This window comes from Chenopodium quinoa, unplaced genomic scaffold (genome assembly GCF_001683475.1).
Source record: "Chenopodium quinoa cultivar QQ74 unplaced genomic scaffold, ASM168347v1, whole genome shotgun sequence".
Classification (NCBI taxonomy): domain Eukaryota; kingdom Viridiplantae; phylum Streptophyta; class Magnoliopsida; order Caryophyllales; family Amaranthaceae; genus Chenopodium; species Chenopodium quinoa.
Genome location: NW_018743878.1, coordinates 704777 through 776865, shown reverse-complemented (window position 1 = coordinate 776865; position 72089 = coordinate 704777). Strand labels below are relative to the sequence as shown.

General features: G+C 39.2%; 2 protein-coding genes and 1 long non-coding RNA gene across 3 annotated transcripts; all 3 read left to right on the top strand.

Moving 5' to 3' along the window:
* The first annotated feature begins 53135 nt into the window (after positions 1–53135).
* On the top strand, positions 53136–55686 carry LOC110686555. Its single transcript, XM_021863171.1, has 3 exons — positions 53136–53179; positions 53812–55593; positions 55676–55686. Exons 2-3 carry the CDS (start codon positions 53820–53822, stop codon positions 55684–55686), a joined length of 1785 nt encoding a protein of 594 aa, XP_021718863.1. The 5' UTR covers positions 53136–53179; positions 53812–53819.
* Positions 55687–55705: 19 nt separating this feature from the next.
* Positions 55706–56358, top strand: LOC110686563. Its single transcript, XR_002504241.1, has 2 exons — positions 55706–55741; positions 55823–56358. It is a non-coding gene; the product is annotated as an uncharacterized LOC110686563 (long non-coding RNA).
* A 3178-nt stretch (positions 56359–59536) lies between these two features.
* LOC110686554 lies at positions 59537–61390 on the top strand. The gene is made up of 4 exons (XM_021863170.1): positions 59537–59647; positions 59786–59904; positions 60294–60540; positions 60590–61390. The coding sequence occupies exons 1-4, from the start codon at positions 59537–59539 to the stop codon at positions 61388–61390; spliced, it is 1278 nt and encodes a 425-aa protein (XP_021718862.1).
* Positions 61391–72089: the final 10699 nt, after the last annotated feature.

Here is a 72089-nt window from a genome sequence, read left to right as displayed (position 1 = left end):
GGTTATGCATTGCACATGGGACTTGATAGAAAAAATCGAAATAAAGTATTCTTTTCATTTATTTACTCTATTTACAAAAACATTTACAATTTCCTTAGAAGTAGTACTTTTTCAAGTTATCTAAATTCTTGGTTCTGGATAACTGCCTGCCGTCTGGTGTTTTCAGGTGGTACATGCCGCCTCTAACTTCTTCAAAAATCCGGTAGGGGCCTTCCCAATTAGGGGTTAGCTTTCCTTGTTCATTTTTCCTACCGGTTGCTTCCATTTTTCGTAGCACAAAGTCCCCCTCTTTGAGGGGCCTCTTGTGTACCCTTTTATTGTAAGCCCTTGTCATTCTCAGACGGTATATCTCATGACGCAAGGCGGCATTACCCCTGCGCTCCGGGAGTGAATTCAATGCAAGACGCATGGCCTCCCAATTAGCCTCTTCGTCATAGAGCATGACTCGGAGTGTTGGCCCAAAAAGTTCAATTGGCAAGACAGCTTCAGTACCACATGTCATGAGAAATGGGGTTTCACCGGTTGCCCCCTTTTTAGTAGTTCTTATACCCCAAAGGACGTGAGGTAACTCATCTACCCAAAGACCACCATCTCTTTCAATCTTCTTTTTTATACCGTCTGAGATGAGCTTGTTGAAGGCTTCAACTTGGCCGTTTGCTTGGGGCCGGCCAACAGATGAAAAAAATGTGAGATCCCCTGATCTCCCAACTAATTCTTAAGGGTAGGCGTTTCAAACTGAGGACCATTGTCAAACATCATAGACATAGGAACCCCAAACCGGGTGATGATATTCCTCCAAATGAAGGAGATGACATCCTTTGTCTTGATGCCTTTGACCGCCTCTGCCTCGACCCATTTGGTGAAGTAGTCTAAAGCCACTAGAATATATCTTCTACCGCTTATGGCAGGCGTAAAGGGACCTAAGATGTCCATACCCCATTTTGCAAATGGAACCGGGCTGTAGATAGCCGTCAGGTTTGTTGTCAGACGGTGTATGAGCCGGCCAAACCTCTGGCACTTGTCACATTTCTTCACCATCTCCATGGCGTCTGCCTCAAGGGTGGGCCAAAAGTAGCCTTGCCGCCTGGCCCTCTTTGCTAGAGTCCTACCGCCTATGTGTAATGCACAAAAGCCCGTATGCAGGTCCTCTAGAACTTCTTTTCCCCTTTCTAGGGTAACACACTTCAGCAACGGCTGGAGGTAACCCTTTCTGAAGAGTTCCCCCTTGTACATTTTGAAGCTCAAAGCTCACTTTTTTGGTGCTGCCGCTTCTGAAGGGGCATCCTGCAGAGTGTCGTCTACCAAATATTCCCGGATGGGGTCCATCTAGGTTATGCTTTGGTCAAGAACTCCAATGGGATCATGCTCAATGTTTCTTTTTTCCCTAACCTCCCAGAAGACTGACCTAGGCGTATCACAAGTGGTGGATGAGGCCAGTTTGGACAAGGCATCCGCCTGGTTGTTTTCTGACCGGGGCACCTGACTTAGATGGAATTCGTCAAGTGTCCCCGCCTCATCTTTGACCGCCTGAAGATATTTGATCATTGCCGGATGGATGGCCTCGTAGTCACAATTGAATTGGCTAACGATCAGTTGAGAATCAGAACAGGCGTCAGCCTTTCTTTCCCCTACCGCCTTACACATGCGTATACCGGCTAACAGGGCCTCATACTCAGCTTCTTTGTTTGAAGCTTGAAACTTGAACCGTAGTGCATACTCATACGTGTCTCCTTCCGGAGACTTGCAAATTACGCCTGCACCACAGCCGTTCAAGGTAGAACTTCCGTCTACGGATAACATCCGAACCTGATCGGTATTCTCCGGCTGTGCTGGCCTAGTCATTTCAACAATGAAGTCGGCAAACGCCTGACCTTTCACTGCCCGCCTAGGTTCGAAAGTTATCTCCAGACTTTGCATTTCAACAGCCCACTTCATCATTCTACTGGATGACTCTATAGTAGTCATAGGACGCTTGAGTGGCTGATCAGTATAGACAATCACCGGATGAGCCAAGAAGTAGGGCTTTAACTGCTTGACTGCTTTGTAAAGAGCCAGCCCAAATTTTTCAATCATTGGGTACCGAAGCTCACCATTTCTATGTATATGGCTGATGAAATACACCAGGAGCTGTTTGCCGTCTCTCTCAGCAAGGAGAACAACACTAAGAGATTGATCTGAGACGGCTAGGTACATGTAGAGAACCTCCTTAGGCAGGGGACTCACTAGCCTTGGCAAAGAGTGCAAGTGCTACTTTAACCTCTGAAATGTCGCCTCAGTTTCCTCTCCCCATTCAAATCTGGACCTCTTCCTGATGTAGGGTTTTGCAGCGACCCACACTACGCGGAATGAAACCCGCCAAGACCCGCCCCCATAATAAATGCAATTAACTAGCAAAACATAATTTAAAGCATAAGAAAGGATAAAAGATTATACCTTTGACGCGTGCTTCACTCACCGAGGAGCTCTTACTTCAACCCCGAAAATACGAGGCTTCAAATAGGATCGTACCCTCGAACCTGACCCGAGCGTCCTAAGCCTCGAAGGTTAGTCGAGGCTCGGACAAATAAAACTAAGATTTTTACGAATTTAAGGTTTACTCAAATCAAGAGTTGCCGTTTTAATTCCACTCAAGTGTGTTCTTTCCCAAATACCCAAGCTTTGGTATTTATAGGGAAATGAACCCTTGATCTTCATTTCCCAACCAATGTGGGAGAATGAATAATTTTGATAATTAATTTAATTCTAAAATAAATTAATAATCAAATCAATCACAATGCAACAAGTGTCAAGGGGAGAGAGAGAGAGTTAGGTGACGACCATGAACCTTGGGGGGGGGACCATTGCCTTGCTCCCCAAGGCATGTTCCAAGCCTTTGGTCCCCACTCCCTCAAACCACCACCAAGCATGCTAGGCTGGATGTCAGCTAGCACGCCAGCTAGCCCAGCCAATAGACTCGCATCCCCAGCCAGGCTATGCGTGCTGGCGATGGGTAATGCTGCGTGCTAGTGTTGTGTGCTGCTAGCTAGGCGCTGCTGCCTAGCCATTGCACACGCATACGCAAGCCCATGCCCTTGCACTCCCAGTCGCACGCACACGCACAAGCCTAGGAACCCTTCGCTGCTGCTGCTGCGATGGTGCGAGGCACACAAGCACACGCACACACGCAAGTGGCCAGCATTACGATGGTTTTGCTTGGTGCGTGTGGCTTGCGATGGCCCTAGGCACATGCACACACACACACGCATAGGTCTAGCCATGCGATAGTGCTATGCATGGTGCGTGTGGCCTGCGATGGTGCTTCCATGCCATGCGAAGGCTGCGTTGGTCTGCCTTGTGCACCTAGCACTCTTGCTCGCCTAGCACACCATGGTGCGCCTAGCACACACATGGTGCGCCTACGTTTGCGATGAGTTTTCCTAGCCTAGCAGTCCACATGGCTAGGCCAATGCGATGCTACAGCTACGCTCATACTTGTTGCTTGTGATTTTGCGACGCTCGGTCTCGACGCCCTAGGCTCGATATCCGACGTCTGTATTCGTAAAACACTGTCGATTCATTAAATCCTTCAAATTAATTCGTCGTCTCGGATCGGTTGTTTGATTTGGTTCGACCCGAAGGGTTTAGTTAAGATTAAGCTGTAATATTAATTGTACCTTAATATTATTGATCGGAAGCGGCCTCCACCTAGGCATTCAGATCACTTGATCTTATTGAAGAATTAGCTGTGTAATAATTTTGAACCCTCTATAAGAATAATACACTTGTTGGAAGGACACCATTCCTTTCAATCTCCCACTTGTCCTTCCGGACAAGTGTGCATATAGTGTATAGCCCATTTCCTATGTCGCTTAATGTCTCTTCGTGAACTATAAATTAAGATTCATCGGCATCCTTATTACGTTCAAAAGTGTTTCTCAATCTCCGAGTTCGACTGTCAATAAGCAGATGATTTCTAAAATCCATCTGAGCACGGCCATGCATTTTCACAATCTTACTCTTCGAGCGGCCTTGTAAAAAACAAAGACATGTTCCCTATTGTTAATAGGGGGACATTCTCAGTCTTGCATTGTAAGTTTCTCTTACTAAGAGGACCTAATCTCCTGAGTGTTCCAGTTATGATCCCAGTTATGGCAAACGTTAGGCAACATCAAAGAGACTCGTACTCATACAAGAAAACTTCACAATACTCGTGGTCGAGGAAACGAGTTCCGATAGCTATAATGAGAAATGTACTTATGACAATTTTGAATCTCTTAAAGTACTCTCATAGGTCGATCCAGTGCAGTTCCAAACTAACACCTGTGAAAATGATTTATGACCCTCATGTCCTTGCAACAAAAGAAACGGTGCTGTAAATCATACTACACACTAATCTCTTGTGGTCATCAATCTTCCATCAGTTAGATGACCTCAATTAGGGATAATTCTCGATTTAAATATTCGATGTTCACTTAACAAGTGTTTCTTTATCCAAGACATGGTCTTGATACCCTGTTTTGAATATTTCCATAAATCGAATGGACTCATTACTTAATTTTAAACCAAAATTAAATAGTAATGGAGTGAATGATAATTTTGCACAAAAATTAATTACTCCACAAATGAATGGTTTCAATACAGTGTCTTACATTAAAACAACCAGTTTAATTAAAACACATGTACAGGGAATTTTAAAGTCAGTCTCCAACGTGCTAGATTCCCATTGCCTCAATGTGCTTGTTGTGTTTCACTTGAGGCAGAGGTTTAGACAAAGGATCGGCCACATTATCATCCGTGCCGATCTTGGAAATTCTAATTTCACCTTCGGATTTCCATTCCCTTATCATGTGAAATCGTCTTTGGACATGTTTTACCATTTGGTGCTCTCTTGTCTCTCTAGCCTGAGCGATAGATCCGTTGTTGTCACAGTAGAGATCTATCGGACCCTTGATGGAGGGTACAACACCAAGTTCACCGATGAACTTGCGAATCCAAACAGCCTCCTTAGCAGCTTTTGAAGCAGCCAAGTATTCAGCTTCAGTTGTAGAGTCTGCAGTTGTGCTTTGCTTGGCACTCTTCCAGCTAAACGCTCCTCCATTCAGACAGAATATGTATCTTGACCGTGACTTGAAGTCGTCTATGTCAGTCTAGAAGCTAGCGTCGGTGTAACCTTCAACAACCAGGTCTTTATGGCCACCATAAACCAGGAATTTATCCTTGTTCCTTTTCAGGTAGTTCATGATATTCTTGGCTGCAATCCAATGTGCCTCTCCTGGGTTTGATTGGTATCGGCTCGTAGCACTTCAGGCATACGAGACATCTGGCCTGGTACATATCATGGCATACATGATCGACCGAATTAGTGTATTATTCTGATAGAGGGTTCAAAATTAATACAGAGCTAATTCTTCAGTAAGATCAAGTGATCGGAATGCCTAGGTGGAGGCCGCTTCCGATCAGTAATATTAAGGTATAATTAATATTACAGCTTAATCTTTTGTCGATAAAAACTAGGACATCCAAGTTCCTTCTTTCCCGTGGAACCAAACAACAAACTATGGTCCCTTTGAGCGAGATTTTCGGTTATCAATTTATCCAACAAGAAAAGATAAACATGAAATCAGATTATTTGGGAGCTTAACTTCAGAGGTGTTGGTTGCGAAAATGGAGGAAGAAGATCAAGAAGATTTACATGTAAAGGCGTACTTTGGGGCGACATTCTGGAGGACAGCTTAGCTTTCTGGTAGGCATCCAAACGAAGGATATATCAGCTACTTGGGTATTGCTTGTAGCGGTAATTCCATGATCCTTTTGGGAATTTTGGGGAAATTAGTTTCAATTATTAGATCAGGCGTTGGTTCATGAATTTAGTGGATTTTTTACAACTTTTGCATGTATATTTCAATAGTTGGATTTGATAGTAATTGATTTTATTTTCTGTTCTCTAGCACAGTAGTATTAGATTAAGAGGTGATTTCTAGTATTATTGGATTTATTCATTGGTTTATTTTTATTTTTCTTATTTTCTTCAAGCAATATGATTATATTAGTTTTCCTTATTATATTTTCCCTTTTTTGTATGTTAGGCTAGATTAGTCTTGGGTACGGAGATATATTATACATTGGAATATTGCGTTGTGAGAACAAGAAGGTGATAATTTAATAGTATTATGTTTAGTTCTTGATTGGTTTAATATTCTGTTTTATTGGTATGAATTATCGGGTTATATTATAGACCGGCCATCGTTAGTATAACTTGTTAGTTTAATTGCTAAAGTATTAATGTGTGATACGTAATTGTCCGGGTTAGTAATCATTAGTAGCACTTAGGTATTTGATAGGTGACTAAAACTTGTCCAATATCTATGATTATTAACCCTTTAAGTTGCATGAATCCGAGCTTCTGAGATTTGTGGCTTAAGTTAGCTACTTCCTAGTTATCAATGCTGCTAATTAATCGAGTCTAGAGAGCATGTTCTAGATTGTTAGTTAGTTAGACAATACACCAAGAGCTTGTTTGGTTTATTTGAAATTAAGGGAAGTGTTGAATGCTTGTTTATGTTCATCGGCTAGCATTGAGATAAGAACATAATTTTTATAATTCGATGATCAATAAATACTCCAACGCTATAATATGTCTCCCAATCCCTGATTTATTATTATTGATTTTTATCGTATTTCAATTTTAGTAGTCTATCTTTCGTACTTTATTCTTCCTATAGTTCGTAGTAGTTTATTTATTAGATCGTAGTACTATTTCTTCAAAACAGGGGTTTCTAACATACACAAGTTATAATTTGATAATCCAATTCTCTGTGGGATCGACCTTAGCTTACCCTACTACATTTTTAGGAGGTTAGAGTTAGGTTTATTTTTGGTAGACACGCAATAGTCATATCAATCGCCCTGTGCGTGTGCGTGTGCGTGTGCGAGTGCCAGTGCATGCTGGCTAGCAAGCAGCAGCAGCGAAGGGTGCCTGGGCTTGTGCGTGTGCGTGCGACTGGGAGTGCGAGGGCATGGGCTTGCGTATGCGTGTGCGATGGCTGGGCAGCAGCGCCTAGCTAGCAGCACACAGCACAAGCACGCAGCATCAGCGCCAGCATCACCCATCGCCAGCACACATAGCCTGGCTGGGGGTGCGAGGCTACTTGTTGGGCTAGCTGGCAGCACCAGCTGGCGTGCTAGCTGGCTGCCAGCCGAGCATGCTTGGTGGCGGTTTGAGGGAGTGGGGACCAAAGGCTTGGAGCATGCCTTGGGGAGCAAGGCAATGGTCCCCCCCAAGGTTCATGGTCCTCACCTAACTCTCTCTCTCCCCTTGACACTTGTTGCATTGTGATTGATTTGATTATTAATTTATTTTGGAATTAAATTAATTATCAAAATTATTCATTCTCCCACATTGGTTGGGAAATGAAGATCAAGGGTTCATTTCCCTATAAATACCAAAGCTTTGGTATTTAGGAAAGAACACACTTGAGTGGAATTAAAAAGGCAACTCTTGATTTGAGTAAACCTTAAATTCGTAAAACTTTTAGTTTTATTTGTCCGAGCCTCAACTATCCTTCGAGGCTTAGGACGCTCGGGTTGGGTTCGAGGGTACGATCCCGTCGGAGGCCTCATATTTTCGGGGTTGTGGTAAGAGCTCCTCGGTGAGCGAAGCACGCGTCAAAGGTATAATCTTTTATCCTTTCTTATGCTTTAAAATATGTTTTGCTTGTTAATTGCATTTATTATAGGGGCGGGTCTTGGCGGGTTTCATTCCGCGTAGTGTGGGTCACTACGAAACCCTACACCATTCCTTTCACCTGATTGCTTGGAAGAAGTATAGGCACTTGTCACCTGACCGGCTGAGGAATCTTCCTAGTGCCGCCAGGCAACTGGTTCGCTTCTGGGCCTCCTTGATGGTGTGAGGTGACTTCATGTCAATCAACGCCTGTACCTTCTCCGGATTGGCCTCTATGCCTCTATGATCAATCAGAAATCCAAGAAACTTTCCAGACTCAACACCAAAGACACACTTTTTGGGATTAAGCATGACCTTGTGTCGCCTGAGGGTGGTGAAGGTTTCTCGGAGGTCAGCTAGGTGATCTGCCTGTACCTTGGATTTGACTATCATGTCATCAATATACGCCTCTACGTTCCTTCCGATTTGATTGATGAAAATCGTGTTTATCATTCGTTGGAAGGTAGCAAGCACATTCTTCAACCCAAACGGCATCACCGTGTAGCAGTACAACCCCTGATCAGTGACGAAGGCCGTCTTCTCCTGATCCTTCTTCCATAGGGGGATCTGATGGAAGCCTGAGTAGGCGTCCATAAAGCTCATCAAGGCATGGACGGCTGTAGAGTTGACTAGGTTGTCGATCTTAGTAAGGGGATAGCTATCCTTTGGACATGCCTTGTTCAGATCTATGTAATCTACACATATCCGTCAGGTACCATTCAGTTTCTTGACAAGGACAACATTTGCTACCCAATCCGGGTAGTAGCATTGCCGAATGAACCCTGCATTCAGGAGCTTTTTTACTTCGGCGGATGCCGTCTGAGACCTCTCCTTGCCATGATCCCTCTTCTTTTGCCTAATCGGCTTCATTTTGGGATCACCAGCTAGCTTGTGGATGGCTAGATCCGTGCTGACGCCTGGCATCTCCTCCACTTCAAAGGCGAATATGTCTTTGAACTCTCTCAAAAGTTGGAGCAAATCCGCTACCAACTTTTTTAAAGCAACCGTCCCAACTTTGACGGTTCTATCAGGGCGGCTACCATCCAAGACTACATCAATGCTCTCACCAGCCGGCTGGGGTCAAGAGTCATCCGGCCTTTCCCCGGCCAATTATTGCTATTTTATTTTTCTGGCGGGGGCCAATTGGTCAACCTTTCGTTTTTTGCCGGCTGCCTTGGGAGCAGGCGCGGCTTCCTTGTCATTGAGGTCAATGGGTTCCTCGTTATGACCGGTTGTCGTAGCCGTCGGCCTGACGTTTGAGAGGTAGCAGTCCCTAGCCGTCTTTTGATACCCGTTCAGGGCACCCACTGACCCGTCATCCCTCTCAAACTTAATCAGCATAAGAGATGGTATGATGACTGCCTTGGACTCGTTAAGGGGTGGGACGACCCAGAATAAGGTAGTAGGCGGTCAATTCCTCAACCAACAAAAACTTGATGACCATGTGCCGCCCTTTCTCCTTGTCCCCTAGCCGGATGGGTAGGTCAATCCTCCCCACCGGATGCACTACCCCTCCCCCAAAGCCGACTAGGGGGTAAGGAGCCTCGTGCATACTGCTAGGCTTGTACTTGAGCTTCGTCAAGCACTGGTAGCTAATCAGGTCAGACGAGCTCCCGGTATCAATTAAAATCTGGCCAACTCGTTGATTGGCAACTTTGCATTCGATGACAATGGGGTCATCATGGGGCCGCCTGACCATGCCGATCCTTCTCAGAGATGAAGACCTTAGGGAAGGTGTCTTTCAATGCATGGCCCTTATCCTCTAGGTTGGATAGCTTCTGGATGTTATCCTTGGTGCCCCGGATGGTAGGACCTCCGCTTGCGAAGCCGCCTGCTATGGTGAAGATGTGCTCTTCATCAGTTTCAGAGCTCACAGCCGGCTTTTTAGGCGGTTGTCCACCGCCTGATTTAGGGTTGCCCTTGGACTTCACCAGGTAGGATTTCAAATCCTCCTCGTCAGCCAGACGGTCCAATAGCCGCCTGAGGCTATAGAAACCATTGGTGTCGTGGCTGACATCCTCATGGGACTGATAGTATTTGCTCTTGTCTTTGTTCTTGACCGAGCTCTTCATTGCAGCCGGCTTCTCAATTGTCAACCGGTCTTTTACCTCTATGAGGATGGAGGAGCAGTCTTTGTTAAATACTCGTACTTAGGGACGTACGGTTCCAACTTTCTCTGTTTCTTCTAGGACGGCTGACTAGTACGGTCTGCTGCCTAGACTTCTTTTCTTTTCTTTTCTTCCTTTTTGGCCGGCTGGGTAAGCTGATTGTCTCTCTTTTCGGACCGCTTGGGTTCCGACGAGTGCTTAACGGCGCAGAGTTCGGTCACCTATATATAGGTCTCAGCCTCCATCAGCGCCTCTTGGAGGGTAGCTACCCTCTTGCAGACCAGGTCAAACTTTAAAGTTGACCCATCCTTCAGACCCTTAAAGAAGTCTGTATATGCAACTTCGTCAGACTGCCCATGAATCTGAATTCTCATCAGACTGAACCGCCTGATATAGGACCGAAGTACTTCCTTGTCACCCTATTGTATAGCCCCTAGATCGAGACTTGTCTTTTTGGCAGGGATGTTCATGGAGAAGTTGGACGCGAACAGGTATGCAAGCGTCTTGAAGTTATTGTTGCACCAAGCCGGTAGGTTTCCAAACCATCATTGGGCTATGCCCTTCAATGTAGCCGGGAAACATCTGCACCAAGCGGCATCATCCAACCCCTGTAGGTACATGAGGTTGGTGTATGCCATTAGGTGGTCTTCCGGGTTGGTAGTACCGTCGTAGGTACCAACCAACACATTTTTAACCTTGGTCGGTTCTGCCGCCTCGGTTATTTCCTGGGAGAAAACCGAAGGCTGTTCCCCAAGGTTTAGCAGCCAGAGCTGCCAATCCATGGGCTGGACTTGATATGCCGCCTGACCCCCAAAAGGAGCTGACTGCATGAATGGAGATCCATATTGCACGTATGGCTATTGGGGCACATACGGAGCCTACTGGATAACATGAGTGCCAGTACGTGCAAACGTGCCGCGTTATTGACTCCCTTGATGCGTCTCCGAATGCTTCATGGAAGTGTTTCGGAAACTGTCTGGATAAGTCGACGTGGAGGCCGACTGAGACATGCTCTGACTTTTCTTCTCCTGGATGAACATCCGGGCGTTAGAGAAAGTCTTCTTTGACCCATCCGGCTGTGTATGCCGGATGGCCTTCCTTTGCCGTGATTTAAGGAAACGAATTTTTAAGAGGTCGATCAGGGGCCCATCCGTCCCCTTGGGTTTGGGGTGTGGTATAGGCACCCGGTCTTTTGAGTTGCTTCTTCCCGGAGGGAGAAGGCTTCTTTGCCGACTGACCCCTCCTTGAGCCAGTTGACTTCTTGATTATGTCTTTGATTTCCCCTTTGAAACTAGTAATGAGATTCAGGAGTTCGTCTCTAGTGATGGGGGTCGTGCCCTCCGCCGCCTGGGGTTGCCTAGGGTACTTGCCGCCTGGGTTGCTTTGTCCAGCTTTGTCTTGGCCCCGTTCCTTCTTTTCTTTGGAATGGGTGCGCCTGAACAAAATGACCCATCTGGGGCCATGTAGGTGTCGACTTCATAATCGTCACCATTGTCATGGTCCGTATGGACCTTAGGGTCAGCCGTAGGTCAGCTGCCCTCTGCATTCGGTACAGTGTCGGATGCCATATCAGTAGTACTCTCCCCACAGACGGCGCCAAATTTTTCGGGGGTTTTTTGGAGTCCCTCGGGAGAGTTACAATACGGAGTATGCGCGCCTGACGTTTGTACCTGCAAAACCACGAAACTCCGGTTGGGTGGAGTTCCGCCTCCGATGATCAAGTTAGTATGATTCCGGGTGGATAAACGTGCGGAAAGTAAATAGGTTGTTCTCACTGAATCAGAGAGATTCCGCAATTAATATTGCTCGGGTTTTTGTGTATGTATTTATGAATGTCCAATAAATGAGGATGCTTCCTCTATTTATAGCACATGAGAATATGCTCCCCCATTGGGGGTACAATTGCCACGTGGCATCCTCTGATTGGATCCCTCTGAGCCTGTATGAGGGTGACACGTGTCGGTCCCTCTTTGGGCGACGTGGCAGGGGTAATTTTTACCCCAAACAGGCTTCATATGTGAATGTGTATATTATAGAAATTAATTTTGTATATTATTACTTTTTGGACATATGATGACATGTTTAGTTCTCTCTCATTGAGAATGTGTTTGAACTAAATGAAGAAGTATGGCTAAGGGAGAAATAAATCTACAAGTTTAGAAGCAAATGTTGCTACTTCACAAGTAGATTCTACAAGTTTAGAAGCAAAAGTAGCAACTTTACAAGTAGAAGCTTACATTTTCACTTTACCTAGTAATTGGCTGGAATTCAATAAGTGTTATTTATTCTTACCATTATCAAAACACCAATCAATGTTAGTAATGACTAAGCATTGAACATTCAAAACATGGAGTAAATGTTAATTTATGTTTATTTGAATCAAAGTGTGTCTTGAATAGCTAAATAGGTTAAGGATTCTATATGTTAGATATACATAAACCCTTTCTATATATATATATAAATTGTCTCTAAAATGTCAAATGATTCAAATAAAAATGAACATTGCATACGGAAGAGCCAAAGGGATGAAATTTCAATATTATTAGATTATGAATCTATTTATATATGTAAATATCATTCTAATTTGAAAATTAAGAAAGTCATCTTTTAGAGAAATGATGATATGAACTTGAGGACAAATACATATCGATGTAAGAAAACCTAAGGTTCAAAGGCTAGAGACGGACAATGAAGCTTCATTTGTGATATGATTACTTGTGCTTAATTAAAGCATAAGAATGAAAGTTTAGAAAAGTTGAAAAGTCCAGTATGAAGTTCAGAATCAACTTGACAAAATACCCTATCTTCCAACCATTGTTCAAGGGATATACTTTTAAGATGAGCTACAAAACTAAACAAAACTACATACGTCAAATCAAATGTAGTAAAGGCTTCATATGTGATATTTATAAGAAAAGTTCTTATAAAGTCTTTCTACAAAAATACATACGTTAAAACCATAGTTAGTTTGCCCCATGCTAATGCGCCTCTTCAAAAAGGCAAGTGAGAGTATATGAATCTCGAAGGAGTTCAAGAGCCTCAAAGAAGTTCGAGAAAAGATTAATTCGAAAATCTTGAAGAAATTCGAGAAATGATCGAATAAAAGTAACAATATGAGCATGATTCACCTCATGTTACAAATGACAATGCGTGGTCTCATTAAGTGTAATTGGAATAAAAACCATTGTCGAAGGTAGTACATTCCAAGGGCACATCTTTTATTGTCGTTTCTCATTGAAAACCAAACAAAGTTGTTGTATATGTTTCAATTGTTGCATAAAGACCCACAATGATAACTAGCATATGTAAAACTTAGCCAAAGAAATATGATTTCATATTGACTAAGAGTTCTAAAATATTTATTTTGGACCATAATGATTATGCAAGTAATAAAAATGATTTGACAAGTTATAACTCCAAGTGGTTTAAAAAACATGAAAATCTGAAATAGATTCTAAGTATGTAAGCAAGTGTATGACATTTGATTAATTTGCCTAATTGGGTGAGACCCATTATATGCAAAAAAGACAAGAAAGAAAAATGTTTTCTAAACAAAGCAAAGACTTGTTAAGGGATTCAACTAATTCATAGTATGACTATGACTACGATGAAACTTTTACATTAGTCATGTTGCAAAGATCTATTAAAGATATTTTAGTGATTTTTACCTTATGAGATTTGGTAGATAGATTCCAAATCGCTTTCTTGAAATTTTTCATGAAAGAAGATTTGTATATGATACAATCAAAATAGTTTTGCAAATCCAATAATCCTAAGAATGCATGAGAGATCCGTTTTGGATCAAAGCAAGCATCGTGGTGTTAGATTCTTCAATTTAATGAGGTAATCAAACCAGTTGATATTCACATAAAATGAAGAAAAAGGTCTTGTGTATACAAGATGTTTAGTGGGAGCTATAAAATCTTCTTGGTCTAGTACAAAGAAGAATTATTCATTGCTTGAAGTGTCAAATATGTGATGGCTAATGCATTTTGTATGAAAAACCTTGAAGATGAAGATGAGTATAGTTGGGAATCAACATAGATAGGTCTTGAAGGATGTTTGAACTTAGTTAAGAAATTTATATTGATAAGATTCTTATGAGGTTCAACATTATATTGAACGGAGTTTCAATCCCATGTAACATGGTACATTGCTTAAAGATTCAATGCTTTGAGAAACGTTGATGAAATTAAGAGTTTGAGTGATGCTCCTTATGCATTTTGCAAAGGATGCATCATGCATGTCATGGACTATACTCGTATATTTGATTCACATGTTTTAAGAACAAGTTATGACTGTTTTCAATCTAAAAACCAATATAATGTTGGAATACAATTTAGAAATTCCTAAGTTCCTTGTAGAAGGATGAAGGAAGATTCTTAGTGTATGGAGATGGATATTATTATATAGTTTAGAAATTGACAAATTCATGTTTATGAGAATGTCTCATGAATTGTACTAACTAAACCCCTCCATGACCAAGGTATAAGAGTCATACTAAGATTATTGGATTGAAGCAAGTTATGTAATTTATGTTATATATGTTTTGATAAAACATATCACATAAGTAATACATTAACTTGCATAATTATGTTTATCAATTGAAACAAAATTTCAATCTTATTTAATCATGATTTAGTATTAAATAAAATGTCTAAAATAATTATGAATTGATGGGCTCATCAACTTGATGACTTGGTCAATGAAACCCCACAGGTAAAGGGTAGGTGGTGGTCATGATGGGTTGGCCATGGTAGAAGATGGTGAGGTGTGAAGTTGAGAATAAAAAAAATATATTAAAAAAATAATTACCTATTCAATAAGTTTCAGGTAAAATGGCTTGTTTTGAGAAGATGGTGTTAAAAGGTGGGATTATTTCCTGATTAGTCAAATGTGGGATTCTTTTGAGCCAAAATGCCAAAGGTGAGATTATTTTTTTCCATTTTTTTTTATTAAGAGCCTGTATTTCAATTTTAAGTAATTATAATTTAATTAGTCTCGTTTCTCTGGAAGTTAGGGTTTTCTCTGGCAACCTTGAATACGAGCCATTCTTTCTCGTTGTTTCGAGCAGAATTCCACCTTTGAGGGGTCTTGTCCTGCGTGACGGGAACCATGTCAGAGGATTTATTAGAGAGGTGGGCTAAATTATCCATAACTGAAGTGGAGGGGGATGTTGCAGGCTTAGCGGATGATGAAGGGAATAATAGATCGGAAAACAGTGGCTTATCATTGGTGGGGAAGGTGCTATCAATTAGATCATACAACTTTGTTGCTATGCAAAACACATTGAAGCAAGTATGGGCAATATCGCGCGGTGTAATATTGCGAAAGATCGAAAGCAATCTATTCGTTGTGCAATTCTTCCATTGGAAGAACAAGATTAAGGTTTTGGAGGGTGCTCCATGGCATTTCGACAATCAATTGATCATCTTGCGTTAAATACAAGGCCACGAACAACCCGAGTCTATTGACTTAAATTTGTGTCCATTTTGGGTTAGGTTCTATAACCTACCATTTGATAGCAGGTCGGAGATGGACGTTCGGAAGATTGCGGAGAAGTTCGGCACGGTGCTAGAGGTTGAAGAAGACATGCTGGGCTGGGAGAAATCAAGGAGGGTGCAATTCTTGATTGATACCACTAAACCGATTTGTAGGGTACAAAAAATCGAGAATAAGGAGGGCATAATCACAATGGTGCATTTAAAGTATGAACGCCTACCCATAATCTGTTTCTTGTGTGGGCTGCTAGGCCATACGGAGCGTGATTCTTCCTTAGAGAATGATGATGATGGTGTAGTAGAAAGGCAGTGGGGAATGTGGTTAAAGGCGTCTCCAAGAAAATGGTTCAATAAACAGCAAGATGAGATAAATAAAATGCACTCCTCAAATACATTTACCTTTGTTCATAAACCTGAAGCGAGTAATGGTTGTGCAAAGAAGAAGCAACATGAAAAAGAATGCAAGAACCGTGAGGTAATACTGGTACCCACTTACGATAATGATAGTGATATGATGGTATTACGTCCGAAAAAATTGTCTTTTAATAACTCTGTAGATGCTGAAAATGTTGTTGACTGGGGGGTTAATGTAGAGGTGGGTGAAAGCCACAAAGAGGGGGGTAAAGATGGAATGCTAGAAATGATTGAAGGTGAGGATGTGAAAATTGATGGTGAAATTAAAGGGGGTATAGCTCGTAGCAGTGAAGGCAGTGGGCATGAAATAATAGGGGAGGGAGAAAAAAAGAAGAAATGGAAGAGGTTGGCACGTATGAATGCTGAGGTATTAGAAGAGTCACATACATTGAACGCTTTGGGTGAGAATGGAGGGATGAAGAGGGATGTGCAAAGTATGCTGATGGACACTGACATAAGAGACGTAGACATGCATGAGAGGAGTAAACGTAGGAATTTGATGGTGAAAAATGGAAACGCTGTAACTGGGGACACTAACATCCAAGTAGAGGGCATTGGGAATTGCCAACCCCTCGAAGGGCAATGAAAGTCCTAAGCTGGAACGTCTTCGGGATTGGCAACCCGAGGACGGAAAGTACTCTCCGGGACTTGTGTTGGAGAGAGAGGCCAAATGTGGTTTTCTTAATGGAAACCAATACTTATAGTAGCATTATGGATAGAATAAAGCGCCGGTGTGGCTTCGAGCATGGTTTAGTTGTGAATAGCAACGAAAGATCGGGCGGCCTGTGCTTATGGTGGAGGGAAATAAGGATGAACATAGTATCATTCTGATCATCATATTTCTGCAGATGTGTGTTACAGTGAGGGAAATCCACAATGGAGAGCTTCGAGAATATATGGTTGGCCGAAAGCGGAAATAAACATAAAACTTGGGACTTAATGAAAACTCTCGCAAGATCAAGCCAGCTGCCTTGTATGATGTACGGTGATTTTAATGAGATTGTTAGTATGGAGGAATAGGAGGGTGGTGCTGTTAGGAGGGATGCTGCAATGGATGCCTTTCGAGATGTCATTGATAATTATGCTCTACGTGACCTTGGGTACAAAGGAGGTAAGTTTACTTGGCAAAGAGGAAATAAACCGGAGACATGTGTAAGGGAAAGACTTGATAGATTTATGGGGACTGACTATTGGTTCCAACTTTTTCCAAACTACCTAGTGAAACACCTCCCTCGAATAGCGTCTGGTCACTCCCCGATATGCCTTGACACCACACGTGAGACTGATACGGGAAAGAAGGGAAAACTGTTCAGATTTGAGTCCCTCTGGCTATCTAATGAAGAGTGTGGTGTTATAGTTGCAAATGCATGGAAAGATAGTAACGACTTCAGCACATATGAACGAATTGCAATAGTAGCAGATTATTTGAAAATGTGGACAGCGAAGGAATTTGGTGGAGTAAAGAAGAAAATAAAAGAAATGGAGCAAGACCTACAAACTACCCAAAACGGAGTGGTTGAAAGCGCTATGGTAGCAAAGTGTGAGAAGTTAGCTTCCAAGATTCATACCTTACGAAGACAAGAGGAATCATATTGGTACATTCGGGCTAGAGCAAATGAAATGAGGGAGGGATAAAAAATACAACATATTTCCACAGGAAAGCTAGCCATCGGAAGAAAAAGAACCACTGGCAGAATTAGAAAGCACTTTGTAGACCAAAGAGCATGGGGGGCATGGGATTTCAAGATTTGGAGTCTTTTAATCAAGCTTTTGCTTGTTAAACAAGTTTGGAGGTTGCAAACCTCTCCAAACTCACTGCCACACAGAATATTGAAAGCCAGATATTTTAAGCATTTGTCGGTTTTGGAGGCTAATAGGGGTTATGACCCTAGTTATTGATGGCGATGCTTGAAGGCGAAGAATGTATTAAGAGATGGCTTGGCTTGGAAAGTGGGAAATGGCAGTAATATAAAGCTATGGAAAGACCCCTGGTTGCTGCAAGATGGAAAGCCCAAAGTTCTTCAAATTCCCAACGGTGCTGATGATTATGCTAAGTAGGATATAGAGAATGTGAGACACACTCTTGGCCAAGAGTATGTATCCACAGTACTATCTCTTCCCCTGCCGAAATATGAGTGTGTTGATGAGGTGTTCTGGTTCCCAAATAAAAATGGCATTTACACTGTTAAATCAGGGTACTGGCTAGCATATCTTAGCGCAAATATGGAGGTTGACACTCAAGCTTCTAGCTGGCGTAGATTATGGCAGCTTAAAGCACCCCCAAAACTCAAACATTTTCTTTGGGGTGCCATTAGGGGTAATATGGCAGTGAAATCAAGACTACAACAGCGTCACATTGTACAAGATAGAATATGCACGATATGTGGGCATGATGAAGAAATTGTCATGCATGTGCTTTTCGAGTGTGAAGCAGCAAAAACAATATGGGAGCACTGCAATCTAAAACAAATAATTGATGAAGCTCCTGCTGAATCATTTACTACAAGATGGAATTGGCTAAACAAATGGGTGAATGAAGCTGAAGTATTGCGGGTTGCTGGGCTAATGTGGGCAGTGTGGAGGTGCCATAATCTCAGAATGTATGAAGGAACTACACTTAATCCGGTAATGTTGGCGACGAATTTCTGTAAATTTATAGAAGACTATCAACATTACGCTCAGAGGGTGTACTCCCGTGCTGTTGTTAGTGAGAGCAGAAGTGTTGTTAAATGGATTCCCCCCAAACTTGGCATAGTTAAAGCAAATGTTGATGCCCATATAGGACAAGAGGGTCGTGATGGACTTGGAGTTGTGCTGCGTGATAAAGATGGTTATGTGCTGCTAACTGCTACTTGGAGGATTACTCAACTAAACCCGGAGATTGCTGAAGCTATGGCTGTCAATTATGTCGTATTGATACTCCATAGATTCGAATATGATCATGTCTGGATCGAGTTTGATGCCCTTAATATTGTCAATGCCATTAATCAAAGAAGAACAGGTGCTACCCCGGTGTTCCATGTGTTTGATGAGATATGACGTGATAGTTGCTCGTTTAATACGTATTTATTTTCCCACGTAAAGCGTAGTTGTAATATTGTTGCCCACCTTGTTTCTAGGGGTGATAAAGGTGAGTGTGAAGAACTTATACGTCTTGATACGTTCCCTCAAAGCAGTGTAACTTTGGCCTCATTGGATCTTTCCACGAATTAATATATACACTACCTTTGCCTTTAAAAAAAATGTAATTAAAATTTAGAGTCTATTTCTATTTAAAGGTTGCACTTTTTTAAAATATTATTCTCTATTTGATGATTAGTCACCTTTTTTTTTCTTTTTTTTTTTTTTTTTTTTTTTTTTTTTTTTTTTTTTTTTACTTTTGACATCATTTCCCAATACTTTCTCTCTCCCTCTCATCAATAATTCTCAACCACTTTTTCTTTCTCTATCTCTCTCTAACCCTACATGCATATTTATACTCTACTCAATTATTAGTTTTAAGAAATCTACAACTTTCTTAATTTGCATAAAAGTCTAGATAAGCTCTTACTAAAAGGACGGAAGGAGTACTAAAAATAGTGCTATGGTGGAACCAACACAACAATATATAACAAATTTTGAGTGGAAAAAAAAAAACTAAGTATAGAAATAAACAATAATATTTCTTTTTTCTATTACCATTTGCCTTTTGTATTAATTGCACCATTTTCATACTTAATGTTTTTATTACTTTTTGCAGCCACTCACTTGTCAAATAACCATTTTACCTTCTTAAACGTTTGATAATCATATTGAGAAAATAATATACATAACCTTAAGGGCTATGAATTGAATAAGCAACTAAAAGAATATTATCCTATCATCTATCTCTCTCTTCGTGTCTATCACATGGATATTTTGGCGTTCCACACCTTTAATCTTTTTCCTAAATTTTTGCTTATACCGTAATTAAAAAAAAGAGGAACTATGTAGTACGAAAGATCAAACTCCTCACTTTAGTTACATGCTACACTTGGATAGACTGTTGTTGTATATTCACACGGTTATATACCTTCGTTCCATAATAATTAAAACACTACATAATACTATATCAATTTTTTAATGTCTCCTACCCATAGCTATGCCTATGATTTAGTGCAATATTTGTACGATAATTAGATGACAAGAAGGTAGGATTAGACATTCAATGCACTCAAATGGATACTATTAGTATTAGATTTTGCGACAATGCTAGAGAAGAAGTATAATAAAATTAACAAATCCTAATATCCCATGACATACTCCCATTAGCACTATTCTCTTGCACTATGCGTGAAAAAGGAAACGACCTAATTTAAATCTCTACCGTCAACAAATCATAAAGTCAGTGATGCAATTATCTAAAAATAAAAAATAAAAAAAAAATAAAAAATAAAAAAAGGAAAAGTGAAATAAACCTATGAAGGCCAATCATACAATAATCTACAGTCTCACCATATCTTTTGCTCAACGTTTATCACAAAAAACCAATATTCACTTTAATGGATTGGAAAAAGTAGGAACTAATTTTATTTAATCTGGTCCGTTATATGAACTAAGTAAAGAGAAAAGCGCAGAATAAGATGGGCCCAAATTATAACTTAATAAATCTTTGTAAACCGAAAGTTGAGATCTCATGCACACTACAAATGAAGGGCAAACTTACTAACCCTAATAAATTAGGCATAATTTTAAAATGAGCAAAGAAATATTGGAAGATCGTACCTACTAACTATTAAGGACAAAGGATACACCTTGTTTGCCTAAACACACCAAACACGCAACAAAACGTGGCCTTATTTTAGAGCACGAGTATGTAACTTAACCAACCGCGTATTAGCATTTTAAGAAACACAAGTCAAACTTACATATTTTGTTTTTTATTGTTTTTGTTTTATGATAACAATAAGCTCGTGTGTGATAAAATGAATAAATGATGGGTTGCCAATTTAAGTGATTGGTCTTGTAACTTGTTTATTAACAAAAGTATTAGCTTTGCAATTTCCTTGAAGGGGATAAAATGTCCATTCACACTCCTTTGTACATCGGTAAGCGATTCAAATAATATTCCAATAAATCTTTATCTTACCTTGAATCTCCTCACTATAAACTGATAGGTGTACTAGATAGATTGATCACAATACTAGATGTATCAGAACTGACTGATATACCAAATACATCGAACATGATGCCAAATGCAACATGATTGTCGAATGTGCTTTCTCCTCCAAGATGGTTATCTCAACGGTTATCGAATCCAATGACATCTTATTCAACAGTGCTCATAGCCCTTGTAATCTCAACAAAGTCCCTAACTTTATCTACCAAGACTAAAACTATTCTTCCCCATTAATCTGTCAATTTCCATACTCAAAGTAATTATTTTTCTCACCAGAATTAAACCCTTAGTCTCGAACCAAAGTTCTTGATACTAATCTATTAACTAATACTAAAATAAAACGTTGCTGACATCATCCCTTATTCAAAATGTACACATGTCACTCTGATATAAATTTTTTTTCCGCCAATTTGCTATGATGATGTCATTAGTTTATTTATTTTTTTTTTTTTTACTTTTACCTTTATTTTTTTTATCTAATAAACTTTTCATATACTTTATCCTTTGTCTCTACCGAGTCCCTTTTTTTTACAGGTTTATTAATATTTTAATGTTCAAAACTATTCATTATGACTTTTTTTTTTTATTTTGTATATTTTATAAGTAATATGTTTACAGAAGAAATTACTTACCATGTATACAAAAAAATGCAGAGTAGAAAACTTTCTTTATCCATATTAAAAAAATCTTGCCATATATTTTGTTTAAAATCGTACATCAGGAGAACTAAACTAGTTTGTTATAACAAATGGGGAATAGACAAGGTAGAGAAACCAACTACCATTGCCCGAAGCGATGTCTCATCGTAATTAAAAACCAATAATAATAATAATAATAATAATAATAATAATAATAATAATAATAATAATAATAATAATGTGGAAGCTAATCGAACAAAAAGCCTAAAAACATGATTTTAACTTGTCAAGCTATGAAAGAACAAAGGCCTACAAAAAGGGAATATTCTTTGGTCATTAACGTAGAGTTGTATCATTTATAAATTTTCGGAATAAAAAATTTTAAGAAAATAAGGATATGTTTGTAGTAGATCATTACAAACTTTTAAAAAAATCGGGTGTACAATAATTATTGTACATTCACTATAAAAATAGACTAGATTGATCAAAAGTTACCCCTAAAATAAATAAAAGTTACCCTAATATGCATAAAAGTAATCCAATACAAATAAAAATTATTAGTAAAGAATCACATTTTAAATGACTAAAAATCAATTATTTGTGATTAAATGTAATTAAATTACCATTATATAACTTTTCTTATTGTCTATTTATATAAAAATTGTATTATGTTAAAAGTTACCCCAAAAAAAGCAAAAAGTTACCATAAAATTAGGTAAAAGTTACCCTTATACTGCTCGATGTACGATAAAATTAGTGTAAACCGGGTGTATACAAAAGTTTTTGGTAGATCATTACCTAACCTAACTGTAATGTTTTGTTGTTTGAAAAAAATAAAAATAAAATAAAAAAATAAAAAATAACTATAATGTTTTGTTTATAATGCAGGATAAATAAGTACTTTTCATCAAATAAATTGTGACTTAATTATAACAACTTTCATTAATATTCTAAATTTCTCTCTGATCGCATGTTCACTGTTATTCAAATTATACAAATAAAGTAAGTACTTTGGCAATAGTTTTATAGCTAAGGGATAGGTTGTTGACCAAATGTCATTGCTGATGTTGTAAATTATTAAAGAAAACATTATGCTTTTATCATATCAAATACGGAATCGATCTAAGCTAGATATCGAAAGTTCAAAACTAAGATTGAGACGTGAGACCTTGTGACATTTTATTGCCTAACCACAAATGGGACTCGAAAAAATGAATAAAAAATTATAAAATAGACCTGGTTTTTGTGTAATCACTCCGCTACGTTGGCGCATACTAGTGCACATGCATCAGTAGCCAAAAAAAAATTGAAGTTCAATTAAAAAAAGAAAAAATAAACAAAGAGACCCGTTATATTAAATAATAGGTGTCTTTGATGCTGCCAGAGTGTCTGCATATCCACGCTGACACGCTTGCTGATTTCTTTTTTAATCAAAAGAGATCGGTTATTTAACAACGGGTCTCTTAAGGTCATTTCACCTTTTTTTTTTTTTCCTTCTCTGCTGCTTCTATTAAAATCTTTATGTGTTAATGTGTTCATCCAATGTTAAAATTTTTCCTTAAGATAAAAAATCAAAAAGTAGTAAAATCTATGATTTTCAAATTAAAAAATTAAACATATACTTATACTTTAGTTATTTTTAATATTCTTACATAATTTTGTAATATTATTCGTATGTAACATGTTATTGGTAATACTTTCGGCTTATAAGATGGATTTTTTTTATTACTGTTGTATTTTAGATTTTTGTTTCTTGGATTGAAAGCAATTTTGTTGTAATATAATTTTTTTATATATTTTTTGGATTAAAAATCAAGTATGAATTAGACCCATAAAAAAAATGGTACTTTCACATGTAATTAATAGTTGATGGTGACCCACCATCTCAGAAATCCTGGATCCACCACTGTGCGTATCTAATTGTGAATCCCACTGGTGGGTTAAATTTTCAAACCAGCTTTAGGGTTTTGCGGTATCCAACACTGCGCGGAAACAAAACCTGCCCAAAGATCCGTGAATAAATTAAAGCAACTAAACATGCATACAATTAATTAAACAATAAACACATAATAATAAAGAGAATTTTCAAACCAACTTTAGGGTTTTGCGGTGTCCAACACCGCGCGGAAACAAAATCCGCCCAAAGATCCGTGCATAAATTAAAGCAACTAAATATGCATACAATTAATTAAATAATAAACACATAATAATAGAGAGAGAGACACAGAGAGAGAGAAAGAGAGAGAGAGAGAGAGAGAGAGAGAGAGAGAGAGAGAGAGGGAGAGGAAAAGACGATCATAACCTTGATGCGTGTTTTCCACTTAACACGAGCACGAACGGAGAAATAGCCTCAAACGCGACCCCTCCAACGTAGTCCACCCACACGCCCAAACTTGACTAATATTATCGGCTAAGGTAATATTAACACTACTAACAAGAGGATCTCTTTTCTTTTATAATCCCCTTGTACGACAAACGTTTGACAACATCAAAACGAAGTAGTACTCAAACAAGAGACTTACAATACTCATGGTTGAGGAAACAACTTCCGATATCCATAATGAGTAATATACTTATGACGATTATTAGATCTCTGAAAGTATCATCATAGATCAATCCGGTATAGTTCCAAACTAATACATGTGCAAATGATTTGTGACATTTTGTCCTTTTAGCATAAGAAACAGTGCTATAAATCATACTACACACCAATCTCGCACGGTCACTAGTCGTCCAATTTTCTAATGACCACGATTAGGGATGGTTTTGATATGATATTCAATGTTCACTTAATAGGTGTTTCTTTATCCAAGACATTGTTGATACCCTATTTTGAATATTCGCATTATTTAATTCTAAACCATAATTAAATAGAAATGGAATACTAATTTCCGAAAAATTAAAATTACTCCATATATGAATGGTTCAACTTAATGTTTTACATTAAGATCTCAAAACTTAGCTAAACCACACAATCAGGGAAATTAAAGCCAATCTTCAACATGCCTAATTCCCATCGCCTCAACGTGCTTGTTATGTTTCACTTGAGGCAAAGGTTTAGTGAGTAGATCGGCTATGTTGTCGTCCGTTCCAATCTTGCAAATTTAGATTTCACCCTTATCATGTGAAATCGCCTCATGACATGTTTGACTTTCTTATGTTCCCTTGGCTCCCTAGACTGAGCAATAGCCCCACTATTATCACAATAGAGGTCTATCAATACCTTTATTGAAGGCATAACATCAAGTTTGTTAACGAACTTAGGAATCCAAACTGCCTCCTTAGCCGCTTTAGAAGCTGCCAAGTATTAAGCTTCAGTTGCAGAATCTGCAGTCGTGCTTTGCTAAGTACTCTTTCAACTGAACGCTCCTCCATTAAAACAGAACTCGTATCTTGATTGTGACTTGAAGTCGTCTTTGTCAGTCTGGAAGCTTGTATCGGTAAAACCTTCAACAACCAAATCCTTACTTCCACCATAGACCAGCAATTTATCTTTGTTCCTTTTCATGTGCTTTAGGATATTCTTGGCCGCAATCTAATGTGCCTCTCTTGGGTCTGATTGGTATCAGCTCGTAGCACTCAAGGCATACGATACATCCGGCCTTGTACATATCATGGCGTACATGATCGATCCAATAAGCGAAGCATATGGAATCTGACTCATTCTCTCTCGCTCTTCAGGTGTCTTCAGACACTGTTTCTTGCTAAGAGTTACGCCATGGACATTGGTAGGTGAACTCTCTTGGCTTCCACCATACTGAACCATGCCAATACCTTATCAATATTAGTAGTTTGGCTCAATCCAATCATCCTCTTAGATATATTCCTGTAGATCTTGATGCCTAATATGTATTGGGCCTCTCCCAAGTCCTTCATTGAAAAACACTTTCCAAGCCAAGTCTTTATAGACTCCAAGATTGGAATGTTGTTTCCAATGAGCAGTATGTCATCAACATATAAGACAAGGAATACGATGTCACTCCCACTAACCTTCTTGTAAACACAAGACTGATCTAGATTCTTATCAAAACCAACCTTTGTAATGGCTTCATCGAATCGCAGATTCCAATTCCTGCTAGCTTGCTTTAATCCAAAGATGGACTTCTTAAGCTTGCATACCTTCCTAGAATTCTTTGGATCTACAAAACCTTCTGGCTATGTCATGTACACAGTTTCTTCCAAAATCCCATTAAGAAAGGCGGTTAACGTCCATTTGCCATATTTCATAATCATAATATGCAACAATTGCTTGGATAATCCGAACAGATTTAAGCATGGCGACTGGTGAAAAGGTTTCATCAAAATCAACACCGTGAATTTTCCTGTAAACTTTTGCCACCATTCTAGCTTTGTATACATATACAACTTCATCTTTGTTAGTTTTCAATTTGAAAATCCATTTGCAGCCGATAGGTGTATAACCTTCGGGGAAATCAACCAAGTCCCAGACTTGATTTTCAAACATGGAGTCCATCTCGGATTTCATGGCTTCTTGCCATTTTTCAGAGTTGGGGCTCGTCATAGCTTGTTTGTATGTCGTTGTCTCATCTTCATCCATAACTAGGTTTTCTTGATTCTCGGTTAAGACGATACTAAGGTATTTGTCCGGTTGAGACCTCGACCTTTGCGACCTATGCAGGGTAGTAGATTGAGCATTTGCATTGTCAATTTGACTCTGAATTTTATCAATAGCTGCTTTCAAAGCACTTTGTTTGTCAGTTTTGTCAGTTTGACTTTTTTGCTCATCTTCTTGAACTTCATCAAGTTCGATTTTCCTCCCAGTCGTCATTTTTTTAAAAATGTTCTTTTTCCAAAAGAACACTATCTCAAGAAACAAAAACTTTGTTCTCAAATTGTTTAGAAGTAATACCCCTTAGTTTCTTTTGGATATCCCACAAAGAAACATTTGTTAGATTTTGGTGCAAGCTTATCGGACATGAGTCTTATGACATATGTTTCACAACCATAAATATTAAGAAAAGACAACCGTGGAGGTTTCTTTGTCCATAATTCATATGGAGTCTTTTCGACAGTTTTTGACGAAGCGCGGTTCAGTGTTAGTGCCGTGGTTTGAAGTGTGTGTCCCCAAAAAGAGATAAGAAGATCGGTAAGACCTATCATTGATTGAACCATGTCTAACAAAGTTCAATTTTTCCTCTCGGACACTCTGTTCCATTGTGAAGTTTCGGGAGGTGTCCATTCTGAGATAATACCATGTTCTTTCAGATGGTCGTCGAATTCATAGCTCAAATACTCGCCACCTCGATCCGATTGAAGGGTTTTGATTTTCTTTCCAAGCTAATTTTCCACTTCACTCTGAAACTCTTTGAACTTTTCAAAGGATTCATATTTGTGCGACATAAGGTAGACTAGCCATAACTACTATAGCGATAAACATTTCTTGCGGTTGTGCTCATTGGTCCACATACATCCGTGTGATAAGACCCAACAAGTCACTAACCCTTTCTCCTAACTTGGAGAAAGGTTGTTTTATCATCTTTCCAAGTAAGCATCCTTCGCAGTTTTCAAACGACTCTAAGTCGAATAAATCAAGAATTCCTTCTTGAAGGAGTTTCTTGATGCGTATGATGTTTATATGGCCTAGACGACAGTGCCACAAGTAGCTTTGATTCGACTAATTGGTCTTACCCCTATTGGTGGTATCATTCATTAACATTATAAACCTGTTTGTCTAGTGAAAGCACATAAATAAATGTGAAATACCATGGAACATTTAATCAAGACATGTAAAACAAGCATTTTCATTGTCTTGTGATAAAAAATCTACCCGGCATCCAACGCCAAAGATCATAATATGTTCAATGATAAAGCATAATAAAACGAAACAAGTTCTATTACATCTCAAAAGACAAATATTGTGCATACAAACACGTTAGAAGGAATATCTTCATTATCTGGTTGTAGTCGCACATTCACTTGTGAAGCCTCTCACTTTGTCCCTGAAATAGGAGTATAAAGTGAGTCATACATGGTATCCAATACCTATGAATTTCTTATGCACAAGTGTTAGGTTACAATGAAGATACCTGAGGTGGATATAGCATTCCTCTTTTCCACATCTTTTTGGAAGATCTTGCATTCCCTTTTGTACTGGCCTTGCCCACCACAATAGAAGCATCTCATCTTCACTTTGTTCTTGAACTCCTCCTTCACTCTCAAGGGCATCATGATAGCTCTGTAGAATTCGGCCTTGCGTAGTACTTTGCACCACCTCATTGAATGAGTGTGACTCCTCTCGGCTGCCATATGCATCTTAACTGCATCATATCCCAGGTGGAGTGAGCCAAACAAGATATGACCCGCCATCTCATCCTCTAATTGGATTCCAAAAAGCTCCATATGCTTGAAGAGCCTAGTCATTCTAAGCACATGAGGTTCGAGGGGCATACTAAGTCCCAGTTTGGTATTGTAGACCCTAGACCAAACTTGGTACCTTTCCTTGGCAAGACAACCTTCCACCAAGGCCTTTATTTTCATGTTCACAAATGACCTAGTCAAGTCATGAACATCCAAGTCCCGAATCTCGGAAGACATGTTGAATAGCTCCTTAAGACTGTTAAGAAGCATGTCCGGAAGGTATGAGGATAACTTCCTCTTCTAATCCTCCGAAAGGGATTTCCTCATTAATTTTGTCACATTATCACAATCCAAGGACTAAGTTTCATGAGTCCCTTAGAGAAGAAGCTTGGAATGGGAGTGTCCAATATGTACTCCATGGAACTATTTTCTAGAGTTTTCCGGAGTTCCTCTTCCCATTCGTTGAAATTGACCAAGTTTAGGCTAAAAGCCAACTTCTCGGGGTGTTACGGGCACTTGTTGTTGTTAATTGCAGACATTTTTCTACAATTGAAAGAATTTGCAACGAAAAAACCATTCGTAAAACCAATAAGAAAGAAATGTAAATCATACATGCAAACTTTCAACCTTATTAAGCGTTTTATCAACACATTTAAAATTTGTCCCTTTTAGGTGAGAATTAAACGATTCCAAGACCCCAAAAATCATAAAGTGATTAAGCATGCTTTGACTTCTCTTAACACTTAATATTTAAAGGTAAGCAATCCAATTGCTAATAGCTCTAAGCTATTCTTGGTTCTATAAAACATATCATCTAATGCTTTCTTGACGTTTATCTCCATTGTCACGATATCTAAGGACTACTTACTGATATCATTGAGTTTAACCAAAACTAACGCGTATACCTAGTGTAGGCTTCATTCGAAGCGCACCTACGTTAAAGCATGTTGTGAATATGCTTGACACTCATAGGAAGTGGGAATTGACATATACGATTAGGGACAAAGAAAAGTAGGAAGCCACCAACAAGTTTTTAAGGAACTTGTAAACCGTTCACGAATCATTTATGGAAGCCGCGATTAAGGGACAACGATAGGCAACAACGATTAACCCGTGAAGGTTACACCCCATTTATAATTCAAGAGATTACTAACTCAATATGGTTCGGAACCACAAAAGAAGGATCGCGGATGATGGTACGAAGTGATTCATGGAGTCACATTCACCCATATTGGCATCTACTCGATTCTTGTAGTGAAAAGTATTCCCTGTGTCCTCAAAGGCAGACAAAAAAAGATTCAATTTCCTCCAAACTATTATTAGGCTAAATTGGTTGAATGTTAATGCAACATATAATTCTAAAATATATTGTGATCACTTGATTAAGCAACAAGATTAAAAAGGAACCTAAACCGGTCATCCAAATTATCTTATTAGGCGTTATATTCAATTACATATTCCCTTTAAACATGAAATATGGTGATCAATAATATAATAAAAATCAACATCAATATTAGAAGCAATTTAACTATTAGTCAAATCAAAGCATAATAATAACCCTAATCAAGATACTAGAAATAAGGATAAAAATAAGAGTAATTAAGTGAATTAATTACTCACGTTCTGCACTTCTTTAAATTTTTACATCATGAATAAATTGTTAGTAAATTCAAGGAAAATAATAAACAACAATGGAAATTAAATTAAAATTAAAGTAGAGTTGATTTAGGGCCAAACCCTCAAACAGTTCTACCTTTCACGCCTTGGTTTAAGTGTAGAACTTCGAGTAAAGTATGGACTCTGGAGAGTGCTTAAGGGATGTATTATGGAAGAATAGGGAAGGCTAGTGTTTAGGCTAGAGTATAAGAGAGAGAGAGAATGATTTGGTCCCTCGAAGCTGAGAAATCGGCCTCGTATTTATAGAGGAAATGAGAAGGGTGATGCACGAAACTCTAGAAATGAAATGCGCCGCGGAGAAAACCCTAGGTATTGTTGTGACACGGCAGAAATTGCCGTGGCACAACATTTTTTGCAGTGATACGAAAAATCTGTTTTCCATAAATCTGTCCAAATTCATTTGAACCTTTTTCTTAAGCATTAAGTATGTGATATTTAGGCGTTGTTTTAGTTGTTCTGGGCTTATTTTAGGTTTAGAGTTATATTATTTATTAATCGGCCTTAATTAATAAATGAAATAAAATGAATTAATAAAAGGTTTGGGCTGAAATGTGAGTAAGACTGAGTTTGAATAAATGCTTGGACTGATTTGTGGATTGAATATGTTTGACTGGATATGGGTTTTAAGCACTCTCGATATTAAATACTCGACCCGACCAATAATGGCGGTTAAAGGTTGTTCATCATCGGGTTTAGTTTTGGGGAGACATTTTTAGGTGTCTACACCTAGTATACCTTACGTCCCTAGGAAAGTAGTAATGTCTTGCTTTGGCATAGCCCATTACTATTCTCATTAGTTCAGTAAGTGTCATTTTGGAACGGAAAATTTTAACTCAATATTATAGGGACTTAGGGTTTCTATGTTGGTTGATTTAAGAGAACTAAATTAATCATTCAACATTCGAAATCCTAAACATGCATCTAATATCACAATTATATATAAGCAAAATATATAATGCATAAATAAAGATGCATTGGCAAACTAACATGAGCCCCTTGAAACTTGAAGCATCCAATCTTCAAAAGGCTTTCATTTGCATCTTCTTGGCTTTGTCATCTTAGAAACACCGTCTTGAGACATCACCACCAATTATGAAACTATTAGAAAAACTAGGAGTAACATAAATAATTTAACTACAAAAATACTTAACGGCACGCAGTCCATATTTAGATTTACAAAAAATACAAAGCGGATCGCAGTTCGTAATTACTATCCTAGTTGGGCCATACTAATTTCCACATACAAAGTGAATGGCTCATGCATTTTACAAATAATTCAAGCATCAGTACAAAACAATGTATTAAAACGAGCGTATACTAGTTACTAACTTACGTGGTTAAATCCGATTAACGAGCCTAATAAAAACTAGTCAATGTGTTTATCCGATTATGTGAACTAACGAAATAATATAAGCATAATCAAGGCTAAATTAAGCTCAAAACGATTAATGAAGCTCCCACTAAATTCCACATCCAACTTAATAAAAATTAATTTGATTAAAATTAATCAAGCTAATTAAACAAAATTTTTTGTCAAAATAATTTTGCAATTGCGTGGAAAAACTGAGGCCTAGCCTTGTTTTAAACAAAACGCAAAAATAAAACGAGGAAAAATAAGGTCATGGGCTGGCCACGCCTAGCAGCCCCAGCCACTCTCACGCACGCAAGTGCTCTGCGCTTCCTAGCAGCCCTGGCCTTGCGTGGCAAGCTGCTGCTGGGCGTTGCCTGGCAGTCAGCTCCCTCATGGCGCGCGCGCATGCTAATGGTGTTGTCACACCATGAGGCTTCCTCGCACACCCTCCCGCACCAAGCTGCAACACCCTCGCACACACACGCAGCAGCTCGGCAGCAACATGCGTGCTGCGCAAGCACCCTTGCTAGCCGAGCTTGGTGCTCTTAACTTAAAGTTTCGATTTCTTAATTTTTTTTTGTGCTCATTCCTCGGAATTTTATTTTGATTTTTAGTGATTTTAAATTAATTCTAAATTGATTTTAGAGCTAATATTTGAGCAATTTTGAAATTAAAACAAGTCCAACTTAAATAAATTCAATTTTAATGCAAAAACCAAAATTAATTCAAGAATCGTTCTTTAAAAATTATTTTTGGCTCAACTTGATGCAATAAAAATCGAGGGCTTGTCTCATGATTAATTTAACCAACATAAATTAATAATGAGATTAGGCAAATATAATTGAATAAATAAATAATCATCCAATGAAAAGTTTATCCAACACTTATATGCACATATGAACATTACAACCTTCGAATATGAAGAGTAATAATATTTCAAGCACAAGTATGAACTTTTAAGATTTTAATTAACTTCCACATTGATTAAAACCTAATATTTGTTCATTATGGATATTAGCAAGTTAAGATTCAACCATTTAAACCATTAAAGATTGAATCTTTAACATTTTAAGGGCTTCAAAAATCATATTCACCATAGACTTTCACACTACAATCAATTTATTTGCAAGAATAAAAAATTCCAAGTTTATGTGAAATTAAGAGCTAACCAAATTCAACAACCAATTTACATCATAAACATGCTTAACAAGGAGTAAAATTGAGAAGATTAATCGTATAATCAAACACATAATCCAACAATTGCATGCCATAAATAATCAAGGTTTAAAGATTTAAAATTTTCATTTCAAACGAAAAACCACTTTCTAGGTGGATTTTGGCTTCAAGAAGCTCATTTTTAACACTTTGTGAGTAAAGAATAATTTAGAACATCGATTCCACCCAAAATTCACTATTTTTGAGTCGAAACCTGGGTTCTTAGGCCAAAAATACGATTTTAATCTAATTATAAACGAGGTCTTAATTTAATAAGGTTGCTAAACAAGAACTTAAATCCATTTAAATCACCTTAATTAATTATTAGTCACAATAATTAAATGCACGCGGCTCGTGATACCGCTGTAGGGTTTTGCGTTGTCCAACACCGCGCGGAAACAAAACCCACCCAAAGATCCGTGCATAAATTAAAGCAACTAAACATACATACAATTAATTAAACAATAAACACAAAATAATAGAGAGAGAGAGAGAGATAGAGCTAGGAAAAGATGATACCCTTGATGCGTGTTTTCCACTTATCACGAGCACGAACTCACTGCACTTGCTGGGCTGCTGTGCGCTGCTTGGCTGCCATGCCGAGCCTGCTAGCAAGCCACGCAAGCCAGCGCTTGCTGGCATAAGAGGCTAGCAGGCCTGCTGCGAGCTGCTGGCATGCGGGCTTGATCGGCCCCCTAGGTGTCGTTAGTTCCTAAAGGTCGAGTCAAGAATAAAAAGAAAACCCACGTCCTAAACTAACCAAAGGTAGCTTAGTGGAAGAGGGGTCGAATCCTCAGGGAAGGTCAAACGTCTCTTGCTTAGATCACTTATAAGTCAATTGAAAAGGGAGGAATAAATTTTTGATGGATTTATCTATAGCTACTAGGGAAACAAATAAACTAAGAACTAAATTAACAAGCAACAAGCAGAGGTATAAAACTTCGAAAATCAAGGAATAGCAAACACTAGGGGATAGGGGAGAATTCCTAACTAACAATGATTTCAACAATTAGAGGCAACAAGAATGGTTCAATCGGTCAACCAAACAATTGGGGCCTATGGTCCAACATCTAGGATTCCCTCTCGGGCTCACCTAAACACCGCCTACCCAACCCCGCCTCGGTGTTCGAGGTCATCCCTAACCTAGTCATCATCACATACAAGCTCACTCTCGCGCAACTAGCATGCAACACAAAATAGGGTCTTAGAGGTGATCAATCTCTAATTCCTAACAACTAAAACCTAGGTTGGAATCAATTGCAAAACTTCTCAATCTACCCAATCTTGCACCACATATCATTCATTTCATCATTAGTTCATCATTTCCCCCTCCCCTAGCTAGAAACCTAGCCTAGAGAAGGAAGGGTCATACCAAAGCACACAAGAACATTAACAAAAGCAAAAACTAAGTTTAATGAGAGAAACATGGCTAAAACCAGAAAATAGGATGATTAAACTTTACTAAAGAAGTTAACTTTGAAGAGAATATGTTAAGTCTACTTGTAATCTATTCTAAATAGCATGAAATCTAAGCAAATAAGGATAATATTATACTAATAGCAAGAAAATAAAGGATCAAAACCAGAAATTGCAAGTTTAAACAAGGAGGCAACTAAGATATTAAACTATTCTATTGACTTGAAATAACAACTAAAGATAAGCTAAAACTAATTAAAATAGATAAATAAAGCAATAAATAAAGAGTAGGGATAGAAATAATACCAAAAGATTTAATCTTGGATTGAAAATGAAAGAGAGTGACAAAGAGTAGTGTTTTAGATCTAATGAGGAACTAAACCCTAACTAATCTAAAGTGCAAAAGAAAGAAAAAAAACAATAAGCTGAAATCTGATTTTCTAATATTTCTCTCTCTACATACCTCCCTCCTCCCAATTACAAGGAAGAGAGGTATTTATACCCTCCTCTAAAACCTAACCCAAATCAAGGCCCAAAATTTTAGGCATCACGTGCAGAGTAAAATAATTAGAGCCGTCGGCCTACGCGTGTAGCAGAGTTCAAATCGGTCAGGGGAACACGGAGCGCCCGCTCTAAGGCTAGAGCGCCCGCTCTGAAGTCTCGCAGAAAATGCTCTGATTATTTTGGGAGCTAGAGCGCCCGCTTCAACATTAGAGCGCCCGCTCTGAGGGTTGGGTACTTGGTTTTTCTGCAGCAAGGAATACAGAGCGCCCGCTCCATATCTAGAGCGCCCGCTCCATATCTAGAGCGCCCGCTCTGAACTCTTCTTTCCTTCATATTTTGGGCTCTAATGCTCCAATCCCTTTGACTCCAAAGCATGCCTAATCCTTGCATCCAATCCTTGCTTTCTTAGCCACGGGAGGACCTGTAAGATGGAAAACACAAATCATAGGAAAGGTTCTAATAGGAGCAAATTGAAATGGGTTAAAGGAGAGGGAATAAAACCTTAGGAAATGAGCCAAAAATGACTCAAAACCACTCCAAGTAACAAATATGCTCAATAATAACAAAACTAAGCTAAAATAGAGGAAAAAGGGCAAACAAAGGGCTCAATCGGGGAAGAAACGAAGTAGAAAAGTGGGCCAAATGGCCACTGATCAAATTCCCCCCAACTAAGTCCTTTGCTCGTCCTCGAGCGAAGTAAAATAAGCAAACAAAAATAACCGAAAGCATAAGTCTATACACTAACTCACTTTCGTAGGAATCACGGTCGTTTTTAGCGTAAACGACAAGCCATTTAAACCCCCAAGTCACTTAGGAGGACGAGTATGCTCTCGTGAGGGTTTTCGAGAGAGATTAACCCACAACTTCGCACTAAATCAAGGCAAGGTTTTTAGAGACAAATAGAAAAATAGAAAAATAAAAAGGGAAAGAAACACAAACATGAATGGTTGAACTTTCACTACGATGCAATCACAAGGATGCGCAAGCTTCTTGACAAGATAGGTGGACAAGCTAGCTAATGCTCCTGGTTGAAGGCCACATAGCTCATGCTCAAAAGCTTGGACTATAAAGATCCTATCCTCCAATTGTCCCTCACCAAGGCAACCTTCCTCATCTCGATCATGTACACTAGGCGGCTAGTCGTCTCGAATTCCACAAGAGAATTAGGAGAACAACAAGGAGGTGGGCAAGGTAGGATTGCCCTAACTTAGTAAATGCAAATCCAATCTAAAAGCTCGACCCATGACTCTCTCCACCGACATTGACTCAATCACTCAAGGTCCAAAGGGCTTTTAAGGTGCAATGAAATGGCTTGGGGTAAGGGTTAAAAAAAAAAAAAAAAAAAAAAAAAAAAAAAAAAAAAAAATTCTGGCTGGTGGTGTAAGCTCCTAAGAGTGAAACATTAATGAATCGAGCAAAACCAAGGCCAACTAACCTTAGTTGGTGGGTATTATACCCCCCAACTAACTCTAAACTATATACAAGATCGATGCCTTACTTATGCATTCTTATTCCAACTTTTTTTTTTTTTTTTTTTTTTTTTTTTTTTTATACCAAAAGATTTAATTGGGGAAACAAACACGTCCCTTGCAATTTACATTATAGACATCCACTATGCCAAACTTTTAACTTAGATACAAAGCCAAGCTCGAGTTTCACTCATTTCTATAAAGGTGAAAATAAAATTAGGTTCATAAGGCTTGTAATGCGGGTAGACAAAAAGTGGAAAGCTCAAGGGGGTACGCAAAAGGTGAATGTAAACCCAAAAACCTGAAATTTGAAAGTAAAGGTGTCCTAGGAAATAAAAAAAGGATCTAAAAAGAACGAAAAATTATGCCCTTATCCCGAAATGAATGCCTTTATCATCCTATGAGTCGATTCGGTCGCGGTCTCAAGAGTCAAATGGAGCGAGTTTTAGATCAAGTAGCAAAACACTAAGTCTCCAAATTTCTAGCCACCTAGCTTTCATTCACAAGATGAGCTACGCCCAACAACCACAAACCGAGGACAAAAGGGATCAAGGCCTAAATAGCCCAAGATATGTCCAATAGGAGTCATTTGAGCAATGAAGCTATGTGATTTTCAACCAAAACATTAAAGACCTTGTAAACCTATCAAACCAAGGAACCAACTCATATATGTTCATACATTGTAGCTACTAATTCAGCCAAACACAAAACAAAGTTTTAACACTTGCCTTGGATAACACTAAGAGAAAGAAAAAGAAAAAGAAAAAGAAAACATTGAAGAGCAACAAGAGAAGTAGGACTTCGTTTGGAATAAATTCCATAAGTGGGGGCGGTAGAAGGTACGTGAATTGAATGCACGTCCTCCTAGGCATAAAGCCGGGCGCCTCTCACGAGGTGTGAACCTCGCCCCGTTGCTACTCTTCAACAAAAATAGAAAGGAAGGGATAGAAGGATAGAAGAGGAACTCAAGAATGAAAGCATCAATTCACACAATTCTCAGTACACAATTCCAAGTATGCAAACATCCATGAATCAATCAACTTAATCCTAACTCCGCTCCTAGGAACTAAGCAAGATAAAATAAATAGAAGAGAGTTTGGAAAGATCTCACCGGAGCCATGCCAATCCAAAACATAAAAAGAATGATGGGTTCCAAGTCAACCAACCTTGGCTCCTTCCAAAAGTAGTATACAACCTGCCAAAAAGTGAGAAATACCAGAACTCCAAAGCAAAAAGATTAGAAAACAAAATAAAGAAGAAAAAGGAAAAGTGATCATGTATAATACAAACCAACAGATACAAGCCAACAGATTATTAAGCACAAGCAAGCATAGGAAAGACTGCTCATCCCCAAAATGATCTTTTCATTTGCCCCTAGATATGAAAATGCTAAGGCACCCCCCCAACTAAAACCAGGCACCGTCTCGGTGCGATAAAACATGTAATAGTCAAGGGTGGGGGGGGGGGGGGTCAAAAGAAATGATCATCTATTCCTCAGAGTCTTCCTCTTCCTCTCCCTCTACAACTACAGGGGGCGCCCAATCATAATCAACATCGCATGGCGGCCCATATGGCTCCCACCCACCGTAATAACCGGGGGGAAAGCCGTCGCCCTGATAAGGATAGGCGGGATCACCGAGGTAATCACACCCACCTGGGCGCTGGTAGTTGTAGGGGGGGAAGGAGTGGGGAGGGTCATGCAGGGTACCGGGGCCTTGCCAATAGGGGTATTGGCCGCCGGTACGAGGAATGGGGTTCCCATTGTCATCTACCTGAGGGGGCTCCCAATTCGGGACAGGCCCGTGCTGCGGAGGGTAGTAGGGGTAGTTGACACATGGGCTAAAATGTCCCTGGTCCACATGGTAATCATAAATATGGTTTTGATAAATATCAAAAGTGGGACCAGGAGACTGAGCAGGGGCCTCCTCTCTTTCCCTAGGCCGGGCTTGAGCAAGGCTCCTAACCTCCAGAGTGAGGCTAGCGAAAGCTTGCTCAATATTAAATGCAGAAGAGGAAGAGGGCTCACCTCCCCCCGAGAACTAGGGGGGGCTGCTGAAGATGCTGTTGTGCCTGAGAAATAAATTGTTGAAATTGCTCTTGTTGCTGCTGCTGAAACTGTTGCTGCTGTTGCTCTTGATGTTGCTGGAATTGTTGTTGTTGCCGCCTCGCTTGCCTGATTTCATTTCTATGATCAATCTCGGGCTGGGAGAGGTCATTCTCGTGAATTTGCTCCATAGGGACTTGCCATGGTAACTCAGTTCCCGGGGGCGGATTCATCATGAACGGACATGGCATGTAGCACCAAGGGACGTCTCGGATCCGCCAAATGAAGGCCTTACCCGTGACTCCCGTGGAATCCGAAATGAATTGCATTCTTTTCATCTTCTCTATGTTCAATTCGGCTGCCATGTTCAAGCTCTCCATCTGCTGCAGCTGGGTCTTGTATCTGTACTTGAAGGCGATATACGTGACCATCCCTCCCATAAAGATAGGACCAGTCAAGAGGGGGGAGTCCCTTATTGCCTTACATCTCTTGGCAAACAGATACCCTAGATTGATCTTGTGCTCCGGGGTGGCAGGTGGGTAAAGAAGCGCACCCTCGGTAGCTCTCCAAAGAAGATATAACTCTTGATCGCTCATTTTACCTAGATCTTTTCTGGAGAGGAAAATATATGCAAGCATCCGGTGAAAGTACCGTAAGGCGGCATGGTGGATCTCTGAGGCCTTGGAGGAGTTTGATTGGAATTCTCTAGCCCCACTCGTGATTCGGGCCCAAAATTCTTGCGGACTGTACCCCTCTATATAACCTTGACCGTCAAGTCCGGAGGTATCCAAGATTCGAGCATTTGGGTCCCAACCAAATAGTTCATTGAAAGCACGGAGGGTAATGTGGCGGCCTTTGTTGAACAACCGGAATTTTACTTTGAATGCATCAATGCCTTCCATACCCTCTTCTTGATTTAACTCGAAGCTAGCAAGAAACTCCAATGTTAGGGGGCGGTAAGTTAGAGGCGGTTGGGTGGGGTAGTAGTAGGAAGTATCTGCGGTGATGTAATCATTTGGCAATCTACAATCCAAGAACGCATCAAACCCCAGATTCACTGCAAGCTCCCTAACCTTCTCGTCTATTCCAATCATATAATAGTCGTGTTGGGAATAGAAGAGAGTTGGATTAATTGCCCTCCTATCCAATGCGGCCAATTTGGTCCTTTGGGCTGCATGTGGCAGGGTAATGTTGAATTGAGTGGGTTGAGCATGCCCACCACTACTACCAGCACCACTACTTTCTCCTACATTACCACTCCTTGGTTCGGCTCTTTGCCTCTTTGAACCACCAGCCATTTCTTACAACAACAATATAGAAATTTTCCAAAGCAACACACCACAACAACCCAACAATTTCCAACAATTCTACACAATGACCACAAAAACAAAACTCTCCAAAACTTTGCACAACCACCAATTCTAAAACCAAAACTTTCTACAAACCAAAACCTAGCAAAAATCCACAATAATTTTCCCTTGCCAAAGCACCACAACAAACAACACACTACAATTCACAACAAATTTTCACCACATAAAACACAAAACCCATTCATTCACCATCAATTCTCCAATTAAGCCAACCTTAATAAGCAAATATCCAAAGAAATAGGGAAAATTAACTTAGTAAGAGTAGGATTATACCAACAATTGGAGACAAATTAGCCTAGAGTTAAATTGAAGAAGAACCCGACTTGGCCCGACGCGAACCCGGTAGAACCCGCTTCAATTCTTGATGAAATCCGGACTAGGTGCTGAATTCTTGATGGAGATGTATGATTTTTGGAGATAGGGGATGAATAATTTGTGAATTTTAGAGGAATTCGTAGTTGGAAGGTGGAGATTTGGAGGAGATGAAGGTTTGGTTATGGAGGAAGAAGTTGAGGGAGTTTGAGGTGAGAGAAGGGATAGGGATAGGGAGTTTGAGGTAAGAATTTGGGTGCTCAAAATTAAAAGGGGATAAAACGCAAAGTCTGAAATGAGGGTCGGAGCGGGCGCTCTAAGGGTAGAGCGGCCGCTCTAACATTTCGCTGAAAAATCAGGTTTCTGGGTTGAAAATCAAAGCGCCCGCTCTAAGACCAGGGCGCCCGCTCTAAAGCTGCGCAATTTTCCCACACTTAGTCAATTTTTCACCCAAAACTCAGAGCTCCCGCTCTCTGACCAGAGCGCCCGCTCTAGCTTCTCGGATTTTAGCACCAAAAATGTAGAATTTCCGAGGGACCTTCAAAGCGCCCGCTCTACACCCAGAGCGCCCGCTCTAAATTCTCGAAATTTTCCTTCCTTAGCCCCCTTAAAATCAGAGCGCCCGCTCTACACCCAGAGCGCCCGCTCTAAATTCTCGGGTTTTGGCCTCAAGTATTCTGAATAATTCCCAATGATGCAGAGCGCCCGCCCTCTGTTTAGAGCGTCCGCTCTAGACTGTCGGATTTTTGGCTTTAAAAGCATTATTTCCCAAACCTGCAAACACTCAAATATCACTCAAACCAAAATCGTTAGTACTTCTATAGGATGCGACCTAAGTACCCGACTCAACCATTGATTGGTTGAGCCAAGAGGTCGTGCCCTTCGGTTTATAGCATTTTGGCTAACGATAACCAACATAAACCATCCCCTCTTTGGGGAAAAATCCTCCGGATTTTTGCAAAGTACTTAAAACAAAAAGTAACTAAAGAGATAGTTCAAAGACAAATATTCACAATATACTACAAAGCATGCTAGTTTAACGTCCCTAGCTTGACGTTACGTCACGAGCAATAAAGCTAAGGGGGAGGAACGGTGTGGACCGTCCCAAGCATTAGGCAACCGATCTTTCCAATATCTCCTTCATCATAGTATCTTTTGATCTGTTGCCCATTCACCATGAACCGGCTCCTATCTTCATGATTTTCCAATTCGAACGAGCCATAGGGGGTTACTTTGGTGATTGTAAACGGCCCCACCCATTTGGACTTGAGCTTCCCGGGAAAGAGTCGGAGACGTGAGTTGAAGAGAAGAACCTTGTTACCCACCTCGAAGTCACGATCTCGAATCCTTTTGTCGTGCCACCTCTTGGTTTGTTCTTTGTAGAGTCTAGAGCTCTCATAAGCATCATACCTCAACTCTTCCAACTCGTTGAGCTTGAGTAACCTCTTTTCTCCGGCCAAGTGAAGGTCCATGTTGAGTTCCTTTACAGCCCACCATGCCTTGTACTCCAATTCCACCGGAAGGTGGCATCCCTTACCATAGACAAGTCGATATGGCGTGGTGCCAATCGGTGTCTTGTAAGCGGTCCGTAAGGCCCATAGTACATCATCCAGTCTTAGGGACCAATCTTTTCTAGACTTGTTGACCATCCTCTCGAGCAAACTCTTAATTTCTCTGTTGGACACCTCCACTTGCCCTTGGGTTTGTGGATGGTAAGGGAGTCCAACCTTATGATGTACCCCATATTTCTTCAAAAGTGCTTCGAGTTGTTTCTTGGCGAAATGAGATCCGCCATCACTAATTAGGCACTGTGGCACCCCAAATCTAGGAAAGATGATCTTCTTGAGCAACTTCAACACTACCTTGTGGTCATTTGTGGGTGATGGTATCGCTTCCACCCATTTAGTCACATAATCCACAGCCACAAGGATATACAAATTCCCACATGAGGAGACAAACGGACCCATGAAGTCCACTCCCCATACATCAAATGGCTCAACTTCTAAGATTGATTGTTGCGGCATTTCATTTCTCTTTGTGATTCCTCCCATCCTTTGGCATCGGTCACATCGAAGGATGAACTTGTGAACATCTTTGCGCATAGTTGGCCACCAAAGCTTGCAACCTAGGATCCTTGCCACGGTCTTGTTGACACCTCCATGACCTCCACAAGGTAGTGAATGACAATGTTCCATAATACCTTCCATCTCATGATTTGCCACACATTTCCGGAACAAACCGTCACTACACTTCTTGTACAAGCTTGGATCATCCCAAAAATACCTCTTAACTTCCTTGAAGAACCTCTTCCTTTGTCGAGCATCATAGTCATGAGGTACCACCCCGCTTGCTAAATAATTTGCAATATCAGCGAACCAAGGGATGGTGTTGGTAACGATCGCCATAAGAGAGTCATCTCGAAGCTCATCATCGATGGGATCCTCTTTGTCAAGGTAAGAAGGGTGGTCTAACGGCAACCTTGAGAGGTGGTCAGCCACTAGGTTCTCACTTCCTTTCTTATCCCGTATTTCAATGTCAAATTCTTGTAAGGGAAGGACCCATCGGATTAGACGCGGCTTAGCATCCTTTTTGCTCATTAAATACTTCACCGCGGAGTGATCGGTGTAGACAATGGCCTTGTTGCACACCAAATAGGGTCTAAACTTGTCAAAAGCGAAGACCACCGCCAACATTTCCTTCTCCGTGGTGGTGTAATTCTTTTGTGCCGTATCTAAAGTCCGGCTTGCATAAGAGATCACATTCAATTTCTTTTCTTTCCTTTGCCCAAGGACTGCTCCAACTGCATTATCACTCGCGTCACACATTAGTTCAAACGGGAGTTCCCAATTCGGTGCTTGCACTATAGGCGCATTCACTAAAGCATTTTTCAAGGTTTCAAATGCCTTAGTGCAAGCATCATCGAATTTGAACTCCACCTCTTTTTGAAGTAAACTCGTCAAAGGTCTCGCTATTTGTGCAAAATCTTTGATAAATCGGCGATAGAAGCCGGCGTGCCCCAAGAAGGCACGTACCCCGGTCACCGATGATGGTGGGGGTAGCTTTTCTATCGCCGAGACCTTTGTCGGGTCTACCTCAATACCATTAATGGACACTTTATGCCCGAGGACAATGCCCTCCTCGACCATAAAATGGCACTTTTCCCAATTCAACACAAGGTTCGTCTCTTGACACCTCTTTAAAACCTTTTCGAGATTGTGCAAGCATAGGTCAAAAGACGAACCACAAACACTGAAATCATCCATGAAAACTTCTATTGCATTTTCGATCATATCAGAAAAGATTGCTGTCATACATCGTTGGAAAGTCGATGGGGCATTGCACAATCCGAAGGGCATCCTTCGGTAGGAAAATGTCCCAAATGGACAAGTGAAGGTTGTTTTATGTTGGTCATCCGGGTGAATTGGGATTTGAAAGAAACCCGAATAACCATCAAGAAAACAATAGTGTGAATGCTTCACCAACCTTTCCAACATTTGATCGATAAATGGCAAGGGGAAATGATCTTTTCTAGTGGCTTTATTAAGCCTCCTATAGTCAATGCACATTCTCCACCCCGTGACAGTGCGGGTGGAGATATCATTCCCCTTGTCATCTTGTATGATGGTCATGCCTCCCTTTTTGGGAACCACATGAACCGGGCTCACCCATTTGCTATCGGAGATAGCATAAATGATCCCCGCTTCACGTAGTTTGAGGATTTCCTTCTTAACCACTTCCTTCAAAGTCGGATTCAACCGCCTTTGAGGTTCAATGGAAGAGGCATGATCATCCTCAAGATGAATGCGATGCATACACAAGCTAGGGCTAATCCCCTTAATATCATCAATGCTATACCCGATAACACTCCTATATTTTTTTAAAATCTCAATTAATTTTTGCAATGAGGTGTCATCGAGGTTAGCATTGACAATAATAGGATGTAAGCAATCATCATCCAAATAAGCATATTTGAGAGAAGGAGGGAGGGGTTTTAGTTCTACCTTGGGAGGAGGCGTGGAACTCTCCTCCTTAGACTCACTTTGGATCGATGGGAGCTCATCCACGGCTCCTTGAGTCTCGGGATGAGTTTCACCTTCAAGGCTTTCAACCTCCAAGGCACACAAAGATTCTCCTTCACCCACCTCCTCACATGGGAGGTCTTCATCACCCTTGTCTTTAATTACCTCATGAGACTTCACCAATTCATCAAGTTCGGAGTCCACCAAGTCCACCCGCCAAATCTTCTCTACCATAGGTTGCTTCAAAGTCTTTGAGAATTCAAACTTGTACTTCTCATTGGCCACCTCACATGTAATGGTATTATCTTTGCAATTGACGACCGCTCCCATGGTCTTGAGTGCCTCTCTTCCAAGGATAAGAGGAGTATGAGGGTCCTCCTCCATATCCATCACCACAAAATCGCAAGGCACAAACAAATTCCCAATCTTGATAGGAACGTCTTCTAACTCACCGCATGGGAATTTTGTGGACCGGTCGGCTAATTGAATCACCTTTCTTGAAGGTATCATCTCGAACTTGAGCTTCTTTGCAATGGATAGTGGCATGAGGCTCACACTTGCCCCAAGATCGGCTAGTGCACCCGTGGTCTCCATATCACCAATCTTGACCGGAAGAGTGAAGCTTCCCGGATCACATTGCTTGGTAGGCAAGGTTCTTTGCACTAGGGCACTAACTTGATGAGGAAGAGTGATACACTCATCACTTAGCTTCTTTTTGTTGGAGAGGAGTTCCTTGAGGAATTTTGCATAGGGTGGCATTTGAGTCATGGCTTCAAGGAATGGAATGTTGATGTGAAGTGACTTGAGCATAGCCATAAACTTGTTGTACTTGTCATTCAATCTCCTCTCAACAATCCTCTCGGGATAAGGCGGTGGTGGTTCAAACCTTGATGGTTGATAAGATGTTGATGGTTGCTTGTCTTTCCCAACTTCCTTGCTCTTTTCACTACCTTCACCCTTCTTCTTCTCAATGCTTCCTTCAACACTATTGTCAATTATTTGACCTTGGCTATCTCCATTGACCTCTTCAACCACTTGCTCTTCACCCTCCTTGTTGTGCTCCGATTGATCACTCCTAGGCCCCTCATAAGACTTTCCGGACCTAAGAGAGATAGCTTTGATATGATGGGTGGTAGCCGGGTTGGTAGTAGGTTGGCCCGGGAGCTTCTCATTGGCTAGATTGGTCAGCCTCTCGGCGAGTTGAGCCACTTGATTATCCATCATCTTTTGATGTGCGGTGACCTCTTGATGCCTTTGATCCGCTTTTCGCTCACTATTGGTTATTCTTTGATCCATGGCGGATAGGCTTGATTGGATTCTATTGAGAGTTTCCATGAGCATTTGTTGATTAGGATCATTTTGCATGGAAGGGTTGGGTTGGAAATTCTGAAATTGGTTGGGTGGTCCTTGCTTGAATGGTGCTCTAGGGTGATTGCTAGCATTTGGATTTGGAAAGGGAGCCATTTGACCCGTGTTGTGGCTTGGGCCACTTGCATCTTGAAATCTATTACCATAATTGGCATTGGGGGCTCTCCAATTATCACGTTGATTGTTCATGTACCCCATTGCCGCTACATGTTCGGGGTCTCGACCACCACAATATGATATATCATGGTTGGTACCCCCACAATTCTCACAAGAGAAAGAGTGTACTTGATTGGTGGAGGAAGATGAAGACCCTTGGCTATTTCCCAGCTTCTTGTCAATGACTTGTTCCATAAGAGCCTTGAGTGAACCTTGATCAAGCTCGAATTTGCCCGAAGCTCTCTCTTCACCTCTTCTTCTTCCACCACTCGTAGAATAGTACCTCACAACTTCCTCTATGGTGTCCTCCAATTGAGCTTGAGGCACCTTGCTAATATGTCCACCACATCCGGAATTCAAATTTTGCTTGGGTATGTCGTCAAGACCATCATAGAAGAACTTGATGAGAAGTTGCTTGTCAAACTCATGGTGTGGGCAAGCTCTCACATACTCTTTAAACCGGTCCCAAGCTTCCCCCAAAGATTCATACCTTTCTTGCCTAAATGATGAAATTTTCTGCCTCAATTCGGTTGATTTGTCTTCGGGAATGAACTTGTTCAAGAAAGCTTTGGCCGTGTCTCTCCATGTGGCCAACGAGCCGGGCTTTAGGTTTTTGAGCCACCTATAAGCCTTGCCTGTGAGCGAATACCGAAAAAGGTGCATCCGGATGTATTCTTGAGTGACTTGGTTGGTTTGGATTAAAGCACATGTCTCGAGAAATTTGTCCAAATGCTCTATCGGATCTTCATGAGCTGCTCCAGAAAATTGATCTCCACGCACCATTTGAGTGTAGTGCGGGTGGATAGTGAAATTTGTTTCCGTTGTAGGAAGTAGAATCCCACATTGCAATTCATGACTACCCGGATTACCAAAGTCACCAAAAAGAGCGCCAATGGCATCCCCCATGTCTGAAGAAATATCACTAGAAGAATCAAAGAACTCCTCCTCCTCACCCGTTTGTTCAACAAATAGTCTCCTCACTCGCCTTAGAGTGCGGTCAATGTCGAGATCGAGGTCGTGAGTAGGTGGTCCCTGTGATCTTCTAAGCATTCAACACAGCTAAGCAGACAATTAGCGAATGACAACAACGGAGAAATAAATGAAAAATAGAAGGATAGAAGTAGAAAACAATTGAAAAACAAGATAACTAAGCAATAAACAATGTTGCCATTCCCCGGCAACGGCGCCAAAACTTGATCGGCCCCCTAGGTGTCGTTAGTTCCTAAAGGTCGAGTCAAGAATAAAAAGAAAACCCACGTCCTAAACTAACCAAAGGTAGCATAGTGGAAGAGGGGTCGAATCCTCAGGGAAGGTCAAACGTCTCTTGCTTAGATCACTTATAAGTCAATTGAAAAGGGAGGAATAAATTTTTGATGGATTTATCTATAGCTACTAGGGAAACAAATAAACTAAGAACTAAATTAACAAGCAACAAGCAGAGGTATAAAACTTCGAAAATCAAGGAATAGCAAACACTAGGGGATAGGGGAGAATTCCTAACTAACAATGATTTCAACAATTAGAGGCAACAAGAATGGTTCAATCGGTCAACGAAACAATTGGGGCCTATGGTCCAACATCTAGGATTCCCTCTCGGGCTCACCTAAACACCGCCTACCCAACCCCGCCTCGGTGGTCGAGGTCATCCCTAACCTAGTCATCATCACATACAAGCTCACTCTCGCGCAACTAGCATGCAACACAAAATAGGGTCTTAGAGGTGATCAATCTCTAATTCCTAACAACTAAAACCTAGGTTGGAATCAATTGCAAAACTTCTCAATCTACCCAATCTTGCACCACATATCATTCATTTCATCATTAGTTCATCATTTCCCCCTCCCCTAGCTAGAAACCTAGCCTAGAGAAGGAAGGGTCATACCAAAGCACACAAGAACATTAACAAAAGCAAAAACTAAGTTTAATGAGAGAAACATGGCTAAAACCAGAAAATAGGATGATTAAACTTTACTAAAGAAGTTAACTTTGAAGAGAATATGTTAAGTCTACTTGTAATCTATTCTAAATAGCATGAAATCTAAGCAAATAAGGATAATATTATACTAATAGCAAGAAAATAAAGGATCAAAACCAGAAATTGCAAGTTTAAACAAGGAGGCAACTAAGATATTAAACTATTCTATTGACTTGAAATAACAACTAAAGATAAGCTAAAACTAATTAAAATAGATAAATAAAGCAATAAATAAAGAGTAGGGATAGAAATAATACCAAAAGATTTAATCTTGGATTGAAAATGAAAGAGAGTGACAAAGAGTAGTGTTTTAGATCTAATGAGGAACTAAACCCTAACTAATCTAAAGTGCAAAAGAAAGAAAAAAAACAATAAGCTGAAATCTGATTTTCTAATATTTCTCTCTCTACATACCTCCCTCCTCCCAATTACAAGGAAGAGAGGTATTTATACCCTCCTCTAAAACCTAACCCAAATCAAGGCCCAAAATTTTAGGCATCACGTGCAGAGTAAAATAATTAGAGCCGTCGGCCTACGCGTGTAGCAGAGTTCAAATCGGTCAGGGGAACACGGAGCGCCCGCTCTAAGGCTAGAGCGCCCGCTCTGAAGTCTCGCAGAAAATGCTCTGATTATTTTGGGAGCTAGAGCGCCCGCTTCAACATTAGAGCGCCCGCTCTGAGGGTTGGGTACTTGGTTTTTCTGCAGCAAGGAATACAGAGCGCCCGCTCCATATCTAGAGCGCCCGCTCTGAACTCTTCTTTCCTTCATATTTTGGGCTCTAATGCTCCAATCCCTTTGACTCCAAAGCATGCCTAATCCTTGCATCCAATCCTTGCTTTCTTAGCCACGGGAGGACCTCTAAGATGGAAAACACAAATCATAGGAAAGGTTCTAATAGGAGCAAATTGAAATGGGTTAAAGGAGAGGGAATAAAACCTTAGGAAATGAGCCAAAAATGACTCAAAACCACTCCAAGTAACAAATATGCTCAATAATAACAAAACTAAGCTAAAATAGAGGAAAAAGGGCAAACAAAGGGCTCAATCGGGGAAGAAACGAAGTAGAAAAGTGGGCCAAATGGCCACTGATCAGGGCTTCTTGGCACGCCATGCTAGTTGCTCGCTGTTGCTGCCCTCGCAAGACTGCAAGCCCTTACGGGCTGCTGGTGCTTGCGATTTGCCTGCGGAAGCATGTGCTAGCCTAGCCGTCATACGGCTAGGTCGATACGAGGCTAGGGCTATGCACTCTGACTATTTTATTTGTTGTTTGACTTATTTGAATGTCTCGTTAATTCCTAGAATTTAACTCGACGTTTGACATTCGGATTCGACGCTCTAAGCTCGGAATCTGACGTCGGAGAACGTATCCTTTTGTTTAACGTATTAAAGCCTTCGGCTTAATTCTTCGCCTTAGTTTGGTGGCACGCTTGGGTGTGACTCGTTTAGTTTAGTTAAAGGAAAACTGTGAGATTAATGTAATTAATCTCACAGATCGGAGATGGCCTCTAGCCCGACTTTCCAATCACTTGACTTTACTGATTAATTAACTCCGTAATTAATTCTGAACCCTCTATCGGAATGATACACTTGTTCGAAGGACACCATTCTTTTTAGCAACTACCGGGGAAAGATAAATCTTTAGATCTAAACAACCCCAAAATTTAACCTTAGCTCTGATACCATCATGTTAGATAATATCAAACTCCTTAATCAGATTGATTTTCATTGATCAATATTTTTTGATTCACAATGAGAGTCTTATCATGTTTGGTAACTAACAAGATATATATTATAATGATATTCTAATAAAAATAAAATATATCATAAATCTAGGAAGTAGGGCCGGCAGTTTCACCCGAACCCATGGATTACCGAACCACCCAATCCAATTAAATGGATGAAAACTCGATAAAATACGGATTTTATAAGGATGATGGATGGATTGGGTAACATATCGAGTCGGATTTGGGTGGAGCTTCACCCGACCCATCCATCCATCCGCTAATATTTTTTACAAAATTTACAAATGTTTTTTACCTGTTTGTAAAACTACACAAGCATATACTTTATATATACTAGTAATATGAGTTAGATCGACTTTGTATAATAATGTGAATATTGGGAAAGATAAAAATTTTGTCAACTATATATCAAATTCTTAATTTATGTATATTAGTAATATAAAAAAACGATGGTAGATTTATTTCACCCTCCATTCACCCGATCCACTCGATTCATCCGTGGATGATGGACGGGTTAGATGTGGACAAAGAGTTAAATGGTGATGGATGGGTTAGATGACGAATGAATTGTTGGCGGATGGAGGTGGATTGAGCTTCACCTGATCCACCCCCGATCCATTGCCAACCCTACTAGGAAGAGATTATGCTATGGTTATCCTCTACTTATTATGCATCCAACTATCTTTTAAAAAAAATCACCTTTTAGATTCATTTGCACATTGTCTTCCCAAACTAAAGGTAAGTATATCATCCAACAAGTGATTATATCGTCCATAAGGTGGCTATGTTATTTGAAATGTAATTATATCATTCAAAGAGTAAGTACACTATTCGAAAAGTAATTATATCATTTGAAAAGTCATCATATCATCCAAAAGATAATTATATAATCTAAAAAGTGATTATATAATCTAATTAAAATTATTTAAAGTATGAATATATTATTATAAACTGGTTATTGGCCCAAGCGATGCTTCAGATCAATTAAATGTGCAATGAGACACCTAAAAGATATTACTTTCAGTGTAAGAGATGAAAATAATTGAAATTTACTACCTCCATTTTATAAATGAGAAATAATGTAAATTATAAGCACTTACTCATAAGAGTAATTGAAACTGTATTTCTTGTATATTATGAATGAGAATTATAAATTATAGGTACATACTAAAATCCCAAGCCAATACAAAAGGAAGAGGAAAAAGTACCAAAAATTTTGGCATACAATTTCTTTTAATGGATGTATGAGTTAGAGAAACAACAGATTAATATCAATAACATCTAAATTTAATTCCTTTTACGTTAAAAAATAAAATAATAAGTAATGAAATATTACTCTGTAAAAATTGCTTGATGCTTATTAAATTTATAATATGAGTATCCAATGAATCACCATTGGTGCGATTAATTACTTGCTAGTTAGATTTTATTATTATGCAATTGCTAAGGAGTTAAGAAAATAAGTTAATATATATGGAGGTAATATACGTATGAAGAGTTTTCCATTAAACTAAATGAAAAGTTTTTCATGTAGGTTAATCATTATTAGCCTACATTTCATGCCTTAGTTTTTTATAAGAATGCTTAATGTGCGTCGTGTCATGCTAACATAAGGATACCACATGTCATCATAGTATGTAATCTTTGGGTTTTAATAATATTATAGATGTGAAGTAGCGTATGAAGGTGGGTCGTAGTGGGTGAAGTGTGGTGATGTGCAACTTACAACAATAACAACGAGGTGTTCGACGGCCAGCGAGTGACATAATGTAGAACACGTGGGCGGTGAAGACGAAAAGGTGTGGCTGCCGCTGGTTTTCAAGGTAGAGGTCGCGAGTTTATTCGGCAACCAGTTGCGATGGAGGAGATTTGCGGTGAATTGAAGGGGATGAGAAGGTTCCAAAAGTAGTGAAGGAGGTGAGTCGTCATAAGTCAAAAGAGAGAGAAGGAGGCGAATAAGGTTGCGGTAGCGGTAGTGGTGATGGTGGTGATGTGAGAGAAGAAGTAGGAGAAAAATCGTTGGGTCTTTAGTATTTAATTTAGTGTGGGCCGAGTGCATACAAGACTTGATTTGAGTCTTAGCTGTTGGATGTTATACTACAAAATTTTATATTTTAACAAATTGTAATATCAATTCAACAATAATTTATGTAAATATTGCTATACCATTATTTTTTATACTTATGCCAATGTCGAGGTTATTGAAAGCATTAGACATTTTTTTTTAAAAAAAAAAAGTATGTCTATAGGGATTAACATTTTAAAAAAATGAAAATTCTGGTTGATACTCATGCTACTATTACTAAAATATGTAATTGTAGAAAAAACAAACTAACAAAGTAACACATAAAAAGATAAAAAATAATTTTGTTGCCTGAAGAAAGAAAAAAAAATAAAAAATAAGAAAAAAGGAATATCCTCTACAATTTCACGACAGTGGAGAGTTATTCTCTTTAAATTATCCTTTTTTATTTACATTATGTTTTAAAATAGCAAACCAGAACAACGTCCGAGCCACACCCCTAAGTTGAGGAATTATGGTCGCATGATCTTCCATATACTATAAATCTATAACCCTACTTATATATCCATCTCTCTCTCTTTCTCTATGTGACTAAGATGAGGAGCAACCAAACAATATAATGTGTAAGACATGATAAGTCCATAGGTATGAGAAATTTTCACATTGGTCTTCTAAGATTTTTTCGAATGAAATGTATCAAGAGATCAAATGTCATAATGCATTTACAATTTGATAAATATTGTATAAAAAATGTGAATGAATTTCCAACAATCATGATTAGAAATAATTTGTACATTCATTGAAATAATTAATGATTAAGATTAGCGATGAACTGCCATCAAATGCACACATCTCAATATACTATTGAAAATACGGTGATTTAAATTGGAGGTGAAATCTTGCCTACATATCTTTTTAATTTTCATAGACTTGTCGTATTCCCATTTATAATAAAAAATGAGAAAGTTACGGTTGTTTAAGAAGAAATGTCAAAGTTGAAAAATTCATCCAAAAAGGTTTGCTCAAACTTTCATTTGCTTTAGTTTATTTTTAGTTCCAATTTGTTTCCTACTTTTGGGGTTTGCTTGTCACAACTACTAGGTCTAGAGAGGGTAACCCGTTGTTAGGGATCCTGCTTCCTCGGTGCTTGGGCCCTTATAAGCCTAGGCCATGTGCAATTTTTTAGGTTGCATAGGATTTAAATTTCAGACTGTTTGGGAAACAAGGGTATAGGAGAAAATACAAGAAATCGCTTTTTATTTGTACTAGGTGCAGAATTGCCAAGAGTTATTAGGAAAAACTTCATAAATTCTTGTTCGTACATTTCTCCCAAGTGCTCTGTAAAGGATATTTAATACAAAGCATGAGCTTTCCCTCTAATTCTTTAGAGTTGAAGGACGATTGCCCAACCAAGAGTAAACTAAAACACAAATGGATTTAGGAGCAAGGGTACAGGAAAGTCATAATTTCAAAGTGACCATTTTAGCCTTAAAATGTCCTCTACTAGCTCTTGTTATTCACAATTTCATTACTAGACAAATAAATTGGTGTATTTTATTTACAAATAACGTAAACACAAAGAGTCTACATTGCAACCGAATGTCGTTAGTCTTAATTATTCAAAATCTGTGAAAGAAAACAATTAAATAAATAGGATTTGCTAGACCTCTTAGGTGATAAAACAAATAGTTATATTCTAATTTTATTCTTCATTTTATAAAAGAATATTACGTGAATAGATAAAATAATCTTACTTAAAGCGATTAAACAACACTAAGTAGTTTATTAAAACAAAATTTAAGATGCATGATTTAACTAAGTGCTTTGGAAACTAACGGTTCTCTTTTGTTAGATCTCTGTCTTATGTATATATGAACCTCCTATTATTCCATTACCTCCAACGACATTAGAGGAATTACTTAGGGTTAGAAGTGTTTGGGAAAAGAGGGGGAAAGTAGTATGAGAGTACGAGAGATAAGGGTTTTAAGATTTTTTTATGTAATTTTCTGATTTTTCGTTCCAGTCTCATATAAGGTTTAATGAGACCCCTATTTATAGGTGTAGAGAGCTCGATTTAGGGTTTTAGAGGCACCGCGACAGGAAAGGATATTGCTATCAAGTGTCTAGCACAACTTATAGAGTCACATGCATGCATATCTTGAAGTCGCAGGCGCCACATTTGCCTTATTAAAAAACAGACGTTTGTGTTAACACTTTTATAAGAGCTCTTTCCCAAATTAAGGTCAAGAAGAACCGCAATTCCCAAATTGCAGCCAAAGTTTTAAGAATTCCCAAAGTACCGTCCACGTCACCGGTTCAGGGGGAAGAAATTTTAAATCCGGTCTACAGCAAAACCGCTACCTGAAGTAGCGATTTTTACTAATAAACCGCTACTTCAGGTAGCGGTTTCTTTTTAATAAACCGCTACTTCAAGTAGCGGTTTTTGTTTAATAAACCGCTACTTCAAGTAGCGGTTTTCTAGCAGGTATAATTTCCCGATTTCACTTTCCTCTTTCATTTTTGTCTTCTCACCAAAATCCCATCCACGCCTTCCACCAAAATCACACCTCCTTCAACGGAAGCCGGCGCAGCCAAGGAATCCACCGACGCCGCCGGAGCATTCCTCAGCAACGAAGGCCGCCGCTGTTGACGCCGAGGGTTCGACTTTAGTGGTCGGGCTTCGCTAATTTCAGAAGAAACGTGCTGATCTTCTTGTTTGTGGTAAGTGCCCTAATTATTTTTTGTATTCAGTTATTGGGTTTGTTGTTGTTATTGAGTTTGTTGTTGTTATTGAGTTTCAGAATTGTATGTATGTGTTGTTGTTGTTGGTTTTGGTTGTGTTGTTGTTGTTAGTGTTCTTGTTTATTGTTGTTGTTATTGAGTTTCGGTTTTGGTTGTGTTGTTGTTGTTAGTGTTCTTGTTTATTGTTGTTGTTATTGAGTTTCGGTTTTGGTTGTGTTGTTGTTGTTAGTGTTCTTGTTTATTGTTGTTGTTATTGAGTTTCAGAATTGTATGTATGTTTGTGGTTGGTTTTGGTTGTTGTTGTTGATTTACTTACCTTACATATAACCCTTGTAGAATTATTAATGGTTTCGATCACATTACTCAGTTTAGGTTGCTATAATTGCTGATTTTGAAAGTGAAAATAGAGCTTCTATACACAAAGTACATGAGCTCAAAGTACATGTAGTCATGACTTATGCCCATGTTGAGCTTCAAGAGGTATTAAGACCTTCATAGCTCAGTTTAGGTTGCTATAATTGTGTAGTTTGCTTGCTTGATGTTAGGACATTGCCACACTGTTAATGAATTTTTGCAATCTAATATCTTTGATTAATAATGGGCTTTTCTAGAATGAAACATGGAGGTTCCGAACTACCCTCTATATTGCTATTGGGGTGGAGAAATTGTCCACAAAGATAGCGATATAACGTATAGGGGTGGGAATCAAAAATTTGTGTTTGTACATTCTGCGATGACATATTCACAAGTTCTGAACAAGCTATATGAAGAATTGAGTGTTGATCCTAGAGGTGTGGAGTTGAAGGTGGTTATGCGTTATCCTATGGCTGGGGCATATGTTGCAATTCCGTTAAATGACGACAACGCTGTTAGAGCTATGTGGATTGCTGTGACTCAGAGTTCTTCTGTTGCAATGCAATTGTTCATTGAACAAGTTCCAAAGGAGCCAGTTGTGCAAACTAACACTGGTTCCTTTCCGGGGATGGATTTTTTTGGTAGTGTGGATCAACCGTTTTCCACTGGTGTTCAAAGTGTGGGCATAGGGTCATTCACAAGAATGCTTGTTGATCCACATTATGTCAATGACCATCTCTCACAGTTTAGGTCTCCGGCCTCATCGCCTAATGTTGGAACCTCGACAAGCACACAACCACAAGGCATTCTTGATTCTCTTGACCCAACCAATGTTGATGTATTTGGCGATGCAGAGATGAATGACACTGATGAAGATGATGATGAAGAGGTAATTGAAGCTCGTGATAAGGCAATTAAAGGAAGCGCCCCCACTTCAGACTTCAATGAAGTGGCGCAAGTTGATCCTCGTTTGAATAACTCATGGATGTCTTGGTTAGGAAATGAGACATATAACAATGGGGGGGAATTTGAGGTTGGTCAGCAGTTTGACTCATTGCAACAACTAAAAGATGCTGTGAAATCTTACTCCATAGCTAGAAATCAAACAATTCGAGTTGTGGAGGCAGAGCCAGAGAAATATGTTGTTGAGTGCAAGAGGAAAGAACAATGTAGTTGTTCGTGGAGGCTTAGAGGAGTGAAAGATCCAACACTCTCTACGTTTAAAATTGTGAGGTACAACGGCCCTCATGCAAGTAACTGTGTTGGTGACATCGACTCGGGAGATCATAAGCTACTGACTTCCGAGTTCGTTTGCAATGCTCTTCTAGATGTCATTCGCGTTGATCCTTCATTGAAAATCAAGACAATGGTGCAACTTGTGAAAGAGAAATTTGATGGATTCCAAATAACCTACAAGAGAGCATGGCTAGCGAAACAAAAGGCAATAAAACTCATTTATGGGGGTTGGGAGGGTTCATATGAACAGTTGCCTAAGTACATGCAAGCTCTCAAGGAATCAAATCCTGGAACTGTTGTTGAGTGGAGGTTGTTAGAGTGTACGGTTCCTGGAACACATGTTTTTCAACGAGTCTTTTGGGCATTCAAGCCATGTATTGATGGATTCCGTCACTGCAGACCCCTTATCACCATTGATGGCACTCATTTATATGGCAAATACAAAGGCACTCTACTCATTGCTATGGGAACGGATGCCAATTTTCAACTATTCCCCCTTGCTTTTGCGGTTGTCGAAGGAGAGAACAATGATAGTTGGTCTTGGTTCATGGCTTGTATTCGTGCTCGAGTTACAGATAGGAAAGGGCTATGTGTGATATCTGACAGACATGCTGGTATTTTAGCAGCAATGGAAGAAGTTGGAAGTGGTTGGGAGGAGCCCAATGCCTACCACAAGTACTGTACACGACACTTGGCTTCTAATGTGAACTCAAAATTTAAAAGTGTCGTCATAAAGAACCTCTTTGGCAAAGCAGCTACTGCAAGGCAGAAGAAGAAGTTTGATTACTACATCAACAAAATTGGTGACTTGAATGTAGAGGCCCGTAGGTACTTGATGGAAATTCCGTACAGTAAGTGGTCCATTCATCATGATGGTGGTTTCAGGTTTGGTGTGAAGACTACAAACATGTCGGAAGTCATTACCAGCCAGCTACCTCGGACCTCCTGCTTGTATGAACTTCACTTCATTTCAATCTAGTTCTTACGTTTTTGATTTCATTTTACTAACATTAAAACTACACTTAAATGTAGGCACATGCATTTGCTGATTTGCACGTCCAGCTATCGGGAGCTACTGAGACCATCTCCCACTTGCCACCAGAGACGGCTATACCATTTGCCATACAGACGATGCAGGGTTTTACATCATTTTGTGGCCAAACCTTGTCTAGGGTGGGGCAGTCACACCTTATTCAGCAGCCTCGACCGTCCACGTCTTCATCTTCTACTGTGCACACTATGCCGATCAGACCACCACCTCATCGTGGAGGCCATTCAGCACGTGCCTTCCGTCCACCGACTCCTTCTCAGCATACTATCATGACATCTCCTCCACTAGTGCATCGCCAGTATCAGAGAAACCGACGGCGTAGCAACACTACGTCTGGGGTTGGAGTTGGCCTGGATGACATTCCAGAGGAGACAGCTGCATCATCTTCATCGTCACCTCATGGGAAGAAGCAACGCCCGAGCTAAGTGTATATTTTGGAACTAAACTAATTTTTTTGTAAATGCTTAGAATTGGATTTTGTTATATTTAATCAATTGAAAAATATTCGACTTTGCAATTTCGACTTCCTTAGATCTTCATAAACTTGTTATTTATGGTGGTTGTGTTGAAAATATGCTATATATCTCATGTTTTACAGGTACACAACTTGCAGGTTTTTTTTTGAGTGATTATGCAAGTTTGAAAAAAAAACCAGTCCAGGGTAAACCGCTACTTCAAGTAGCGGTTTTTAAAGTAAACCGCTACTTGAAGTAGCGGTTTTCCAAAATAAACCGCTACATTAAATAGCGGTTTTTTGTAAACAAACCGCTACTTCAAGTAGCGGTTTTAAACTAAAAAACCGCTACTTGAAGTGGCGGTTTATTGCAAAGAAACCGCTACTTGAAGTAGCGGTTTACCCTGGACCGGAAAAAAAAAAAAAACCGGTTTTTTAACCAGTGCTTACGTGGACGGTACTTTGGGAATTCTTAAAACTTTGGCTGCAATTTGGGAATTGCGGTTCTTCTTGACCTTAATTTGGGAAAGAGTTCCTTTTATAACTTTAGATTCTTAACTCGGAATAAGACCAATTACTTGAAATCTTTGAATGTACAATTTCCACCCCAATTCGGAATTAGTTCAATAAATTTGTAGATCTTGAGATTGTCTATTTAGTGCAAGGGTTTCTGATTTTTGGCCAAGTTAAGTGCATATTTTAATCATATTTTCTTAGTTAAGTTGGAATCGTCTTATAATTTATCGTTAATAAGGTCTTTGAATGGGCTATCCACCCGTATAGGCTTGAATGGAATTTATGAGGTTTGGCTACCTCTTTTGCATAATTTTCAACAATGTAAGGTCCAATTGTCTAAAGAATTGTATTCAATACAATTAAGTCCATTATAATCAAAATTAAAAATATGTGAGCATACTTTAGGCATAATAAATAAGCGGATCGTGCTTTAAAATAATTTAGGCTCAAAAATCGGTTTTAGATTACTTCATATTGAATTCCAAATTCATTAACACTTCAACTTTGATCTAGCCTGAATAACGGGTTTTTGTAACATCTTCGCACTTCCTGTCAGGATATTGGAGGCCAAATCTAGGTGTCTAACCCAGGATTATTATTCTTAGGGAATAATTTATGGTTCCCTTGTGTTATATAAGGAATCATTGAGTGATCATATGGGTTAAGCCACATTGGAAAGACTCCTAGTAATCATGTTATTTATCCATCAAAGTTTAGAAAAACTCTAACTCCTAATATGTCACCTTGGTCTTATTGCCTGAACTACATAAATCGTTGCGTAATTTGTTTATGTTACTTATTGCTTGCTCATATTTCTATTAATTACTGTTCATCACAAATTAAGTTCAATGCTACCTGTTTCATAACAATAGGTGTAAAAGAAAATTTCAAGTCCTTAGGCTTTAAGGATTTTATGGACAATGCAAGTTTGATTAATCATGTAAAAGAAATTTGATATTGATAAATTTGATTGGCAATTACGTGAATTTGGTGTATGGTAACTGTAGTTGAAGGTCACCTTGGTTCAAGGTGATTGTCACAAGATTGTTGGTGATGTATTCAAAGGCATGTTGGCATGCGTGAAGAAGGACAATGGGAGGAGATTGACTTAAAGTCTTATTGGAGATTCAACATTACTCTCTATCTAATGAACTTTTGAGAGAAGTTGTCAAAGAAACACCTAGCTACGACTTTGTAGTTGAAATTGTAGTTACTTTATATAACTTATAGTGTGATTGAACGTCAAAGCACGCTTCATGCTTGAGTCTCATTATATGAGTTATGTTCTATTATTATAATTGATTTATCTTCATTTAGAATTAGGTTGTACACTTTCTTATAAGCATTTTCTAAACAACTGTTAAATGGCATAGGTTGATTAATAAATTGTTTAATGAAGTTAAAAAAAAAAAATCAATTAAGGCCTTTTAAAAAATTGTTTAGAAAATGCTTATTGCCAGTAAAAAAAAAATCAATTAATCTCTCGGTAAAAAAAAAAAATAATCTCTCAGTAAAAAAAAAAAAAAAAAAAGAAAAAAAAGAAAAAATTGTTTATAATGTCGTGTGAAATGTCATATGGTGGGCATTGATGAGTGACCTACCTTAAGTAATATGAATATGCTACCAAAGGGGAGTCCTACTTGGTCCTCTCAACTAGGGATAGGCTCTCTCAATCCTCTAAATCCTACACTAGTTCATAGAATGTCATGTTTCTTTTGTATATCTACAATTAGTATTCGGGTTGAGAGGGAATGAAACAACCCAGGTCACCAATTAAGGTGAAACCGAATCAAATAATTTTATATGAAAAATAGTTGCATCTAAACATATAGATGTTGACTTAAGCCCTATCCTTTTTGACTTCTTAGTAAAAGCTTTTAGTTCACTTTAGCTCAAACAGGTCATTCCACTTTAGGTCATTTGAGTTCCGTTCAGTTAATTCCAGTTTAGTTTAGTTTCAATACTCTAAAAATACTATATTTATTTTTTGTTATTAAAACATCAATTTGAATACTCAATTATTATAATAAGATCCCTAGGCAAAACACATTAAAATCCCAACCTAGGGATAACAATTATGGGATTTTTAATCACATATTAAATCAGAATACTATAGGGCTAAATAAATCAATCAAAACCTTTATAATCATGTTTAAACGTATATCATAAATAACATAAATTTAGAAATTTTAATTCAAATTAATAAAAGAAGAGGGAAAGATATTTTTTTTTCTTTGTTACCAAACCACACGGAAAGGAGGGGGAAAGAGTCCTCATGGCCGAACCTGCCCAACGTTGCTGGTGCCAATGTTACTGCCACCGTTCAGGGTGGTGGTGGTACTTTGGTATCCGATGTGTGTGAGGTGGGTGCCGAAATCCCTCAATTTTCCAATTGGATAAATAAAAGAAATTAAAGGGAGTATCATAAATGAATCTTTTTTTAAAGTACAATTTGAAAAGTATTTAATGATGGAAAAATATCAAAATTGTAAGATATATATTATTACCTCCATTTCATATTATTTACAAGTTTGGAATATTTCATATTATTTGAATCTTTGGGATATTTTATATCTCACAAATAATTAGGAAACAGACGCAGCAACATGCTAAGCAACATGTTCAGAATGAATCAGTGAAGAACAACCAAACTCAGAGAGTGTGGAGGCCTGTGTAGAGAGTGCAGGTGCCTAAGCAGGCTGTGCCAAGGGTTAATGTTCCTGTGATGAATAGTTTTTTTGATCTCTTGGGTACTGATGAGGAGGATGCAGATCAGCTTGCTCAGCATAATGTTCACTGGAGTTCTGGTAATCTAGATATGATCGTGGAAGGTCAAGTTCTATTTAGGGTTTAGGAGGGGGTATGCTCTCTTATAACCTTCATGGATAGTCGGGGGTTTTGGAATGTTAGGGGATTAAATAGCTTAAGTAGAATCTGTGATGTTCTTTGGTTCCTTAGATCTCACAATGTTAAGTTGTTTGGTCTCCAAGAAACTATAGTGAAGACTAAGAATTTTTGTAAAGTCTTCACTAATTTTGGTCAAGAGTGGGCTGTGATGGCTAACTATTCAAAACATGATGCTGGTAGGATTTGGTTAGTGTGGATGCCTAGTGTGTATGATGTTCATGTGGTTAGGGTGGAAGTTCAGTTTATCCATGTATGGTTACTCATAAAGCTACAAGTTCTTTGTTTTAGTGTACTATGATTTATGGTCTTAATGATCCTAATGGTAGAGAGATTATGTGGAAGAATATCTTTGAAATAGCTTAATCTATTTCAGAACCTTGGGTGTTAGGTGGTGATTTTAATAATATCTTAAACCTTGAAGATAGAATAGGGTCTCCTTGTACCTTGACTGAAGTTGAAAAGTTTAGGCTGTGTTTAAGATCCAATAATCTTGTGGATTGGAAACCAGGGGGTATGTTCTTCACATGGAATAATAAATAGGAAGGAATTCATAGGGTCTGTTCCAAAATTGACAGGCTGATTGTTAATGATAGATGGCTTGATACCTATCCTGGTGCTTCTGCCTCTTTCGTGCCTGAAGGTTTAATGGATCATTCTCCATGTTGTGTGCATATGCAGTCATCAATTGGTAACATTAAGAAACCATTTAGGTTGTTTAATATTTGGACTGAAGCTCCTAATTTTAGGAGTTTAGTTCAGGAGGCTTGGGAAACTGAAACACATAGTACAACCATGTTCTGTGTTGTTCAAAAACACAAGGAAGTGAAGAAAGTTATGAGAGCTATTAACACTAGATATTTCTCTGACATAGAGAGCTGATGCCATAGCCGATGAGAAGTTGATTGAAGCTCAGATGAGATTGGTTAAAGACCCCTTAAATTTGACTTTGGTAGAGCTGGAATTTAAAGCTACACAGGATTATAATGTTGCTCATGCTACCAAACTTTGCTTCCTGAAACACAAAGCCAAAGCTCACTGGCTTAAGGAAGGTGACATGAATTCTGCTTTCTTTCATGATGCTATCAGGCAAAGAAGGGTCCAAAATAGAATCTGTAGTATTCAGTCTGCTTCTGGTGGTATTCACAGTCCGGATGATATAACTGAGGTGTTTGTGGAGTATTATAAGGGCTTACTAGGGACTGGTTCGACTGATTGTGTTCCTGTGCATCCTGAGGTTATTGCAGCTGGCCCTTTTTTAACTAAGATTCAGAAGGAGCTCCTGTGCAGGACTTTTTCTGAACATGATGTTCAGGCTGCTATTTGGAGTATTGAAGATAACAAGGCACCTGGGCCAGATGGTTTTACTAGTAAATTCTTCAAGGCTGCTTGGAGTATTGTAATGGTGGATGTCTGTAAAGCTGTATTGGATTTCTTTGAACATGGAAGGCTGTTGAAGCAAATAAATTCCACCACCCTTACTTTGATTCCTAAGGTTACTAATGCAACTCAGGTTACTCAATTTCGACCTATTGCTTGCTGTAATATTCTGTATAAGGTCATTTCTAAGTTGGTGGCTGCAAGAATGAAGGAAGTACTTCCTGGTATTATTAGTGTTAACCAAAGCGCTTTCATTTCTGGTAGATCTATTATTGATAATATCATGCTATGCTAGGATATGTTAAAATAATATAATAATGCTAGGAAAGCTCCTAGATGTACAGTTAAAGTAGATATAAAGAAGGCTTATGATTCCATTAATTGGAATTTTATTAGAAGCATGCTAATCAGTCTTGGGTTCCCTAATCAGTTCATTTCTTGGATGATGGAATGTATCACAACTCCAACTTAATCTATTATGCTCAATGGTGGGATTTCTGGTTTTTTAACGGTGCTTAGGGGATCAGACAAGGGGACCCTATGTCCCCCTTAATTTTTGTCCTTTGTATGGAGTATTTGAGTAGGCCTATGAAGAAGGTGGGACAGAAGAAAGGGTTTTCTTATCACCAGAGATGTAAATATATGAGAGTTAATCACCTCATTTTTGCTGATGATTTGATGTTGTTTGCTAGAGGAGATAAAAAGTCTGTTGATCTTCTGTCAAGAACTCTTAATATGTTCTCTAAATTCTCGGGTTTACAGGCAAATGTGGAGAAAACCTCAATCTATTTTGGGATTGTGAATGCTGTTGAGAAGGAGAATATACTAAGTATGACTGGTTTCAAGGAAGGCTGTTTTCCTTTTAGATATCTTGGCATTCCCCTCAATGCCAAATATCTTAAGGTTTCTGATTTTGATGTGCTAATTGATAAGATGCTAGCTAGAATTCAATGTTAGTCTTCTAGACATTTGTCTTATGCTGTCAGGGCTATTCTTATAAACTCTCTTCTCCTGAGTTTTCATAATTTCTGGGCTCAGTGTATTTTGCTACCAAAGTCTGTGATTGATAGAATCAACCAGTTGTGTAGAGCTTTTCTTTGGGACGGTATTGCTATGTTGTCTAAGGCTCCTCCTATATCCTGGGATTGGGTTGCTAAGCCTAAGAATAGTGGCGGTCTAGGCATCAGAAGTTGTTCTCTTTGGAATAAGGCAGCCCTGGGCAAGTATGTATGGAAGGTTGCTAGAAAAGAAGAATCTCTTTGGGTCAAATGGGTTCATTCTGTTTACATTAAAAATAAAAATTGGTGGAGCTATAAACCCAGTAAGGGGGCTGGTTGGGCTTAGAAAAGGATCTGCAGGGTGAGAGATGAAATGGCAGAAGGTTTTGAAGAGTGTAAATGGCTTGAAACTAGCTATACTGTTTCTGAGGGGTACAGATGGCTGCAAGGGCTTAATCCCAGGGTTAATTGGACTACCTGGATCTGGAATTAGCTTAATATTCCTAGACAAGCTTTTATTGCTTGGATTGCTAGTCATGGTAAGCTTAAAACCAAAGATAGACTGCTCAAATTTGCAGCCTGTGTGGACAGTAGCTTTTACTGTGTGGCAATGCTGATGAAACTCATAACCACCTGTTCTTTGAGTGCAATTAAAGTATGGCTTGCTTAAAGATTCTCTGCCAATGGTTGAATATTGTAGTGAAGGATTACACTTTGGCTTCATCTTGGGAGATGTGGAGAAGGAACATCAGTGGATAGATCAGGAAGAGTTTTGTTCTTGGTACTTTCACTGCTCTAGTTTATCACATTTGGCAGGCTAAGAACAAGGCTCTCTGACAACAGGCTGTTATTCACCCTCGAAAACATTTTAAAATACTGTGTAATGAGGTTGTAATTAGGTGTCAGCAGCTAATCACTCCTTCATGGAATAGTGCAAAATGTAAATGGCTTATGTCTGTAAAACCAAGCATCCCTACTGACTAGGATGGTTGGTATTTGGTGTCTTGTTTTTGTTTTGGTGTTTCTAGCTGTTTTGCTAGATGTTTTTTCTGTTTTTTGGAGCTGGTTTGCTTCCCTGTTTTTCCAGGATGTTGTAATTTGGTTTGGAGGGCTTGCCCTCTTTTGGTAATAAAATTACTTACCAAAAAAAAAAAAATAAATAAATAAAAACCCAAAGATGCAAATCATATGAAACGGAGGTGTAAACATTATAATATGATTTATACATATGCAATATTAAAATTTTATCAAAAATAAATATAATACTATAATAGTGGGTGGTTAGTGCCCTTGGAAAGAACATTAGACATATTTTAAAGAGCATGGGTGAAAAAAAGAACATTAAGCATATTTAAAGAACATTAGGCAAATTTTAAAGAACATGGACGGAAACACAGACATGTTCTTTTGTCAAACATAGGGTTCTTTTTCAAACGCATTCAACCACCTGAGTAACCATAAAAAATAACATGTTCTTTAATTTATTATCATGTTCTTTTTGTTCTTTGTAATTCCATGTTTTTGTCAAACACAAACATGTTCTTTTGTACAACACAGGTATGTTCTTTTTCAAACAATAGTATGTTCATTTTCAAACACTATTATGTTCTTTTTTCACCCATATCCTTTAAAATATGTCTAATGTTCTTTACGGGTGCACCACGCGCACGGTGCACCCGGGTGGGTGCACTATACTATTTTCAAAAATTAAGCTTAATTTTTTTATCCAAGAAGAAGTTATTCTCAATTTCAATTACTTGTATCATATGTGTCATACCAATGCCTAGTATTCATTGATGGGTTGTCACGCTACTTTGCGACAAATTGAAGTATCAAGTGTAATTATTGTTTGTGACTTGCTATTGGTATACTACCTCCGTTTTTAAAAGTTTGAGTCGCTTACTATTCATGTGGTCAAAATAAAATAACTTTGACCACATTTTATGAGCTATACAATATAAATAAATTAGCACGTGAGATCATATTAGATTCCCTTATTATAAATAATCCAAATATCAATTTTTTACCAATTTCATTTACACAAAACTGGAGTTATTAAAGTGAGAAACTAGTCTCGGAACAGGTTATAACCGGGTCCATGATATTGGAACTGGTTCTGAAATCAGTCATAACTGAGTCCATGATTTTCAAAACTGGTCTCGAAATTGGTAGGAACCAGCTCCACGACCGGGTACTCGGTTCCTTGTAATTATCCATATTTTTCAAAAAAAAAAAAAACAATTAATTAATTTCTTGCGAAATTAACAAATTCAATATACTTAGATCTACAAGGATAAAGGATTCCAAATCTACAACAACAAATATATTAACAAAAACGAATTAACAAAAAAAAGACATAGCAGATCACTTATATGGTGGTGGTTTAGGTTGCGATTTCATGAAACTGCAGAGTATGGAGGTTGCAATTTTCATGTGATGGATATTTTTTAGTGAACTGAATTACCGTGGTGTAGTGTAAATGGTGTATTTGGAGGCTGTGAGAGAATAAGAGATTTTAGGGTTTTGTAGGATTAGACTATTTATATTAAATGGATGAGAGGTAGTTGTGGTGTTCTTACATCACGTATTTCGAGACCCTATAAATAGGGAGATGTTCCCATCATGGGACACATTAAAAAAATATTCACAAAAATAGAGCAATCATTAATTGCGGATATTCTCTCGGAATTCGAGAAGATACTTTACATTCTGCACTATTTATCTTCCGAACATGTTCTAACTTGATCGTTAGAGGCGAAACCCCACCCAACCAGAGTCTCTGTTATTTTACAGGTACAGGCGTCCAGAATCCAGTCTTGGTGTTGTAACTCTCCCGATGGAAACAGAAAACCCCGAAACATTTGGCGCTGTCTGTGGGGAGAGTACTTCTAAGATGGCTTCACAAGAACCTATACCGCCTCCTAATGAGAAATGACCTACGATCGACTTTGAGGTCTATATAGATCAAGACAATGGTGACGACTTCGATGTTGAAACCCATGTGGCCCAGACGGGTCACTCAGAACCAGACGCACTCGTCCCATGGAAGCAAGGGAACGGGGCGAAGATCAAGCTGGTCCAAGCAGGTCAATTAGACACCCGTCTGAACAACCCCAGGCGGCAGAAGGCACCGCCCCCGTTAATCAAAACGAGCTCATGGAATTCATGACAAGTTTCAAAGGTGAAATCAAAGATCTGATCAACAAAAAGACGACTGGCACCAGTAGGGGTCGGTTGGCCAAGAAACCTTCTTTCTCAGGGAAGAGGAAGCCTGTCAAGGACCGTGTTCCTACTCCTCATCCTAAACCAAAGGAGTGGGACTAGCCTATGGTTGATCTGTCTAAAATTTAATTTCCTGAAATAGGGAAAAGGAAGGTCATCCGGCTTATTCAGCCGGATAGATCAAAGATGACTTATTCGGATGCCCGGATGTTAATCCAGCAAAAGAAAAGTCAACAAATGTCTGAGTCGGCCTCAACGTCGACTTATCTAGAAAACTTTCAGAATACCTTGATGAGGTATTCGCAATCAAACCGAGAGGGTCAGTCAGGCGACCTGTCCGTCCACTCTGGCCCTCAGATAATCCATTCAGCTCCGTATGTGCCTCAGTAGCCATACATCCCATAGGGCAACAACGCTTGCAGCCAGCTCACTTTGGGGCTCAGGCGGCATAGAATGTCTAACCTTTGGACTAGCAGCTACGTCTGCTTAAGCTTAGGGAATAACCTTCTACATTCTAGAAGGAGATAATCAAGGTGGCCCAGCCGGTAAGGTTAAGAATGTGTTGGTAGGTACTTATGATGGTAACACCAAACCGAGAAGACCACTTAATGCACTACTAGAAATAGGCAGATTTCCGAGGGAAATCTTCCGACGGACTATAATTCCCTCGGAAAATTCAAAATTTCCGAGGGAAATTGACTTTGTAGGAAAAATTCTTCGGAACTCTTCGCTTCCGACGGAAAATTCCGTTAGAAATGTTGCGACGTACTTTATTTCCCTCGGAATGTTTATGTTCCTACGGAATAGTATCTTCCGACGGAACTATTTCCCTCGGAAAACATAGGTTCCGACGGAATTTTCCGTCGGAACTTTTGTTTTCCAAGGGAAATATTTCCGTCGGAAAGCTTCGAATAATTAAAAAAAAAAATGCAACTTTCTGCACTGAACACAGAAGCGAAAGTAAAAAAAAAGCGAAAGAAGAGAGAGAAGGCGACAGGAAGAGGAAGAAGAAGAGAGAGAAAGAGGGAGAGGGAGATAGAGGAAGAGAGAGGAAGAGGGAGAAGGAGGAAGAGGGAGAAAGGGGAAGAGATAGGAAGCGGAAGAGAGAGAAAGGGAGGAGGAAGAGAAAGAGAAAGGAAGAAGGAGAACGAGGAAGAGTGAGAAAGCACTCCACCCAGCCGCCGCCGCCGCAGGCCCCATCCGCTGCCGCCCCGCCGCCGCCACAGGGCCCCCTCCGCTGCCGCCTCGCCGCCGGTAAGGGTTTCCTTATTTTGTTTTTAATTTTTGTTTTTTTTCCTAAAACCCTAACCACCACCACCATTTCGCCTAGGTTCACCAGAATTAACCACACCCACCGCCAATTTGGGTCACAACCACCAATAGTCAAAGACGGCGGCGTTGAATAGTAGTAAGTGGTGTTTGTTTTGTGGTTTTTTTAAAAAAAAATTCACTGTATTTGTGGTTTTTTTCAATATTTTTTTTGGGCATTTTTTTGGGCATTTTTTTTGAATTTTTGACATTTATTCATATTAAATTGCAAGAATAAACTTAGTTACTAAGTTTTTAATTTGAATTATTTGTAGGATTTGTAGATTTAATCGGTTCTTTGGCATTAACAAGGGCAGATCTACAGGTTAGAGAGCAATTATAAAAGCGTTTTTTATTGTATTAAAATTTGTAGTTTATTATTGTTATTAGTGTAGTGTATTTATATGTTTAAATGTTTGAATGGAATGTGTTTGTGTTATGAAATGTTAGTTTAGTCTATTTTATTTAAGTTTAGTTTATAATTGTTTTATATAACATGTTATTTTAGTTTAGTTAAGTTTAATTTAATAAAGTATGTTAGTTTATTTAAGTTTAGTTTTAAATTTGGTTTAGTTTTGTTTATTTAAGTTTAGTTTTAAATTATTGTATTATAACATGTTAGTTTTTCTTTAATTTAGTTGAATAAAATAATATATGTATGTTTGTTTATATTTAGAGTAGTTCATTTAAATTTGGTTTAGTTTTGGTTAATAAAGTGTATGTTAGTGTATCTTTAATAAGCCTGCTTATTTATTTGCTTAGTTTACTTTAATTATGATATGTCTCTGTTTAGTTTAATGCATGTGTTCTTCACTTTATATATATTATAATAAATGAATCATTTGCATAATCATATGCCTAGATACCCGTTCAAGGCATACACATTAGGAGTATGTCTTGAATAGTCCCCGGTTGGGACTGTCCTTGTACGCTTATTCTCACTAGGTGGTGAATGTAAGCCTTGTTTTTGATTCTAGGGAAAATCCTGCCTTTTCATGCACTTCTCTACCGTGTTCTCTGGATACATATGTAGGTGTGTATAATCGCCTACATCGTGTACTTGGAGAACTGTAGGGAAATGCTGGCGGATTTTCCATAGAATTGAAAACCTGGGTTACATTCACTAGTGAGAATAAACGTACAAGGATGGGTTAGGTTGGAGTGATAAGGACCCTTTGGAAGCATTTCAAATCTCATTAGCATTTCCATAACGCTATGGTGGATAATGACTACGAAATACCGTTCATGACTAATGTGAGTGTACATATGCATGAGCTGTGTAGAAGTTGTAATCATGAAACGAAGAGAACGTAGCTGGATGTATAAAAGGACGATTGGGAAAATTATGCCTAAAATATGCATGTTTAGAGAAAGAAATAGTTCATTTGGTAAAAAACATAGAAAATGGGCAAGGAATAGGTCATACAGGCCATATTTGGCTCAATTTGGCTAAAAATGCGTCCCAAACCTTAGGGACTTGTAGTTTTTGGTGATTTCACGGCCTTTACCGCTTATAATACCTAAAATATGCATGTTTAGAGAAAGAAATAGATCATTTGGTCAAAAACACAGAAAATGGGAAAGGAATAGGTCATATAGGCCATAGTTGGCTCAATTTGGCTCCAAAATGCGTCCCAAACCTTAGATACTTGTAGTTTTTTGTGATTTCACGGCCTTTACCCCTACGAATGCCTAAAATATGCATTTTTAGAGAAAGAAATAGTTCATTTTGTCAAAAACATAGAAAATGGGCAAGGAATAGGTTATATAGGCCATATTTGGCTCAATTTGGCTCAAAATGCGTCCCAAACCTTAGGAACTTGTAGTTTTTTGTGATTTCACAGCCTGTACCCCTTATAATACCTAAAATATGCATGTTTAGAGAAAGAAATAGTTCATTTGGTCAAAAACACAGAAAATGGGCAAGGAATAGGTCATATAGGCCATAGTTATCTCAATTTGGCTCCAAAATGCGTCCCAAACCTTAGGGACTTGTAGTTTTTTGTGATTTCACGGCCTGTACCCATAAGAATGCCTAAAATATGCATGTTTAGATAAATAAATAGTTCATTTGGTCAAAAACATAGAAAATGGGCAAGGAATAGGTCATATAGGCCATATTTGGCTCAATTTGGCTCAAAATGCGTCCCAACCCTTATGGAATTGTAGTTTTTTGGAATTTAAAGGCATTTACCCCTTAGAATACCTGTAATAGAGATGTTTAGAGAAAGAAATAGTTCATTTGGTCAAAAACACAAAAAATGGGCAAGGAATAGGTCATATAGGCCATAGTTATCTCAATTTGGCTCCAAAATGCGTCCCAAACCTTAGGGACTTGTAGTTTTTTGTGATTTCACGGCCTGTACCCCTAAGAATTCCTAAAATATGCATTTTTAGAGAAAGAAATAGTTCATTTGGTCAAAAAAATAGAAAATGGGCAAGGAATAAGTCATATAGGCAATATTTGGCTCAATTTGGCTCAAAATGTGTCCCAAACCTTATGGACTTGTATTTTTTTGGCATTTCAAGGCATGTACCCCTTAGACTACCTGTAATAGAGATTTTAAGAAAAATAAATAGTTCATTTGGTCAAAAACATAGAAAATGGGCAAAGAATAGTTCATACACGCCATATTTGGCTCCATTTGGCTCAAAATGCGTCCCAAACCTTAGGGACTTGTAGTTTTTTGTGATTTCACAGCCTTTACCCCTTATAATACCTAAAATATGCATGTTTAGAGAAATAAAGTTCATATACTTCATAGTTGGCTCAATTTGGTTTAGCTTATTCGTATAACTTACTACCTCGTTTGTTCCCTTTTATATGTTTATCTTGTAGGAGGCCTACCAAAAGAGGGTTGAGGCGGCTAGCACTCAAAGGACTCAGAAGAGTCATAATGAGCTGTACTGGGAGACAATGGGCGGTTGGAATAAAAAAGGACGTGTGAAGGGACTAGGCGAAAGTGCTGACATGTACTATGGTAGCCAGATAGGTCGCCGACTTTCCACCTCTTCCTTGCAGTACACGCCCTCCTTTGTTTCTCAGTTGCAGGATCAGATGGAATCCAGGGTCCAGGCTATTCGGGAACAAATGGAAGCCGACATGGAAGCCCGAGTTCAAGCCCAAGTTCAATCCCAAGTTCAAGCCCAAGTACAAGCTCAAGTTCAAGCCCAACTACAAGCCCAAATGGAAGAAATGGAGAAGAGGCTGGAAGAAAGGATGAGGGGTCGTTACGACCCATGTTCCAACGTGCGACCTCCATTTCGAGACCCTAGGGACGACGACCCGGGATTTGGTGGAGCTGGCCAGGGCTCTCGCGCTGTTGTGTAGCATTGATGAACTTATTGTTTGTTAGTTGTAATCAAAATATTAACTTAGTGTTTATTGTAAATACCGGAATTAGTATATATATATATATATATTTTTTTTTTTTTGCACAAATTATTTAATGAGTAATATAATATACGAAGCAGGAAGTTCAGGTTTTTCCTAGAGGAAAATATATAGCCAAATACAGAAATTTATCTTATATCAAAAAAGAGAAGTTCCGACGGAATTCAAATCCCTCGGAAAATTTGAGCTTCCGACGGAAACTAAATCCCTCGGAAAAGGTGACCTTCCGACGAAATAATTTTCCCTCGTAAATTTCCTCTTTTCCGACGGAAATTTTCCTCGGAAACGTTAAGCCTTGCGACGGGACATTCCGTCGGAATAGGTGAACATTCCTAGGGAAAACAATCCCTCGAAACCTTGCGACGGACTTCTAAATTTGCTCAAACTAAGTTTCCGAGAAAATAAATTCCGTCGTAAATTCCCTCGGTAATGAGTTTTCCGACGGAAAATCCCTCGGCATTACCCAAATTTCCTACAAAGGGGTCTCCGACAGCACTTTCCGACCGAAAATGTATTTTACGACGGATTTTTTATGTTTTCCGACGGAATATGTCCCTCGTAAATGAGTTGTTTTCTTGTTGTGATGGCTTACACCAACTTCATGTACTTACAAGGGTTGGATGATGCCGCCTGGTGCTGATGCTTCCCAGCAACGTTGAAGGGCATAGCCCAACGATGTTTTGGCAACCTGCCAACCGGATGCATCAATAGCTTTAAGATGCTTGCATACTTGTTTGCTTCAAACTTCCCTACGAACATCCCTAATAATCTAATGAGATTTTAGATTCAAGGGCTGTCTGACGAAGTGTCCTACAAAGGCTTCTTCAAGGGTCTGAAGGACGGGTCGACCTTTAAGTTCGATTTCGTCAGGAAGAGGGTTGCTACCCTCCAAGAAGCTTTGATGGAGGCAGAAGCCTATATACAGGCGACTGAGCTGTGTGCCATCAGTAAGCCGTCGAACCCAAAGGTCTGACAAAAAAAAGAGTCGGTCTGCTTAGCCGGCTAAAAAAGAAGAGAGCAAGAAACAAAAAGAAGTCTGGGTGGCAGATAACTTTGATTAGCCATTCCAGAAGAAAAAGAAAGAGTTAAAACTGTACGTCCCCAAGTACGAGTTTAATAAAGACTACTACTCCATCTTCATAGAGATCAAAGACCGGGTAACAATTGTGAAACCGGCTGCAATGAAAGGTTATGCCAAAAGTCGAAACAAAAAAAATACTACCATTTCCATGAAGATATAGGCCATGACACCAATGAGTGTTATAGCCTCAAACGGTTGTTGGACGTCTGGCTGATAAAGGGGTGTTGAAGTCCTACATCCTGAATTCCAAAGTGACCTAGAAAACAAATGATGGACAGCCGTCCAAAAAAGCAGACCAACTTGCTATTAGTTCGGACACTACCGAAAAGCAAATCTATATTATAGCAGGCAATTTTACTGGAGGGGGTCCAACCATCTAGGGCACCAAAGACTATATCAGGCGATTGGATGTCAACACAGTTGATGAGGGCTAGGCGTCAAAAGGCACCTTTCCTGAAGTCATTATCACTGAGGAGGACATGGGCAAGGTCAGGCGGCCACATGATGACCCCATAGTCATTAAATGTAAGTTCGCCCACAAAAAAGTGGGCCGGATCCTTATTGACACCGGGAGCTCGTCTAACCTTATCAGCTACAAGTGCTTGGAAAAGCTCAAGTACAAGCCCAGCAACATGCACAAAGTCTCTCACTCCTTGGTTGGTTTTGGGGGTGGAGTAGTGCACCCGGTGGGGAGGATTGACTTACCCATCCGGCTGGGAGAGAAGGGGGAAGGACGCCATATGGTCATAAAATTCATGGTGGTTGAAGAATTGACTGCCTATAATCTAATATTGGTTCGTCCAACCCTCAACGAATCCAAGGCTGTCATCATCCAATCCTCATGCTGCTGAAATTCGAGAGGGATGACGGGTTAGTGGGTTCAGTGAAAAGGGGATCCGAAGACAGCACGGGAGTGTTATCTCTCAAACGTCAAGCCTACTGTGGCCGCATCTGGCCAAGGTGAAGAGCCCATTGACCTTGATGAAATCAA

Bases quoted from the DNA above. Each gene is read 5' to 3' on its own strand.
- LOC110686555 (XM_021863171.1), top strand. From the start codon at position 53,820: ATGGAGGTTCCGAACTACCCTCTATATTGCTATTGGGGTGGAGAAATT.
- LOC110686554 (XM_021863170.1), top strand. From the start codon at position 59,537: ATGAATAGTTTTTTTGATCTCTTGGGTACTGATGAGGAGGATGCAGAT. The intron at 59,648-59,785 runs GTTCTATTTAGG...CACAATGTTAAG, and splicing joins ATATGATCGTGGAAGGTCAA to TTGTTTGGTCTCCAAGAAAC. The intron at 60,541-60,589 runs GTGAAGAAAGTT...TCTCTGACATAG, and splicing joins TTGTTCAAAAACACAAGGAA to AGAGCTGATGCCATAGCCGA.